This window comes from Panthera tigris, chromosome X, assembly GCF_018350195.1.
Source record: "Panthera tigris isolate Pti1 chromosome X, P.tigris_Pti1_mat1.1, whole genome shotgun sequence".
Taxonomy (NCBI): Eukaryota; Metazoa; Chordata; class Mammalia; order Carnivora; family Felidae; genus Panthera; species Panthera tigris.
In genome coordinates this window covers 87,582,647-87,654,735 of record NC_056677.1, presented here as the reverse complement: position 1 = coordinate 87,654,735, position 72,089 = coordinate 87,582,647, and the positions used below count along the sequence as shown (strand labels likewise).

At 44.6% G+C, this 72,089-nt stretch overlaps 1 protein-coding gene across 1 annotated transcript; it reads right to left on the bottom strand.

Moving 5' to 3' along the window:
• Positions 1 to 49,365: 49,365 nt before the first annotated feature.
• Positions 49,366 to 71,039, bottom strand: PRPS1 (phosphoribosyl pyrophosphate synthetase 1). Its single transcript, XM_007090638.3, has 7 exons — positions 70,765 to 71,039; positions 60,923 to 61,106; positions 59,722 to 59,820; positions 58,059 to 58,183; positions 54,742 to 54,915; positions 51,615 to 51,774; positions 49,366 to 50,474 (listed from the first exon to the last, which is right to left on the bottom strand). The coding sequence occupies exons 1-7, from the start codon at positions 70,884 to 70,886 to the stop codon at positions 50,382 to 50,384; spliced, it is 957 nt and encodes a 318-aa protein (XP_007090700.2). The 5' UTR covers positions 70,887 to 71,039; the 3' UTR covers positions 49,366 to 50,381.
• Between the last annotated feature and the right edge of the window lie 1,050 nt (positions 71,040 to 72,089).

Below are 72,089 nucleotides of genomic sequence, written 5' to 3'. Positions count from 1 at the left end.
CAGACAACATACAGTTGGTATGTGAGCATATGAAAAAAACGTTCAACATCAGGTATGTCATCAGGGAAATGCAAATTAAAACAACAGTGAGATACCTCTACATATCTATTAGAATGGCCAACGTTGAGGGGCGCCTGGGTGGCTCAGTCGGTTAAGTGTCCAACTTCAGCTCAGGTCATGATCTCGTGGTCCGTGAGTTCCAGCCCCGCATCGGGCTCTGTGCTGACTGACAGCTCAGAGCCTGGAGCCTACTTCTGATTCTGTGTCTTCCTCTCTGTCTGCCACCCCCCACTCATGCTCTGTCTCTTTCTTCTCAAAAATAAATAAACGTTAAAAAAAATAAAAAAAAAAAAGAATGGCCAACGTTGAAAACACTGATAACACCAAATGCTGGTGATGATGTGGAGCAAGAGGAACTCCCATTCATTGCTGGTGGGAATACAAGATGGTACAGCCACTTCAGAAAATAGTTTGGCAGTTTCGTACAAAACAAAACATACACTTAGCATACAATCCAGCAATCACGCTTCATGGTATTGCCCCAAATGAGATGAATACTTATGTCCACATAAAAATTTGCACCCAGATGTTTACAGCAGCTTTATTCATAACCGCCAAAAGTTGGAAGCAGCCAAGATGTCCTTCACCAGATGAGTGGAAAAATAAACTGTGGTAGATCCAGGCAATGGGATATTTATTATTCAGCACTAAAAAGAAAGGTGCTATCGAGCCACACAAAGACATAGAGGAATCTTAAATGCATATTAGTAAGTGAAAGAAGCCAATGTGAAAAGGCTACATACTGTATGATTCCAATTATACAATATTATGGAAAAGGCAAAACTATGCAGACAGTAAAATGATCAGTGGTTGCTAGGATCTGAGGGGAGGGAGGGATGAGTCAGTGGAGCAAAGAGGATTTTTAGGCTAGTGAAACTATTCTGTATCATACTGTGATGGTGGACACACATAATTATATACTGTCAAAACCCATAAAATGTACCACCCAGTGGACTTTGGGTGATTATGACGTGTCAGTGTAGTTTCATCAATTATAACAAATGTCCCACTGGTGGAGGATGTCCATAGGGGAGGGGGTTGTGCATGTGGAGGGAAAGGGGATATATGGGAACACTCTGTACTTTCTGCTCAATTTTGCCACGAGCCTAAAAGTTCTCTAAAAAAGAAAGTCTATTAATTAAAAAAAGATAGAATGCTGGGGTGGCAGTTGCCTTCAAGATCATCTGTTCACTCCACTTATTTGGCATATGGAACAGCTGAAGCCCTGAGAGCGGAAGGTACTTGCCTAAAGTCACACAGCAAGCTTGCAGCCAGAACCTGGGCCAAAACCAAATATTTTGTTTCTCTGTCCAATATATATCACGCAAGGGTCAGCACATTGTTTTTTCAGTTAGACAATGACTTGCATGAGCTCTTCCGAAGCAGCTTACAGGCTCTATTGTCTGCAAAGGGACAGAATGTCTTAGCCCTGCATCCTTTGCCCTTGGCACAAACTATGACCAATGAGCCTCTGCTTCGTAAAAGATCAGCACTGCTGCCAAACCCAGGTCTCGCTTCTGCCCCAAGTTCTGCTGAGCCTTCAGGGCCAGGGGCGACCTCAGAGCTGAGAACCAGGAAGGGAGCCTGGGGCCCTTTTCCCTGTCCTGTTCTCAGCCCTCCAGCTTTTGGCGGAAGTCCAGAGCAGGAAAGAACAATCGGCAAACCTATTAATTAGGTCCCATGCATTCATTGTAAAGTCTCATAATTTGTTATAAGGGAGATTTTTACCTCAATGATTTATCATGGCTCCCATGCATACATGAAACTGTGTCTGAGTCTGTACAAACACATCCCAAGTGTGTACTGTCTGCAGTTCACAGCGCGCAACCAGCGCCCCTGTCTGCACCCTCCTCTCCAGATGCCTGTGACCAAACCCCAGGGCCCTATCTGAACCAACATAGGATTATGCCCACACTCTGCAAGTCTGCAAAGAGCCCCAATTCAAGCGTGGATAATTTGATCTTTGCTGCTTCCTTTGTATTAAAAATGATTTCATGAGAAGTCACCCTTCAGACGGAGAGGTCTCCCTTCTCCTAATCAACCCTAACCCCTCTCCTGGGGCTCTCCGGGCCATGTAGGCCCCCACCCGACCCTCCCACCCTACCTGACTCCACTGGTTAATACCTTTCTTTTCTGGGTTTTCAGCCTTGTGTGTCCAGTAACTCTTTGTAGCTCAAATGGTCTCACTTGCCTGTTCTCCTCCAACCCTTCATCAGCTGCCAACCAACCTTACTCTTTCCCTCCACAGTCAAAGGTCTTGAAGAAGAGTTCCCCTCCCTGACTGCACTTCCTCACTTCCCCCACACTCCCTAGTGCCTGAGGTTTGGCTCCTCCAGCCCCAACCATCAGGCTCAAAGATCAGAAGTGAATACCCCAATGGCCACTTTGCAGTCATTGATTGCATTCCTCTTGCAAATGTCTTCCCCTGGGTCTCTGTGGCCCTCTGCTCTTCTGAATTGTTCTCCTATTTCTATTAACACTCATTTTAAAAGTTTCCCTCTACTGGGTCTTCATCTTATGCCACTATTTCATGTTAGTGTTCCCTGGAACTCGGTCCCTGAACTTCTTCTGTTCTCACTATAGTACATACACTCTCCCGCTTTGGCCTCATCCTTTCAATCTCTGTGTATATGGTCCCGCACCTATGGTCCAGGCCAGGACCTTTCCCTTGAGCCCCACACCCATACATCCAACTTCTAGGTGTCCCACCGACACCCCACACTTGATACATCCAAGAAAACTTACCACCTTTTCCCACAAGTTTTGCTCCTTCTCCTGCATTCCTCATCTTGCTAAACGGCTCCATCAGACACCCCATCACTCAAGCCAGAAATCTGGGAATTATTCCAGACTCCTCTTTTTCCTTCATCCTCCCCCACTCCCAATCTACCAATTTGTCCCACCCGCTGTACCTTCAAAATATCTCCAGAGCAGGACCAGTCCTTTCCATAAGTATTACTACTGGCCTCCCTGCTTCCACTCTCTCCCCATCAGCCCACCCCCTACACTGTAGCCAGAGAGATTGCTGCAGCATCAACTGGCTCATATCATTTCCTCTGCTCAAAATATTCCAACAGCTTCTTGTCACTTGGAATAAAATTCTAACTCCCTACCATTGCATAAAAGGAAGTCCATGTTCTGGTTCCTGACTGCCTTTTCCAGCCTTCTCTCCTGGTTGTCACCCTCTCCCTCAATGTCCCAACCACTTTATATACCTGGCTGTCTCCCCTTTCTGGATCTTTGCACCTTTGCTCATAACTGTTCCCTCTCTCTGGGACAATCTCCCAGCCAATCTCAGCAGCCAACCTGGTGACCACGTACTTATCCTTCAAGACAACAGAAACCTTTCTTGGTACTCCAGATTGACTCTACCATTCCTTCCACTGTGTCCTTCATAGCACCTGTAAGTCATTGTCAGAAAAGGCCTATGAAGCTCCTATTATATGCTGTTCCCACCCACTCCCATAGGTAACAAATTCTATTAGCTTCTGATTTATTCTTCTTGTGTTTCTTTCTGTATGTGTGAACAGATGTGTCTGCATTTTCTTACTTCCCCTTTTTCTTATTCAGAAGGAAGCATACTACAGATACATTTTTTTCATTTTGCTTTTTTCCACCTCCATCAACATATCCTAGAAATCACTCCATATCAGTTCATAGAGAGTATCCTCATTTTTAAAAATTTTATTTATTTATTTTTGATGGAGAGAGAGAGAGAGCATGGAAGGGGCAGAGAGAGAGAGAGAGAGAGGGAGAGAGAGAATCTCAAGCAGGCTCCACACCATCATCTGGGAGCCCAATGTGGGGCTGGAACTCATGAACCATGAGATCATGACCTGAGCCAAAGTTGAACACTTAATCGATTGAGCCACCCAGGTGCCTCTGTGGCTGTACCAAAAAGCCTACTCAGCCACTCTCTTAGTTATGGACACTTAGGTAAGTTTCAAATATTTTGCAATTATAAACAGTGCTGTAATGAATAACCTCATGCATATGCATTTCCATATTGTTAGAGGCATATCCTTGGGATAAATTCCCAAAAGGGCAATTGGTGAGTCAAAAGGTAAAGACATATATAATTTTGTGAGATATTATCAAATTCCCTTCCAAAGGGCTTTACCAATTTTCTTTTCCACCATTAATGTGAGAGTCACCGCAGGCATTTTTGGAAGAGAGTTTTCTCAGGACATGCGCTCCATTTCTCAGCTGACCTATCTTTGTGACTGATCCATTCCAATGTGCATGAAGGTACCTCAGCTACTCAGCACACAAGAGAATCCCTTGTGTTCCTGAGACACCCCCCCCCGACCTTCTTAGGTGAAGCAATGGACAAACCCAAGCCCCCGTATTGCTGGAAATGCTCCTTCTTCATCTTCTGCCTTTCACAGTTTTGTTGAGGAGAAACAATACACATATTACATTGGTTCCAAGTGCACAAAGCAACAGGCCTATCAGAAGGTTCTTAATCAAGTATTAATCAGCTTGAGGAACACAAGAGGTAGTACTTTCCCAGGCTCAACAAGTACCAGCTGGGTTGGTCCAAAGGCACTTAATGAGGACAGGCATCCATCTTGCAAAAAAATAAGACATCCTATTGAGAAAAATAATAATAAAAGTATTTTACTGTGCTTTAAGGATCAGAAAGTGCTTTCACACACAGGTGCATGTGTGCGCACACACTCACACACACACGTTATCTCATTTGATCCTTACAATAGAAACTTCCACACTGGAACAATCGTTTCCTTGGCCAATCTTTGATGTACATCAAGTGGTCTGTGGACTTTAACTGTCATTTATCCACCCAGACTTCAAAGGGTTAATGAGAGCTGAACTCTGAACAACCTGAACTTATTAAAGGCATAGGGTTGGAGGAAGTCTGGGAGTAGGAAGTGGTCAGGAAGCCTAGTCAGCCCCAGGCTCGAATTTCCCTGACTGAGAGCCTCAGATGAATTATGGTGGAAAACCCCCAACTGCACTGTATCCTTTCCCTTTAATTTAGGCATTTAATAAACAGATCGCATCGTTCTCCAGAAATGAGGAAGGTTAATAATTTCCTTGGACAGAGAGTTCCAAGCAGCCCTTGCGGCTTTGTGTAGACCTTCAAAGGAACTTCTGCAGACAGAGTCTGTGAAACTTTTTATACTTGTCTATTAAATTTTCACTAGGCTCCCCTGCCCTCATTAATATCATTAGAGTATAGACCTGCAAACCTGTCCAGTATTTGTCAGACATCCCAGAACCCAAGGGAGGGATCCGACTCTATAAAGCAGGTGATGCCCTCATGAGGCATTTCTCCTGCCAACTTTCCCAGCTGGCAGTGCCCTCCTGTTTCTCCCTGAGTGCCCAGGACCCCCCATCATGGCACCGCTGCCAGGAAAAAATTGAAAGAGCCCTTTTCTCTCTCTTTTTTAATGTTTATTTATTTTTGAGAGAGAGAGAGAAACAGAGAGAGAGAGAAACAGAGAGAGAGAGAGAGAGAGAGAGAGAAACAGAGTGCGAGTGGGGAGGAGCCGAGAGAGAGGGAGACACAGAATCTGAAGCAGGCTCCAGGCTCTGTGCTGACAACAGCCAGCCCGATGTGGGGCTCAAACTCACAAACCGTGGGATCATGACCTGAGCCGAAGTCGGTCACTTAAACAAGTGAGCTACCCAGGCACCCCAAAAGAGACCTTCTCTTGATTCCTCAGCTCCCAGCAGCAAAGTGTCCACCTGTTTCTACCGACATGTCAGTTTGGAATTCAAAATGTAAAATGAGGAGGCAAAGTCATTTTCTCTCCTAGGCATTCCTAGCTTGTCAGGACTTCAAGGACAATTTGGACAGTGTACAGCCAGTAAACTTGCTGTTTAAGGAAGCAGGAGTGTAGTGGCTCTGCCCTTTGCTAGCTGTGTGTCCTTGGGTAAGTCACTTAACATCTCCAAGCCTCCTTTTCCTTACCTGTCAAGTGTGGAAGAGACACATGACAGTATCTACCTCACAGGAGTTGTGCGGATTAAATGAGATGAAAGTAAAACGCTTAGCCTGGTATCTGGTGCATAACAACTCTTAGACTCCCAACATGTCACATCTAAAAGTGCTTTTAAGGAGCATTTACTCAGACTCCTTATTTTCTAGGTGAAGGAACGGACCTAGAGGGAGGTTATCCAACTCATTAATGAAAGAACCAAGACTAGAAAAGTTTCCCTGAGCGTTTTCAATTCACCTGTTGCCTCTCTTGCCCTAAGAATGGCACTCCCAAAGCACATGAGTAGGTTGGAGGGAGACCTGGTGTAAGATGGCAAATGCCACTTGGGGCGTTGCCACGGAAGTGGACATCGATGCCGGCTAGCAAGGTAGGACTTGTGAGATTTTTTTTCCAGCCTATGATTATTTTCATGATTATCTACACCCAAGGCCATTTCAACAAAGCCTTGGTTGACCATCCCTTTGGGGTCATTTCTCCCTAATTGGTCTTCAACAACGCTCTCTCCAAAAAGCAAACGTTTCTCTTTGGCAAGCAGCCCATTCATCTTCCTTGGACGGTGAGCCAGGCGCCTCTCCCCAGGGCTTTTTGGGCCGGGTGTGGGACAGGGGAGGGAAAGAACTTCTCTCCCCCAGCTCACTTTGCGGCGGGAAGTTCTGTGGCTTTCACAAGGACAAGTGCAGAGGGTGGGGCGGGGTAAGAGCAAGGGTGCTGTGGCTCTTGTGATTGGCCTTCCGCGGAAGTGGTGTGTCCAAGAGCAGCCAATTCCATGCGAGCTCAGGCGTGCTGGCCCCCCCCCACCCCCAGCGCCCGACCTCACGTGGCCCCGCATGAGGTTGCTACTTGCCTGCTCTGAGAGGCGCGCACTGGGAGTTCTGCCCAGCTCAGCACTTCGTTATACTGTGGAAGCAGGAAGGAACTGGCCAGTAAGTACTTAGCTCCTGGCTGAGCCACGGCCAGACTAAACAGAGCTGAGATATGCAACTGAAGGCTGATGCTGGCTTCGCTACACTCCCAGGCAGTGGAACTACAGAGTGCTGCCTTAATGGGTACCGGGGTCCCTCCATTTTCCATCCCACTCTGAGCATCTGCATGGGCTTCCAGAACCCCAGACGTGCCACGAGGCATCAGTGAATTTAGCCAGCCAGGATCCACTTAGCCTTCCCTGCTTGGTTTTCAATTAACCTACCTTTTGTGGGAAAACAGGACCAGGAAGCCAAGTGACCTTGGGAAAGTCTTTCCCCTTCCTCAGTTTCCTAATCTGTAAAATGTGTGGGCTGAACGAACTCATCCGCTGCAGTCTCCACAGCTGCCACCCTAGACCAGCTCACCATCATAACTCCCTGATGTGTCCCTCTGTTTCCACTCCTGTCCTCCTTCAATCCATTACCAACGCAGCAACCAGGGGACTCCAAAACACAAATCAGATCTTGCACCACTCCTTGGCCTGAAACCCTCCCATCCTACTCGAAATAAAAATCAAAGGGCACCTGGGTGGCTCAGTCAGTTAAACATCTGACTTGTGATTTCAGCTCAGGTCATGATCTCACAGTCACGAGATCAAGCCCAGTGTTCCCCTCTGCACCAAGGAGCCTGCTTAAGATTCTCTCTCTCCCTCTGCCCCTCCCCCGCTTGCATGCACATGCACACTCTTCTCTTAAAAAAATAAAATAAATAAGCAAGTAAATAAATAAATAAATAAATGAAATCCAAGCCTCTTATTGTGATTCAAAAGGCCCCTACCTGTTGCCTAGTCTCAGCTCCTGCCTCCCCACCCCTCACTCCCTCTCCTGCCACACCAGCTTTCTTGCATATTCCACAAACATGCCAAGCTTGTGACTGCCTCAGGTCCCCACACAGCAGTACCTCCTGCCTGAGATGCTTTCCCTCAGGTTTTGCCTGTTTAACTCCTGGTCATGCTTGTGGTCTTGGCTCAAGGTCACTTCCTTGGGTATAAACCGTCCTTAAACAGCATCCCCCACCCATTCCTGCCCTGCTAATTCAAGTTCTGCTGTTATATACACTTTCACTGGACACTGTTCTTTTCTTCCATAGCACTTCTCACAACTATAATTATCTAATGTCTGTCTTCCCCCACTAAACTGTAAGCTCTGTGAGGGCAGAAGCCTTGTCTGTCCTGTTCACCATTTTACTTTTGATACCTGTGCAGTGCCTGGCACATGGGAAGAGCTCATGAAAAACTGGTTGGTGGAGGGGCTCCTGGGTGGCTCAGTCAGTCAAGCATCCAGCTCCTGATCTCACCTCCCGTCTTGGTCTTGGGGTGGTGAGTTTGGGCCCAAGCTGGGTGTCAAGGCTACTTTAAAAAAATTGGTTGGTTGAAGAATGAATGAATGAATGAATGAATAAAGGTCCCTGCCAGCCTTGCAGCTCTTTAGCCTGGTCACTGTGTTCCCACCCTCTCCAGGGTTCTAACACAGTGGTGTTGACCTATTGACCTCACTGTTAGGCAAGCCAGGAGGGCAAGTCTGTCTCTGGTACACTCGGAATGTGGTCACTCTGTATAGCCAGATGCACGACTTTCATTTATGTTATTCATGCCTCTTGCTCCTTTCTTTGGTGACTCAGTACCCTCAAGTATCTACTGGGCACCTACTGTATGCCTGGCTCTGTCCTAGACGTTGCTACTCCAAAGGCATTCGTCTTCCCAAACTTGGTCTGGGCTCTTCAAGAGCTCTCATGTAAACAACCAATTCTCATGCATGTCAGCCTGTCCTAAGTGCTTGGGAGGACAGAGGAAAGAGCAATTGAGCACTGACTGTCTTGTGGAAATTTAGTGGGGGAGAGAGGAGAGGGAGAAGATTGTGCAAGAGGGTAATCCGATTAGCGGTCGTGCTGGAGTGCCTTTCCTGATGGAGGGATGAATGTGAGGGAAGGCTGCCCATGTTGTGGGGAGCTTTTTGGGGAGGGCTCTCTGTCCATTAAGTGGTCACCAGGGGCTGCATGCCGGTGTGGCAGGCTTACAAGCACTCCTTTTTTTAAAAATTTTTGTAAATATTTATTTTTGAGAGAGAGACAGACAGACAGAGCACAAGTGGGGGAGGGGCTGAGAGAGAGAGAGGAAGACACAGAATCCAAAGCAGGATATAGGCTCTGAGCTGTCAGCACAGAGCCCGACATGGGGCTTGAACCCACGAACTGCAAGATCATGACCTGAGCCGAAGACAGACACTTAACGGACTGAGCCACCCAGGTGCCCTGGCTTACAAGCACTCCTAATCCATGTTCATGCTTTCCCCTACAGTGGCTCTCACATTCTTGCGCCTCCCAGCCACCGGAGGAAACTTCTGAAACAGGGCAGAACTTCCTTCCTCCTACGCAGCCCTGTAGATTCTGATTGAGTGGGTCAGGTGCCGGGCTGGCCATTTGCGTCTTACTAAACACCCCCCACGTCATTCTGAGGCAGGCGTTCCAAAGAGAACACTCAGATGGACACTGGTCCATGGACTGACAGGTGACTGATGCAAGTGGGAACTTAAGTGAAAGCCTAGGACGGCAGGGCATCCTGAGGACTCGGGATGCAGCAGTGATTGATAGGGAGGGGGTTGTAGGTGAGTGGCAGAGTCCAGGTAAGGGTGGGGGTTAACCGCATGAGAGAGGAGTCCTGAGGCCATGACAAGAGTCCTCAGGGCTTTGGTGGCCATCCATTCCCAACTGCTCCCCTCCTCACCCCAGACCAGAGGTCTCTTGTGTGCCCTGACGGTTTCTGGGTCACAGAGAAGAAACCAGATGAGTGTTTCTTAGCAGGTGAATCCAGGAACAGCAGAATCCCTGGGCAGCTCCATGCCTCCGAGTGGGCAGTGCTGGAAATAAGCACACTGGGGGCCAGAGGACTAGCCTACGGGTGAGAGGGAGCAACAGAAGGAGAGGAGATGACATGAAGGCACTTCATTCATTCAATCATTTATGCATTCCACCAACATGTGCTAAGGGTCAGGCCCTGTACTAAGCGCTGTGAGGTTTGCTGGTGCCATCTGCCCACCTGTCAAAGCCAGAAACCAGAGTGTCATCCTAGACTCTTCTGTCTTACTTATCCCCTCCAGGCAATCTGTTTACCGAACCTCATTGATTGGACCTCCTAAATGTCTGTTGACTCCAACCCTCCCCCCAGGCCTCTCTGCCATTGCCTTAGCGCCAGAGCTCACTAATTCTTGCCCAGACCTTTGCAGAAGTTTCTTCACTGCTCTGGCCACACCTAGGCTTGCCTCACTCCAATCCATTTCCCACAGTGTGGCCAGACTGATGGTCTCTTATTTTTAAACTGCTTCATCATGGTATAGTTTACGTAACATAAAATTCACCTGTTTTCAGTGTGCAACTCCATGATTTTTGAATATTCACCGAGTTGTGTAACCATTACCACAATCCAATTTTAGAACCTTTCCATCACCCTGAAAAGGTCCCTCGTGCCCATTAGCAGTCACTTCCTGTTCCCACCCCCACAGCCTCAGACAACCACTAATCTACTTTTGGTCTCTATGGATTTGCCTTCTCTGGGCATTTCATATAAATGGAATAATGCAATGTATGGTCTTTTGTGTTGGGCTTTGATCGCCTCTCAACAGAAGGTGTACAGAAGTCTGCTCAGTTAAAGCACTTGAATGAAATGTTAACTAGACAATGGATGTGTTAACTAACCTTACTATTGTCATCATTCCACAGTATATATGTATATCAAATCATCACGTTGTACACCTTGAATGCACACAATGTTATATGTCAAGGTTATACTTCAACCCTTTAAAAATGTTTTTAATGTTTATTTATTTTATTTTATTTTAATTTTTTTAACATTTATTTATTTTTGAGACAGAGAGAGAGCATGAACAGGGGAGGTTCAGAGAAAGAGGGAGACACAGAATCTGAAACAGGCTCCAGGCTCTGAGCTGTCATCACAGCCCGATGCGGAGCTCGAACCCACGGACCGCGAGATCATGACTCGAGCCGAAGTCGGACACTTAACCGACTGAGCCACCCAGGCGCCCCTTTTAATGTTTATTTTTGAGAGAGAGAGAGAGAGAGAGAGAGCATGAGCAGGGGAGGGGCAGAGAGAGGGAGACACAGAACCTGAAGCAGGCTCCACATTCTGATCTCTCAGCACAGAGCCCAACATGGGGCTTGAACCCACGAGATCATGACCTGAACCAAAGTTGGCCGCTTAACTGACTGAGCCACCCAGGAGCCCCTATTCTTCAACCCTTTTGAACAGTTCCCCATCATCCACCATCCAAACATCTCATGTTACTGTTCAAGGTCCTTCATGCCTGACCCTGCTTTTGAACTTCCTATGGTTCCTGAACACACACCATGGGCTTTCCTGCCTCCATGCATGCGTGCCTGTGGTTCCCCTGCCAGGAATGCCCTTACCCTCCCCTAAGGAGACATAACCTCTGCTATAATTTATCCAACATCCCATTTCCCAAATTCTGTTCATCCCTTCCACCTCTGTAAGCACTTTGCACCCTGTATGTGCTTTGTTCACTGCACAACTCATGTTCCTGTGTAAGTACCCATACACACTGGAACTCCCTGGCTAGACTGTGAGTTCTGTGAGGGCGGAAGCATTATGCTATTCATCTCTAGATCCTCACATTGGAAACAGATCCTGGCTCAGCATGGGTGCCAACCAAACAGAACTATGTGACGTTTGGTCCAGAAACTGCCCTTTAGGAGCTCACAGTCTTGTGAGGGAGTAAATCAACCATTGATCAGTCAACCTACATTTACCGAGGCCCCACTACCCAGTGATGGGAGGAAGGAGGGAATGAAAAGGACGAGGCCTTGTGGGGCCAGTCAAGAAACGCTCTCCACAGATCAGCAGGTCGCAATGCAAAACATGACACAGCCAAATGTTAGGTGGGACAGTGGGATGCAACAAGACCCCAGAAGAGAGGGATTAGAACAGGGGTGAGAAATGTAAATAGCATTATTGGATGGCAGTGAGAGAATGACCTAGGCAACATCTTGGGGCAGGGGGTGGATGTTCTAGAAGAGGGAGGGCCCAGGGGCAAAGGAATCAGTTTGGATGCTGGTGACTCCTTCCAGGAGATGAGAAGGACCTCATGTACAGCTATTATCAGGAATGATGGATACACCACTGGAGTAGGGTTTTCCTGAGTTTGCAAATAAAAATATAGGACCCAGTGCAAGAGACATACTTAAACTAAAATATTATTTGCTGGATATCTGAAATTTACATTTACCTGGGCCTCTCCACATTTTCTCCGGTATCCCTACACTGGTAGAGAGCATGTTTGAGCCAAACCACTAAGGCCTTGAATGTCATGCCAAAAGGTTTACCCTCTCTGCCCTAAGAGTAATGAGGAGCCACTGAAGGGTTTTAACTTGAGGACTGACATAATCAGATATTTCTTTTGGAAAGATGGCTCAGGTTGTGGCAAGGAGAGAGGATGGGGGGAGGGAGATGGGGCAGCTAGAGGCTGTGACAGCAATTCAGGGGACAGAGGACCAAGGAAGGCCTGAGTCATGGCAGAGGCGGTGAGCATAGAGGAGGAAAGTGAGGCACACACTGGTGAAGCTTAGCTGGAAGAGCTTGACCAGATGCCATAGAAGAAACCTCTCCCAGTCTCTCCCTTGGTGGGTCAGTTTTGCACATTTCCCTTTCCCCTTGGGTTCCAGCGCCAGTCCAGAGCACACAGTGTTCTCCCAAACAGATGCATGGATTCTGGTCTGGGTGATTCACTGTCCCTGGCTAGAAGGGCCTGCCTGCTGGGGCAAGGATCAGGCAACCCCTAAGAACATTTCAAAGGGCCCCCTGTGCAAACCCTTACTGAAAGGTTCCCACTGGGGAAAACAACAGGTGTCTAAACAGTGCTGCCTTTTCTGGGGGTGATTTTTAGCACAGCTGATGAAAGAGATGGCCTTGTCTTAGCCCTACTGGCTGGGAGGGACATCTAGAACACTTTCCTAGCTGAAGCCTAGCACTCCTTGGGGATGCAAGAGCCAAGAAGGCAGAGCCTGCTTCTCTGCGTGCTGATTTGTTCCACTCTGGCCCAGACACTTGTGCCAACATTAAGTCCCACCCCTATCCCCTGAGCCTCGTGGCTGCACACGGATCCACACATGGCTCAGGCAGGGACCAGAGGCTGACAGCAGAGAAGGGCTCTTCTCCACATGCTGCAAAGTTGGGCACAGAGGATGGGGTGAGAATTTCCCTATGATCCCTGCTGTCTTTCCCAGGATCTATAGGATGCAGTTGTCCCTCAGGGCCTGGGGTGGAGTGGCCAGAACCCTCCTTGGTAACCTCTGAGGCCTTTATGCTATCAGTGGGGAGGCTGTCTAGTTAAGGGCGGCAGCTCTAAACTCAGATGGAGCTGAGTTCTCAGCCTCACTCTCCCCTTAATAGCTGTGGACCTTGGACAAGTTACTCAACATTCTCTACGCCTAGATTTCCACTACCAAGGTGCAAAATGGTGGTAATTAGGGCGCTTCAGAGGACTAAATGAGATTATCCATGTGAAGCACTTAGCCTTGTTCTGACACTTAGAAACCATTTAATACATGTTAGCTAGTAGAATTGTGCTCCTTTAATCTTATGCCCTCTCTGTTCTCCCTCACCCCTCATCAGATTCTCTTCCCCAAGGTCACATCTAGGGACCATCCCTTCAGGCCACCATTGCCTGGTGACAGAACTCCCCCTCCCCCAAGATCCTTCTCTGAGGAACTCAGTCCTTGCTCCACAGATGGTGGTTCTCTGAGGGCCTCTCATCCTAATTCAGAGCCACTTGCCCTGTATACCTCAGCCTTTTGCCTTTTATCTCTTGTGTCATTGTTGGAGAAGGAGCCAGGTACAGAGGGCAAAGGGCAGGGGTAGAGAGCAGGCTGGCTAGGCCTGGTGGGGCAGAGGAGATGCTGAGAATTTGTGTTGTCAGCGCTTTTTCAGTGTGGGGAGGCAGCCCACAACAAGGGACTGAGTTTTCTGAGAATGCCCAACCCTGCTCCAGTCCAAAGCGGGCCTGCCCTGGGGCCACAGCCCCCTCTCTAGCAGTTTCTCTGGTCTCTTGGGTGGAAGGAAGGAGCTGAGAAGCTCAAAGAGCTCAAAAGCTCACCTCCTCCTGGGCCCTTCCTGCAGGGGGCAGGGGGTTGCCTGCTATCATCTTCCATTGCTGTCTTTCAGGCACCCCTGTGCCTCGATTCATACCACACATCAAAAACCCAAGGGGACAAAGCTAGTCTGAAAAGAGAAGGGGACCTGGAGAGCCAAGCAGCAACCACCACCAGAGGCCTGTGTTTGTTCTCCAAATTACAACAGGCCCCCAGAGAGGCTTCCGTGACCCTGTGGCCTCCTAGGAATTATAAAAAGCAAGAGTGAAAATGTCCCCAGTGCTGAATCTATTAGGATAGCCTCAGCAATCAAGCCCTTAACACCAGCTTTTCCCCAGCTTTTTCTGCACCTTCTAGGTAGAATCTCATTAAATTATTTCCAATCTCTAGGAAAAAATAAAGGCAAGCAAGCGCTTGAGAAAAAGAGGACACAAATACCTACATTCAAGCCAACTGCACGGAGAAAATAAGTAGTCAGAGGGCAGGGTCGGGGGAGGGGGCGGATAGAGATGTTCTGCTTCAAATATCTGGGAAGTGGTATCAGTCCCTTAACTACGAGGCTGGCTGGGGGGCCTTTCCATTGGCCTTGCCCAGCTGTCTTCCTCCCACTCAGTTAGAACGAAATGTTCTTTTCGTGGTTATAACCTCTTTTCACTTGGAATGACTTGCCCATGTCTGGACCTTGCTCGGGGCCTCGCCTCCGAGAGAGGCTTGCACGCAATAATGAATTACCCACTGAGCCCCGTGGGCAGGTCTCCGCCCCGCACCCGCCCACTGTCTTCCCCTCCCCCTGGCCTCTGCCCACTGAAAGAGTCGCGGCGGTTGGCTCCCGGGCGGCTTCCAAGCCCGGGCAGATCGGCGGCACTCGCCTCGCCTCACCCTCCCCTGTGAGCACATGTCTTCCCACGCGCCGCCGCCCCGGGAAGCGAGAAGCGGGGAAGCGGGCGGGCGTGTGGGCTGCCCTGAGGCTGCCAGACAAGGGCGTGGCGGGGAGGGTGGCCGGGGCGGCGGCGGCGGGGCTACCCTGCCTGGGCTCCCGGGGAGTCCCGGCCTTACTTACCGGAGGCACCCGGGGAGGATCGGACTTTCCCAAAGCCTCTGACAAATGCCCTGGCCCAAACTCGCCCAAGGAAACAGAACAGTATCCACCAGCAAGGGACTTGGACACGAGTCGGGGAGGCAATGTTTGGCTTCAAAAATTTAACAACTAGGGTGGGATTAAGGCGGTGGGCAGGGCCAGGCGGGCTTGGCAGAGGCCCGGAAGCTGAGCTTCCGGGGTTTGGAGCCCAGCCTGGGGTCAAATGCCTGGGGCACACCAGGGCAGGGGAAAGGGGACCCTGGCCAGAATGTGAGACAGTGGTTCTCCATTTTGGCTGCAAAGTAGAATCACGGTGGGGGGCTTCCAAAAATCCTGATGCCCAGGGCCTCATCCCAAATTAATGTGCTCATCCCAGATTAATGTTATGAGAATCCCTGGGGGGGGGGGTGGGACCCAGGCCTGAGTAGTTTTAAAAACTCCCCAGGTGGTACCAGTGTGCAGTAGCAGCTAAAAACCAGCGGTTACAAGAGTTGCACAGAGCTGGTCCCAAGGACCTGCAGTCTGGAGCATGCCAGGGAGCTCCTTAGAAAGGCAGAGTCTCCACCCCCATCTCAGTCCTACTGAATCAGCATCTGCCTTGTTTTGTTAATGTTTATTTCCTTATTTTTGAGCGAGAGACGGAGCACAAGCGAGGGAGGGGCAGAGAGAGAGGGAGACACAGAATCGGAAGCAGGCTCCAGGCTCCGAGCTGTCAGCACAGAGTCCCACCAACCGCCCTCACCAACCTTGAGATCATGACCTAAGCCTTAGTCCGATGCTTAACCCACTGAGCCACCCAGGCGCTCCCAGAATCTGCATTTTTAAAGTAACAGCTTTACTAAGATATGATTCACATGCCACAAAATACTCTCTTTTAAGGTGCACGATTCAGTGGTTTTTACCATTTTGTGCAACTACCACCTCTGTCTACCTGGTTTCATTTCCATCATCCCCAGAAGAAACCCCATACCTGTTAGCAATATGAGTCTGCACCCCCTCCTCCCTGCAGCCATCGGCAATCACTACGTTCTGTCCCCATGGATTTGCCCTTCTGTCCCCATGGATTTGCCCATTCAGGATATTAGCATCTGCATTTAACAGAATGCCTCTGCCTGTCACAGTCGGAGGAGCACCAGTGTGAGACCTAAAAGAAACAGCCCTCGCTCCCCTCCCACACTTGTCATGCAGACATGTGGGTCCAGAGTTGCTAGATTTTCTGCTTTTTCAAGAAAATCCAGAACTCTGGACTTTTATATGAAATCGTCCACTTTTAAAAAGGTTGGCGATTAACTCAAAACTTTGGAAAACACTGTTGGGGCCAAACCAAACACGCCTGAGGGCTGGATTCAGCCTGTCAGCTGCCACTTTGCGACTTGTAATGGTCACCAGGTTCTTACCCACTCCCACCCATAGTCCTGCTCTGGCCATAGTCCCTTTCTCCTTGTTACAGTTTCCATGGATGTGAGGGAACATCTACTTAGTACCCTCCTCATAAAATCTTCTCACATGTTTTCCTTCCCTTTTCCAAACCCATAGCTATGCATTTATCAAGGACCTACTATATGTTTGGTGCTTTGCATTTTTTTTTATCACTTAAATCTTTACAACAGCCTTTATGGCAGATATTATGATCCCAGTTTTAAAGACCAGGAGACTGGAGCTCAGAGAGGTTAAGTAACTTTCCTGAGGTTGCACAGCCCCCAAGGGTCCAGCTGCTGGACATTTGTACCTGAGTCCTGTCCACCTCCTCACACGGCTTCTACTTTATGAATATTTGCCACATTTTTCATATCTTTTGTTCTCTTCTGAACCTTCTCCGTTTCCCCCAGATTCTGGACACAGCCCTCTGATGACAGACTAGATTGTCAGAGGCATGGTCTCAGTGAGCCTACCACCTAGGCTTGTTGGGGAGAGCCTCAGTTCCAAACACTCAGGCTTGTTTCCCTGTAAGTACACTCATTCTTGTCAAATATGCGCCCTGATCTTTGGTTTGGAAAATGTGGCCAACGTTAAGTGAGCCATGCTCTATTTTGAGGCTGATTCATATTCAACTTGTGGTCAACTCCCTCCTTCTCTTGGTGTTTTTCTTGTTTGTGTTGAGCTAAATTATGTTGTTAGATTTTGTCGCTAACAAACCCCTTGCACTTGTCCCCTTGCTGAATTTCATCCCGGTTTCACAGGGCCTTCTTCCTCCAGCCTACCCACCTGGAAGTCCTTCCCCCATCTGCTGTGGGCTTGGCCCCTTCCCAATCTGTTTTCATTTTCTAGTCACTTCAGGCTTCAGGAAACTGTCTCCACCTTCCCCGAATGTCCCATCTGTCTCTCTCTTCACTGCTCTGGAAATTCTAGTTAGGTGCATTGTAGCAGGATGGTGCAGACAGGTGGAGGGAGGCAGACACCATTCCCCTAAATTGGTTGGGGGTGGGGGGGGCAGTTGGCTGTGGCTGGGAGTGTCCCCTTATGGTGGCCTTAGGCTGGAAGCTCTATCCTATGCCAGCTCCAGACCTACTCTAGCAACAGGAGGGGTCTGTGGACCTCTCTGCAGATCAGAGGGACCCTCAGTCCTGGGAGACCCTTTGGCAAGAAGTTCTTTAATTCAGTCCTGACCTGTTGGGACATCCCACGTTCATCCCACAGTCTGAGGGCTGTGGAACCCCAGGCTGGTTGCTAGGCACAGGGCTCTCAAACAATGTAGTGTGACAGTTCCCCCAGCCGCCCCAGGGGCCTCCCTGGGCTACAAGGGTGTGGTTTGCAGTCTGGGTACATTCTGTACCCTCAATCCGGGGGCGGCTGGGTCTGTGGTTCCTGGTGCTGTGCAGCAGAGCCCCGCCCAGGCCTTTCCTCTCCAGCTACAAAAACAAAGCTGAGACACCAAGAGGGGAGGAATTGAAACAGAGGCTGGTACTGTATAGCTGGTCCCTGGAGACTCGGAGGCAGGCCTGCCTCCTTCCCCCTTCCCTGAAGGTGTTCCACTCGTGGAAGGCCAGCAGTGTCCCTGCTTCTCTACTGCCCGTTCTTCCCTTCCCTCCCCATGCCTTATTGAATGGCTGCTTGAGGGCAGTGCTCTCTGGGGACTGGCTGTCACTGGCTTCCCCAGAGACCCCCACACCGTGGCTTTCCTTCCCCCAGCATTGTTCTGCGTCTCCACATTCCTCTGGCCATTTCTCTGACTGCCGACGACCCCGGGTCTCTGGTATTATTATTATTATTACCACCACCACTACTACTGTTCCTGCTACTATTATTAGCTAGCACCACTCACAGGCCCATGTGGTATTGGGTGCTTTCACCCTTTGCAGGCTTTCATCACAGCCACTTTGTGAGGGAATAATAGTAGCTGACAACCTATTTCGCACTCACCACATGCAGGCAGTGTTGCAAGCACTTGACACATCTTATTTAATCCTGGCAACAACTGTAAAGTATGTCCCTGTGCTGTTCTTGATTACATTTAACAGATAAGGGAACTGAGGCACAAAGAGGTCAAATACTGGGACAAAGGGTCCAATCGGGATTCGAACCCACGTCTGTGGCACTTGAGTGTCCGTGACTGTTCCACTGGACTGGCCTGCCTCCTTACCGCCCCGCCCCCCAGGACAATTCCGAGGCCTGGACAGGTAGCACCTCTTAAAAATGTTTTCACTGGAGGATACACTAGCTCGCGCCGCCACAAACGGGAGGGAGTGTTCCCAGGAGAAGCTGGGAGAGGCAGACCTTTGCTCAGTTGGAGGGATTCCCCAGGACTCCCTGGGAGTCAGGCCACACCCAGCTGCTGCTTGTGTTGGCGGTGTCAGCTCTGGAGTGGGGTAGGTGTGTGTGTGTGTGTGCGCGTGTGTGTGCAGGCGCTCACACGCACTTGGGAGTCAGCGTCGGGGGGAGGGGTGGGAGGGAGGAGGTGACTGGAAGAAACCATTCCGGAGCTCTCTGGCACCCTCTTCAGGCCACACACGCTCACTGCTGCTCCTCCCAGAGTGACCAAATTCTGCCATCTGACCCTCTGTTTGGGGACCTCAAAACCCACCACCATTCCCTATGGGCTGCAAGCTCTGTGGGCCAGGTTGCTGCTAAGTCTGTTTTTATTTCATTCTATTGTATCTTGTTTCCATTTTAACCGTTCTTACACGTACAACAGTGGCGTGAAGTACCTAACATTCACATTGTTCCACAGCCACTGCTTGCTGCTGTCCATCTCTAGAACTTTCCCATCCTGCCAAACTGAGACTCTGTACCCAGTAAACAGTCACTCCCCATTCTTGACCCCCCTCAGCCCCTGGTAAGCACTACACTACTTTCTGTCTCTAGAATTTCACTATTCTAGGGACCTTATATAAATGGACAGTATTTGTCCTTCTGTGTCTGGCTGCGTTCACTGAGCATAATGTCATCAGAGTTCATCCATGTTGTAGCATGGATTGGAATTTCATTTAAAAAAAGTTTTTTAAAAAGTTTATTTATTTATTTTGAGAGAGAGAGTGAGCCTCGGAGGGGCAGAGAGAGAGGGGGAGACAGAGAGAGAATCCCAAGCAGGCCCTGTGCTGCTCCGCTGGCAGTACAGAGCCTGATGCAGGGCTTGAACCCATGAACCATGAGATCATGACCTGAGCTGAAATCAAGAGTCAGATGCTCAACCGAGCCAAACAGGCGCCCAGGAATTTCATTCTTTTTTTTTTTAAGGCTGAGTGAAATTCAATGTATGTGTAAACCACATTTTGTTTATCCACTTGTCCTTTGAGAGACATTTGGATTTCCACCTTTTGGTATTGTGAACAGTGCTGAATGCTGTGAATATGGGTGTACAAGAATCTGTTTCAGCACCTTTGGGAAAAGTTCTTCACTTGCCCCCACTCTGTTGCCCACAATCCTCAGCAGCAACTCTGGCAAACCTCTCTGGGCTTCATTTTTTATTTCTGCCCCGTGTAGTTATGGCCATATTCTCTCTCCTTGAGGACGTGTCAGTCTTTGGTTACCATCTTCGTCAGCTTTCCAAGGAGTGGGACCACAGCTTCAGTGGCCTTGGTACAACCAATGGGGGACAGTGAAGTGCAGTTGGTTAAAGGCTTGGGCTCTGAAACAAGACTGCAGGAGTTTGAATCCTGGCTTGCTCCTGTGAACCTCAGGCAAGCTACTTGGCCTCACCATACCTCAGTTTCTCCATCTGTAAAGTGGGAACAGTAATAGTAGTATCCATCTCAAGAGATTATGATGAATCATATACACAGAATCATCAGTACAATCTCTGGTACCCAGTAAATGCTAAATAAATAGGAGCTGTTACTATTAAGTCCCCTTTATCCCCCTCACTACCTCTTTGAAAAACTAATCAAAACAAAACAAACTCTCAAGGAGCTAGTGGGACTCACCTCAGTGTGTTTTCCAGGGTGAGTTGGTGTTGAATTTATAGACTTCCCTCTCCACCATCCCCCACCCCTTTCCCTGTGTTGATAGTCAGCTAAGACTGGCACCCCTCCACTGTTGTGAAATGCTTTTGTGAAGTTCATGTAAACAATATAGGGGCTATAGAAATTGTTCTCTTTGCTCCTGCAGCCCAGCACATTGTAGCCATTGTGTGGTTGATAACCTGGAGGTCCTGTGGGGCTCCCGCTCAGGCCAGATATGGCTCAGGAAAGCTGCCAACCTCAGCTGGCTCTAAGAAACCTCTCTTCCCCCTCCGGAACCTGTGACAGAGGGAACACATTGTTTATGACTTCCAGGCTGGGAGAGAAGAAACTAAGCCACCAGGCGCAGTTGATTTCGTGCTTATCAGTAAAGATAGCCCTCTCTAGTTAGTCCTGTTGGTTAAAGCGACATATCAATAGGGCCTATTAATAGAGTCAAAACCATCACTGTAGTCTCCTGGGCCGTTTTCCAAACATTGAGCGTCTGTGACAAACCAGGTGCTACGGCATCCAGAGATAAGCAGAGTAAGATCCCTGCCCTTTGAGGCACCCAGACCAAGAAAACGTAACTCTCAGACTTCTCCAAGGGACTGTGAAGAAGGACTCCCTAAATCCTCCTGGAGGAGCCAGGCAAGAATTTACAGATTTTGTCTTGGCTCTTGAAAACTAAGTTTGTCAGACTGAGAGTCATGGCAGGGAGGATAGCGCATTCTCCAAGGGTATGTAACATGTGTGTACTGAGGGCCAAAACTGCTGCTGAGGGCTGAGACTCACTGAGGGACCTGCCACTGGTTGGCTGTGGCCAAAGTGTGAAGAGCAGATAGGGTGGGAAGCCAGGACATGGGCAAGGGAGCAGGGCCCAGAGCATGGAGAACAACTTTCTTATTGTTGACATTTTCTTTGTTTTGTAAGAGTTTGGGCTTTATATTACAGGGTTTCCAACTGTGTTTCCTGGAGTATGAAGGTTCCACAGAGAGGCCTCCAAGGGGCTATTCCAGTAGCTGCCAGCAGTGAGAAAGGAGGCAGGTATGAGGAGGATGTTGGGTGGATGGTGCTATAGGATCTCCATGGCTCTCCAGCTAGAGTAGCTCCACATTTACTTGTGTTAAAAAGCTTCGTTTGTTTCAAAAAGCATTTTTTTAGTGTTTATTTATTTTTGAGAGAGAGCAAGAGACAGAGAGTGAGCAGGGGAGGGCCAGAGAGAGAGGGAGATGCAGAATCTGAAGCAACCTCCAAGCTCTGAGCTGCCAGCACAGAGCCCAACCTGGGGCTCAAACCTACCAACTGCGAGATTATGACCTGTGCCAAAGTCGGACACCCAACCGAAAGCCACCCAGGCGCCCCTCACAAAGTGTCTTTTTTTAAAATGCCACTGTTTCGTTTGTTTGTTTGTTTGTTTTAATATCACCCACAGGGGCGTGTGGGTAGCTCAGTCGGTTAAGCATCTGACTTCAGTTCAGGTCATGATGTCATGGTTCCTTAGTTCAAACCCTACATCAGGCTCTCTGCTGTCAGCACAGAGCCTGCTTTGGATCCTCTGTTCCCCGCCACCTCTCTGGCCCTCCCCTGCTCATGTGCTCACTCTCTGTCTCTCAAAAATAAACAAACATTAAAAAAAAAAAGACCACCTACAAACAAGTTTGAAAACTGCTGTGGGCAATGGGCAGATATCAACAGATTTGGAATAAGGGAGTTGATATATTCATCCTATATATTTTTCATGTTTCCTATATATATTTGATTTATCACATATCTAAGCCTTGAGCACTCCACTGTTTAAAGATCACAAAGATGAGAAGGACCTTGCAAAGCTGAGAAGGAGCAACTGGTGCGGTAGGAAGAACCAAGCAAGTGTAGAGGGGTCCCAAAAAAGAAGTGAAGAGTTTCAAGGAGTGAGTGATCAATGCAACAACTGGTGCTGACAGGCCTAGTGCATTAAGAACAGACAACTGGCCATTGGACTTGGTAACTTGGAGGAAACTGGGGACCTTGACAAGAACAAGTTTGGTGAGTTGCAGCCTGGCCCCTGGGGGCCACCCTCGCTCAAAAGCACACTTGCAGCAGTTTTGGCTGGGCTTTGCAGCCAGCCAGGCCAAAGGCCAGTGCCTCCCCCCAGTGTACTTACAGCAAGCACAGCCCTGCCCAAGAAGGAAACTGGATGCAGCCCACAGAGGGGATGACCCTGGAGCCTCTGGCTGTGATGTCCAGGGGAGTATTGTGCTTCTGAGCCCCCAAACAACATCTCCTACCTAAGGCCCCTCCTTCAAGAGTAGGAGATCTAGGAGCACGTGGGTGGCTCAGTCAGTTGAACGTCCAACTTCGGCTCAGGTCATGATATCACAGTCTGTGAGCTTGAGCTCTGCGTCGGTCTCTGTGCTGACAGCTCAGAGCCTGGAGCCTGGTTCAGATTATGTGTCTCCCTCTTTCTCAGCCCCTCCCTCACTTGCACTCTGTCTCTCTCTCAAAAATAAATAAACATTATTTAAACATTTTTAAAAAGGAGTAGGAGATCTAGCTGAACTACTTAATATGTAAAAACAACACAGAGGGTCAAGCAAGTTGAAGAGACAGATGAATATGTTCCAAAAGAAAGAATAAAACTTCAGAAAAAGAACTAAATGAAACCGAAATGAGCAATCTACCTGATTAAGGGTTCAAAGTAATGGGACACCTGGGTGGCTCAGTCGGTTAAGTGTCTGACTCTAGATTTAGGCTCAGGTCATGATGTCACAGTTAGTGGGTTCGAGCCCCTCCCCCCATACCAGTCTCCACGCTAGGCCTGCTTGAGATTCTTTCTCTTGAGCCTCCCCTGCTCGTGCTCTCTCTCTCTAGAAATAAATAAATAAAGTTAAAAAAAAAGTTCAAAGTAATGGTCATAAAGTTGATGAGAGCTCAGGAGAATGGGTACACACAGTGAAAACTTTAACCAAGAAAGCACTGATGAGAGCTAAAGAATACAACAGAAATAAAAAAAAATACACTAGAGTGAATAAATAGCAGATTAGATGATACAGAAGAATGGATCTGCAATGTGGAAGACAGGGGAGTAGAGATCAATCAAACTGAAAAGCAAACAAAAAAAATGTTTAAAATGAGGATAGTTTAAGGGACTCCTGGGACATCAAGCATATTAACATTTACATTAAAAGGGTCCCAAAGGAGAAGAGACAGAGAAAGGGGGCAGAAGAATTATTTGAAGAAATAACTCTGGAAAACTTCCCTAACATGGAGAAAAAAACAGACATCCAGGTCCAGGAAGCACAGAAAGTCCTGAACAAGAAGAACCCAAAGAGATCCACACAAAAACATATTATAATTAAAATGTCAAAAATTAAAGATAAAGAGAGAATCTTAAAAGCTGCAAGAAAAAGCAATTAGTTACACATAAGGGAACCCCATAAGACTTTCGCAGATTTCTCAGCAGAAATTTTCTAAGCCAGAAGGGAGTGGCATGATATGTTCAAAGTGCTGAAAGGAAAAAAACTTACAATCAAGAATACTCTACCTGGCATGGGCGCCTGGGTGGCTCAGTCAGTTAAGCATCCGACTTGGGCTCAGGTCATGATCTCACAGTTCATGGATTGGAGCCCCGCATTGGGCTCTGTGCTGACAATTCAGAGCCTGGAACCTGTTTCAGATTCTGTCTGTCTGTCTCTCTCTTTCTCTCTCTCTGTCACTCCCCCATTCATGCTCTCTCTTTCTCTCTCTCTCAAAAGTAAATAAACATTAAAAAATTTTTTTTAAAAAGAATACTCTACCTGGCAAGGTTATCAGTCACAGTTGAAGGGGAGATAAAGAGTTTCCCAGACAGACAAATCTAAAGGAGGTCATCACCACTAAACCAGATTTATAAGAAATATTAAAGGGACTTCTTTAACGACAAAAGAAAAGGCCATAACCAGAAATAAGAACATATATCAAAGAAAAAAACCTCATTGGTAGAGGCAGACATATAGTAAAGGTAGTATATCAACCACTTATAAAGCTAATACGAAGGTTAAAAGACAAAAGTCATGAAATCAACCATATCTACAATAATCTGTTAAGAGATGCACACATACAAAACGATGTAAAATATGACATCAAAAACATACAACATGGGGAAGGGAAGTAAAAGCGTAGTGCTTTTAGAATGTGTTCAAACTTAAATGACCACCAACTTTAAGCAGACTGTTATATACATAGGTTGTTATACACGGACTTCATAAGAACCACAAACCAAAAATATATAATAGATACACAAAAAATAAAGAGAAAGGAATCCAAAGATAACATTAAAGAAAGTCATCAAATTGCAAGGGAAGAGAGCAAGAGAAGAACTATAAAAACAACCAGAAAACAATGAATAAAACGCCAATAATTACATACCTCAATAATTATTTTATTTAATTTTAATTTTTTTAATGTTTATTTTTGAGAGAGACTGATTGTGAATGGGGGAAGGGCACAGAGAGGGAGACACAGAATATGAAACAGCTTCAAGCTCTGGGCTGTCAGCACAGAGCCTGACTCAGGGCTCAAACCCACAACCTGTGAGATCACAAAACTGAGCCAAAGTCAGATGTGCAACTGACTGAGCCACCCAGGTGCCTGCATACCTCAATAATTATTTTAATTGTAAATGGATTGAATGCTCCAATCAAAAGACATAGGGTGGCTGAATGGATTAAAAAAAAAGATCCATCTATATGCTGCTTACAAGAGGCTCATTTCAAATCTAAGACACATAGACTGAAAGTGAAGAGATGGAAAAAGCAATCCATGCAGATGGACACAAAAAGAAAGCTGAAGTAGCAATAGTTACATCAGACAAAATGATTATATGTATTTTTATTTTTTAAATATGTATTTATTTTGATAGAGAAAGTACGAGCAGGGGTGGGGCAAAGAGAGAGGGAGAGAGACAATCCCAAGCAGGCTCTCCACTGTCAGCACAGGGCCCAACTCTGGAGTGGACTCGATCTCACTGTGAGATCATGACCTGAGCCGAAATCAAGTTGGACACTTAACCAACTGAAATAACCAGGTGCCCCTAGACAAAAAGAAGGGCATTACATAATAATAAAGGGATCAATCCAACAAGAAGATATAACACTTGTAAATATTAATGCACCCAACATAAGAGCACCTAAACATAGAAAACAAATATTAACAGACACAAAGGGAGAAATGGACAGTAATATAATAACAGTAGGAGAATTTAATACCCCACTTACATCAATAGATAGATCATCCAGACAGAAAATTAATAAGGAAACATTGGCTTTAAACAATAAACTAGACCAGATGGACTTAATAGATATATACAGAACATTTCATTTAAAAACAGCAGAGTATTGGGGCACCTGAGTGGCTCAGTCGGTTAAGCAACTGACTTAAGCTCAGGTCATGATCTCGCTATTAGTGAGTTCAAGCTCTGTGTCGGGCTCTGTGCTGACAGCTCAGAGCCTGGAGCCAGCTTCAGATTCTGTGTTTCCCTCTCCTCTGCCCCAACCTTTGCTTGCGCTCTTTCTCTGTCAGAAATGAATAAATGTTAAAAAAAATTTAAAAACAGCAAAGTATGTATTATTTCACTTATATGTGGAATTTAAGAAACAAAACAAACCAACAAAGAAAAAAAGAGACAAACCAAGAAACAGACTCTTAACTATAGAGAACAAATCGATGGTTGACAGAGGAGAGGTAGGTGGGGGGGATGGGCAAAACAGGTGAAGGGGATTAAGAGTACACTTATCCTGATGAGCACTGAGTATTGTATAGAATTGTTGAATCACTATATTGTATACCTGAAACTAATATAACACTGTGTTAACTATAAGATTTTTTAAATAGTTAATTTTAAAAAACGGCAGAATACACATTCTTCTCAAGTGCACATGGAACATTCTCCAGGATAAATCACAAGTTAGGCAACAAAACAAGTCTCAATAAATTTAAGAAGACTGAAATCATATCAAGCATCTTTTCTGACCACAACATTATGAAACTAGAAATTAATTACAAGAATAAAAACTGGAAAAAACACAAAATGTGGAGACTCAACAACATGCTTTTAAATGACCAAAGGGTCAATGAAGAAATTAAAGAGGAAATAAAATACCTTGAAACTAATGAAAATAAACACAACACTCTAAAATCTTTTTTTTAAATTTATTTATTTATTTTGAGAGAGAGAGTGAACAGGGAAGGAACAGAGAGAGGGAGAGACAGATTCCATGCAGGCTTCATGCTATCAGCACAGAGCCCCATGCAGTGCTTGAACTCACAAACCATGAGATAATGACCTGAGCTGAGTCAGACACTTAACTGACTAAGCCACCCAGGCACCCCCTAAAATCTTTAAGACACAACAAAAGCAGTTCTCAGAAGGAAGTTTATAGCAATACAGGCTCACCCCAAGAAACAAGAAGAATCTCAAGTAAACAACCTAACCTTATACCTAAAGGAACTGAAAAACTAAAAATGAAATCCAAAGTTAATAGAAGAAAGGAAATAATAAAGACCAGATTGGAAACAAGTGAAATGGAGAAAAAATAGAAAAGTCCAATAAAACTAAGAGCTGGTTTTTTGAAAAGATAAATGAAATTGATAAGCCTTTAGCCAGACTCATCATGAGAAAAAGAGAGAGAGCCCAAATAAATTAATCAGAAATGAAAGAGGAAAAATTATAACCAATACCCCAGAAATTCAAAGGATCATAAGAGATAAAAAATTATAGGCCAACAAATTGGACAACCTAGAAGAAATGGATAAATTCCTAGAAACATACAATCTTACAAAACTGAATCAGGAAGAAGTGGAAAATCTGAACAGATAGATTACTAGCAATGAAATGGAATCAGTAATAAAAAAAACTCCCAACAAACAAAAGTCCAGGACCAGACAGCTTCACAAGTATATTCTACCAAACATTTAAAGAAGAGTTAATACCTGTCCTTGTCAAAGTATGGCAAAAAATTTAAGAGGAAGGCATGCTTCCAAACTCATTCTATGAGGCCAGGATTACTCTGATACTGAAACCAGAGAAAGACACTGTAAGAGACGAAAGGAAAGAAGGAAGGAAGGAATGAAGGAAGGAAGGAAGGAAGGAAGGAAGGAAGAAGAGAAATTAAGAAAGAAGGAGAGAGAGAGAGGAAGGAAGGAAGGAGGGAAGGAAGGAAGGAAATTATAGGCCAATATATGTGATTAACATAGATGTAAAAATCTTAACAAAATATTAGCAAGCTGTATTCTAACAATACGTTAAAAAGATTGTTCACAACAATCAAGGGGGATTTATTCCAGGGATGCAAAGATGACTTGATATCCACAAATCAATCAACATGATACACCACATTGATGCAACAAAGAATAAACATCATGATCATCTCACTAGATGCAGAAAAAGCATTTGACAAAATCCAACATTGATGCATGATAACAACCCTCAACAAAATGGTTATACGGGGAACATACCTCAACATAATAAAAACCTTATATGACAAACCCACAACAAACATCATACTCAATGATGAAAAGCTCAAAGCTTTTCCTCTATAATTGGGAACAAGACAAGGATACCCAGCCTTGCCATTTCTATTCAACATAGTATTGGAAGTCCTGGCCACGGCAAGTAAACCAAGGAAAAGAAATAAAAGGCGTCCAATTTGGAAAGTAATAAGTAAAATTGCCACTATTTGCAGATGACATGATACTATATATAGAAAACCCTAAGGCCTCAAAAAAAGCTATTAGAATTAATAAATAAATACAATAAATTTTCAAGATACAAAACCAATACACAGAAACCTGATGCATTTTTATATACTAATAATGAAGTAGCAGAAAGAGAAATTACAATTGCCATTTACAATTGCATCAAAAAGAATAAAATTCCTAGGAATAAATTTAACCAAGGAGGTGAAAGACCTACACTCTGAAAACTATGACATTGATGAAATAAATTGAAGACAACAGAATAAATGGGAAGATATCCCATGCTCATAGATTGGAAGAATTAATATTGTTAAAATGCCCATACTCAAAGCAATCTACAGATTCAAAGCAATCCCTATCAAAATACCAATGACATTCTTTCCAGAACTAGAACAAATAATCCTAAACTCTGTATGAAACCACAAAAGACCTTGAATAGCCAAAGCAATCTTGAGAAAGAAAAACGAAGCTGGACATATCGTGCTGTCAGATTTCAAACTATACTACAAAGCTATAGTAATCAAAACATTATGGTACTGGCACAAAAACAGACATATAGATCAATGGAACAGAATAGAAAGCCCAGAAATAAATCCACACTTACATGGCCAATCAGTCTATGACAAAAGGGGCAAGAATATATAATGGAGAAAATACAGTCTCCTTAATAAATAGTGTTGGGAAAACTGAACAGCAACACCCAAAAGAATGAAATTGGACTGTTTTCTTACACCATACCTAAAAATAAACTCAAAATAGACTAAAGACCTAAATGTGAGACCTGAAACCATAAAAACCCTAGAAGAAAACATAGGCAGTAAGCTCTTTGATGTTGGTGTCAGTGATATATTTTTTTGGATTTGTCTCCTCAGGCAAGGACAACACAAGCAAAAATAAAAAAATGAGACTAAATCAAATCAAAAAGCTTTTGCATAGTGAAGGAAACCATTAATAAAATGAAAAGGCAATGTACTGAATGAGAGAATATATTTGCAAATGATATATTTGATAAGGGGTTAACATCCAAACTATACATAGAACTCATCCAACTCAATATCAAAAAAAACAAACAGCCAATTAAAAAAATGGACAGAGGATTTTAATAGTTTTCCAAAGAAGACATCCAGATGGCCAACAGACACATGAAAAAAAGCTCAACATCACTCATCATCAAGGAAATGCAAATCAAAATCACGAGATAACACCTTACACATTGAAATGGCTATTATCTTTATTTTTAAAAATTTTTTTAAATTTTATTTTTCATTTTTAAAAATTTACATCCAAATTAGTTAGCATATAGTGCAACAATGATTTCAGTAGATTCCTTAGTGCCCCTTACCCATTTATCCCATCCCCCCTCCCACAACCCCTCCAGTACCCTCAGTTTTTTCTCCATATTTATGAGTCTCTTCTGTTTTGTCCCCCTCCCTGTTTTTATATTATTTTTGTTTCCCTTCCCTTATGTTCATCTGTTTTGTCTCTTAAAGCCCTCGTATGAGTGAAGTCATATGATTTTTTACAACTTTTTAATGTTTATTTATTTTTGAAAAGGAGAGAGACAGAGCGTGAGCGGGGGAGGGGGAGGGGCAGAGAGAGAGGGAGACACAGAATCTGAGGCAGGCTCCAGGCTCTGAGTTGTCAGCACAGAGCCCGATGCAGGGCTTGAACTTACAGACTATGAGATCATGACCCGAGCCGAAGTTGGACACTTAACCGACTGAGGCACCCAGGTGCCCCTGAAATGGCTATTGATCAAAAAGACAAGAAACAAGTGCTGGTGAGGATGTGAAGAAAAAGGCACCCTTATGCAGTGTTGATGGGAATGTAAATTGGTGCAGCTATTCTGGAAAATACTATGAAGGTTCTTCCAATAAGATTCAGCAATTCCATTTTTAATTATTTATCTCAAGAAAACAAAGATACCAGGGTGCCTGGGTGGCTCAGTCGGTTAAGCGTCCGACTTCAGCTCAGGTCATGAACTTGCAGTTTGTGAGTTTGAGCCCCGCGTCGGGCTCTGTGGTGACAGCTCAGAGCCTGGAACCTGCTTCTGATTCTGTGTCTCCCTCTCTCTCTGCCCCTCCCCCACTCACTCTCTGTCAAAAAATAATTAAACGTTAAAAAAAATTAAAAAAAGAAAAGAAAGACACCAATTTGAAAAAATTATGTGCATTCCTATGTTCAGCACAGCATTCTTTACAATAGCCAAGATACAGAAGCAACCTAAATGTCCACTGACAGATAGAAGGATAAAGAGGATGTGGTAAATATACAGAAGGGAATATTAGCCATAAAAGGCAAAATCTTGCTGTCTGTGACAACACAGAAGACCTAGTGGGTATTATGCTAAGTGAAATAAATCAGAGAAAGACAAATACCATATGGTTTCCCTTCTATGTGGAATATAAAAAACAAAGCAAATGAACAAAACAGAAACACAATCACAGATACAGAGAACAAACTGGTGATTGCCGGAGAAGAAGGGGGTGGAAGGAGAGACAAAATTGGTGAAGAGGATTAAGAGGTACAGTCTTCCAGTTATAAAATAAATAAGACGTGGGGATGTAATGTACAGCATGGGGAATGTAGTCAATGATATCTTAACAACTTTGTATAGTGACAGATGGAACCAGACTTATTGTGGTGACCATTGCATAATGTATATAAATATTGAATCACTAGAGGCGCCTGGGTGGCTCAGTCGGTTAAGTGTCTGGCTTCGGCTCAGGTCATGATCTCGCGGTTCACGAGCTCAAACCCCCCGCCCCGCAATCAGGCTCTGCGCTATCAGTGTAGAACCTGCTTTGGATTCCCTGTCCCTGTCTCTCTCTGCCCCTTCCCAGCTCACACACTCTCTCTTTCTCTTAAAAATAAATAAACATTAAAAATAAATAAATAAAGGGCACCTGGGTGACTCAGTTGGTTGAGCTCTGACTTCAGCTCAGGTCATGATCTCCAGTTCATGAGTTCAAGTCCCACATCCACTCGATACTGTCAGCGTAGAGCCCGCTTTGGATCCTCTGTCCTCCTCTCTCTCTGCTGCTCCTCTGCTTGCACTCTCTAAAAAACAAATAAACGTTAAAAATAAATAAACAAATACATATATACATACACACAAACTTAAATAAATAAATAAATAAATAAATAAATAAATATTGAATCACCATGTTGTATACCTGGAACTAATGTTGCATGTCAATTATTCTTCAATTTTGAAAAAAAGTGTTACAAAATAGTTTTGGTGAAGAGGTGAGAATGGAACGTAGATGGGAATGAGTTGAGGAATGAACATACATTCAAAAAACAGGAGTGCATGGGAAGTGAGACATTGAAATGGTGTGTATAGACAATTCTTTAAGTTGTGTTTTGTTTTGGAGAGGAAGGTGGCAATGAGTTCAGTCTGAGGCAAGTTGAATCCAAAGTACCTTTAAGGCATCCAGATAAAGGGTGTCCAGTTAGGGCAAAGATGTACAGGTCTGGAGATAAGGAGGAAATTCTGGCTGTAGCTACAGATTTGTTTGTCAACGCATTCAACAGGTAATTTTTGAAGCTAGAGGGACTGATGAAACTGGAAGGAAGAGGGTTAAGGTGGTGCATAAAGCTACAAATAATTTGGTCAGGAGCAGGTCGGAAATTGAGGAAATTCCTGGCTGGTGGCCTAATAGGTAGTTAGCTTGGTTCTGTTTTAAGAGACAAAAAGCTGGTACATGGAAGACGGATAGGAAGACATCTTGAAGACCTCACAGACCAAGGAATCCTATGGTCAAAGTAAGTCTAAATGGGCACTAATTGTTGACATTTTATCATCTGAAAACGGTATGAACAAAGGCCATCCACTCTAGCAAGGTACTGAATTAACCACTCCAATTTCGAAAGCAAATGTACATTCTGACACCATTTATTCAAAAGCAAATTTACATTCTGACACCGTTTATGTAAAATTAAAAACAGACATCTATGTTACATAATGTTTATGGATATACACTATGTAGTGAAAGTACAAAAACATAAATACGACACACCCTCACCAACTGCCAACTTTAGAACAATGGTTCCCAATGGGGAAGACAGAAGAGGCATGGGACGGGAAGTGTTGGCTGTTTCTGCAATGTTTTAATTTTTTTTTAAGGATTGAAGGTAAAAATGGCAAAAAATGAATATTAACTCTGACTCATGGCTGCATAAGGTGTTCATTGTAATGGTTCACTGGGTTTTTATGAAGAATGAGTTAATTCATGGAAGGTATTTTGAATAGGACTGATTCCTTACTGCACTCAAATAGAAAGTATTAGAATCAGCTATTGTTGGGGCACCTGGGTGGCTCGGTCTGTTAAGCGTCTGCCTTTGGCTCAGGTCATGATCTCACAGTTCATGAGTTCAAGCTCCGTGTCTGGCTCTGCACTGATTATGTAGCCTGCTTGGGATTCCCTCTCTCCCTGTCTCTGCCCCTCCCCTGCTTTTGCTGTCTCTCAAAATAAGTAAATAAACTTAAAAAAAAAAAGGGAAAATCAACTAGCTAAGCAGTGGACCTATCAGACCTTCTAGCTGGGTTTCCCTTGAACTTCTTTTTTTAAATTTTTTTAATGTAAATTATTTTTGAGAGAGAGAGACAGAGTGTGAGCAGGGGAAGGGCAGAGAGAGAGAACGCAAAGCAGGCTCCAGGCTCCAAGCTGTCAGCACGGAACCCCACACGGGGCTTGAACTCACGAACCGAGAGATCATGACCTGAGCTGAAGTTGGATGCTTAACCAATTGAGCCACCCAGGCACCCCTCTCTTGAACTTCTTAGTATATTAAATTTAAATTCAGACTACCACAGCCTGTAGGGGCATCTCTGCCAGTTTAGAAGATTGGTAATCGCAGGAACCTCACTTCTATGGCCGAGGACTAGAAGTGTCTTATTAATGAGCCCAGCACAGACAGACTTGCAGCCGGAAGGGATGAGTGCATCCTCCAGCAGGTTATCTGCCAACATCTGTTGACTGGCTCACAGAGCCGCCCAAGTTGGCAGGTCCCTGAAAGATTCTCTAATCTTTCTATCTTTAGGGATTCAAAAACTAGGGTCCCGGGAGGGGACAGGACTTGTCTAACATTGACCACTCAGTGGCAGGGAACAGAACAAGGGGTTCCCAACTTTTCTGTACAGTCTACATGCTTTTTTCCAGAGATCACTCTGCCTTCCTGGCCCTTCCAACCTGGGAAACAAGGTTAGCTGGGATGCAGCTCCCTTCAAAAACAATTCATCTCTTCCATGGAATCCCCCCTTGGTCCAGAGAGGTAATGCGAGCCTGTGATGGTCCTGTTCTTACAGCACACACCACTGACATTACCGAATGGCAGGCCCGGCTGCCAGGGACGCCAGCTGGAAACTTGGATGGATGGAGAATGATTCTAATGTGTGGCCGGGTGCCAGAGTCTTCAGTTCTAGAATGATCAAATCAAGCATTGAAAGGCTACTCACAGGGGCGCCTGGGTGGCTCAGTCGGTTAAGCCGCCAACTTCGGCTCAGGTCATGATCTCGCAGTCCGTGAGTTCAGGCCCGGGGCCGGGCTCTGTGCTGACAGCTCAGAGCCTGGAGCCTGTTTCGGATTCTGTGTCTCCCTCTCTCTGACCCTCCCCCGTTCATGCTCTGTCTCTCTCTGTCTCAAAAATAAATAAACGTTAAAAAAAAAAAAAAAAAGAAAGGCTACCCACAATGCATACAGAGGTGAAGACCCTCACAAGAGGTGGGGGTGGGGGCAATGACAAGCCAGAGAGCCCCCATCAAGGCCTAAGAGCAATGAAGGCTGGCTGGGACATAAGGCTGGAGGGGAGAGGAATTGCTAAGGAGACAGGAGAGGAGCGCTAGGAAGCTGCTGAAAGAATATGATGGAGGATAAGGGAGGGAGTAGGTGGCGACTAGAGAGAGTGAGCTACGCCAGGAGGTTATTAATTATTCCAAATTCACCTTTCTTCAGAAAGGATTTCAGTCGGTTTGAAAGGACACACAAGGTAGGCCAGGGCAGCATAAATTAAAGATAGAAAAACAAGGGTGGGCAGAAAGCGGAGCCAAGAATAAGGGTAGAAATATATACCATAAAAGCCTCTGCTCCCACGAGGGGTGGGCCCAAAAGCTGGCTATAAGCTTTCTAGCAGCCAACAGGAAAGGGGAAACCTTGTTGTTGCACAATTCACAATGTCCAGGAGATAAAAACAAACTCATTGCTCAGAAGGGCGGCTGTTCTTAGTACCCAGATCAGACAGGAATTCCTCTTGGGGGTCCTCAGACAGGATGCTGTGGGATACAATGAACGACATCCTTGACAACATCCTTACAATAGCGGTAGCAACGAGTTTCAAAGGGCTGTTTTTCATAAGGACCCTCAGGATCTACTGCCTGTATCCCACTGCAGCCAGGCAATTAGAAGCTAAAAATAGCATGCAAAGGTGCAGAACAGTACATCTAGTATGTTCACACTGGTGGGAAAAAAGAGGGTTATATATAGGCATACATATGCATAGAACTCTTCTGGAAGGGATAAATTGGTAACAGCGGTTGCCTCTAGGGAGAGGAAGTGGAGGACTGTGGACTGTGATGGGGAGAGATTTCCTTTTCGTCCTATACCATTTTGTACTGTCCGGATTTTTGTTAACCATGTCTTATCCTTTCAATAAAATTTAGTTACTATTTTAGTTCCTAAAATAAAAATGACATTCAGCAGGCAGAGGGTCATCTGCATTTTATCTCAGAGCCACAGCCAGGCTGAGGATGCCCGAAAGTTCTTGATGTTTCAGGAGAGAAGGAAAGTAATGTTTATTGAGCAACTCCTGGGTGCCCAGGGCTTTCATTTCCATTAGCTCATTTAATCCACACAATAATCCTGGGTGAGAAATCTACCTCATGGACAATCAACTCTGTTTCCTTGGAGAGGACACAGGAGTTAAACTGCTTATTTTTCTTCCTGCTATTGATTTGTAGGAGAGATGAAAAACAAAACAAAACTGGGGAGAAAACAGCGCTATGGGGAATTTAAGATAGCTGTTGCACAGGACACACTTACACTGTAAGATTATTCATTGTTTATCTGAAATTCAAACTGAGCTGGGCATCCAGAATTTTTTTTTAACTTTTACAAAATTGACATAAAATTGACCTCTAACATTCTGCTAGTTTCAGTTGCACAACATAATGGTTCAATACATGTTGTGTACTGCAAAAATGGTCACCAGAGTAAGTCTAGTTAATATCAATGTAGTATATTCTTCCATGTTTAAAAGAATTTTTAGATTTTTTAAAGTAAATATATTTTAAAGTAAAAGTATTTTCATGTTTTTTAAATCCACTATGCCAATCTAAGGCTTTTCATTGGTGTATTTCAACACTATACACCAAATGTAATTATTTGCTAGATATGCTGGAGAGCAAGACCACCATTTTATTGTTCTTTTCCTGTTTGTTCTGTTTTTGTTGTTGTTGTTTCTTTTCCCTAACTTCCCATGTGCTGCCTTTACCATTTTTAGGATTCTATTTTCATTACAGGCATATGTCAGAGATATTGTGTGTTCAGTTCCAGACCACTGCAAATTAAGCGAATATCACAATAAAGCGAGTCAAATGAATTTTTTGGTTTCCCAGTGCATATAAAAGTTATGTTTACAATATATTGTAGTCTATTAAGTGTGAAATAGCATTATGTCTAAAAAAAGCACATACCTTAATTTAAAAATATTTTATTGCTAAAAGATACTAACCATCACCTGAGCTTTCAGTGAGTCATAATCACTGATTATAAACCATCGTAGCATATAATAACAATGAAAAAGTTTGAAATATTGCAAGAATTACCAAAATATGCCACACAGACACGAAATGGCCAAATTGCTGTTGGAAAAATGGCTCCAATACACTTGCTCCATGTAGAGTTTCCACAAACCTTCGATATCTGCAAAGCACAATGAAATGAAGTATGCCTGTGTCTTTAGTGCTTTGGGGTGCGTGTCTTTGTATAACTTTTTTGTGATTGCTCTAGGCATTATATAAAATATACATCAGGTACCTGTGTGACTCAGTCAGTTGAGCGTCTGACTTTGGCTCAGGTCATCATTTTGCAGTCCATGGGTTCAAGCTCCTCATCAGGCTCTGTGCTGACAGCTCAGAGCCTGGAGCCTGCTTCGGATTCTGTGTCTCCCTCTCTCTCTGCCCCTCCCCCACTCACACTCTGTCTCTCTCTGCCTCTCAAAAATAAACATTAAAATTTTTCTCAAAAAATAAAAATAAAAAATAAAATAAAATATACGTAATTTATCACAGCCTACTGGTGTTGACATTTTATCATTTTGAGTGAAGCCTGGAAACCTTATCTCCCTTTTATGTCCCTTTACCCTCTCCCATTCATAATTGTCTTTTACCCTATTCCTTAATTTTTTTCTAGCTCTATTGAAGTATAATTGACAAGCATATAATTGTCTTAAATATTCTACATACATTGAGAACCACATCAGGCAGGATTGTAAATTTTGCTTCAACCATCAAACATAATTTAGAAAACTCAAGAGAAGTATTTCTATGGTATTTACCCATATTTTGGCTTACTGAGTTCTTTCCTCTTTCATGATGTTCCAAGATTCGATTCCTTCTTTTGTCAATTCAGAGTAGGTCTGCTGATGACACACTGTCCTTCGTTTTCCTTTATCTAAGAATGCCTTGATTCTTTCCCTTTGTTCCTGAAGGGTATTTTCATTAGATTCTGGGTTGACAGTTTTCTGTCAGCACTTCCTTCTGATGAGAAGGAAGTTTCTGATGAGAAATCTGCTATCATTTGAATTTCCATTTCCCTATAGGTAAGGTATCATTTCTCTTTCCCTACTTTTGGGATTTTCTTCTTTGTCTTTGGTTTTTAAATTTTTTTAATATTTATTTATTTTTGAGAGAGAGAGAGAGAGCATGTGCAAGACAGAGGAGGGGCAGAGAGAGGGAGACAGAGGATCCAGAGTGGGATCCAGAGGATCCAGAGGGCTGACAGCAGAGAGCCTGATGTGGGGCTCAAACCCACAAATCGCGAGATCATGACCTGAGCTGAAGTTGGACACTTAACCAACTGAGCCAACCAGGCGCCCCTTTTGTCTTTGGTTTTTAGAAGTGTGACCATGATGTGTTTCAGTGTGGATTATATTTGATTTTATCCTGTTTGGGGCTCACTCAGCTTGTTCAATCTGTTGGTTTATGTCTTTTGCCAAATTTAGGAAGTTTTCAACCATTATTTCTTCTTGTACCTTTGTAGCCCCATCCTCTTTCTCCTCTCCTTCTCGAACTCTGATGTCATGAATGTTAGGTTTTTTTAATGTTTACTTATTTTTGAGAAAGAGAGAGAGAGAGAGCGCACGCAGGGGAGGGACAGAGAGACAGAGGGAGACACAGAATCCGAAGTAGGTTCCAGGCTCTGAGCTGTCAGCACAGAGCCTGATGTGGGGCTCGAACTCACGAGCTGTGAGATCATGACCCGACTCAAAGTCAGACGTTTAACCAACTGAGCCACCCAGGCCCCCCTGTTAGATTTTTTTTATAGTCATACAAAGTCCCCAAGTTTCTGTTGTTTCTTTTTCCTTCAAATCTATTTTCTCTCTGGTGTTCAGAATGAGTCATGCCTGTTGTATCTTCGAGTTCACTCCCTGACACTTTCCTCTGGCCCCTCTGTTGTGCTGTTGAGTCTAGCCATTGTTTTTTTTTTTTTTCTTCAACTCTAAAATCTCCAGTTGTCCCTTTATATCTCTATTTCTTTGCTGAGCCTATTAATTTTTAGTAGTTTCAAGCATGTTCATATTTGTTCATTGAAGCATTTTTATGATGGCTGCTTTAAGATCTTTGTCAGATAATTCTAACATCTCTGTCATCATGGTGTTGGCACCTATTGATTGCCTTTCTTCAGTGAGGCTGAGATCCTCCTGGTTCTTGGAAATCCGAGTCATTTGTTACTGCAACTTGGACATTTGGGGTATAATGAGACTCTGGGTCTTATTTAAAGCTTCTATTTCAGCAAGCTTCCTCGGACACCACGCTGGTGAGGGAAGAAAGACATGGTCTCATGATAAGCCAGGAGAGTTAGAAGTCCAGGGCTCCCATTGGGGTTCCAGTGACACCCAGAGGCTGAACAGGAATGAGAGTTCAGGATCCCTGGTAGGCCCCCACTTTGAGGGGCGGGAGTGCCCCCACTGGCACTATGGGGTGAGGGGTCTTGTTATGGTCAGGTGGCAAAAGCGAAAGCCCCAGGCCCATGCTAGGCATTTTCTGAAACCACCCTTGTGAGATCTTGGGGACACCTCCTTACAGCCTAGTGAGTGTGGAAATCTTGGCTTCCCACTGGACCTTTGCTGGCCTGGGGCAGATAGAGCTGTGGTCTCTGGTTGCCCTGGCACAGTGAATGTCTGTAAGTTTTCTGTCTTGTTAGGCTGTCTCATTCCTGTTCCTTTGCCTAGAAAGAGCTGGATTTTGTTAAGGCTTCTTTTGTCCGTGCCCATTGACATTTCTGGATTGCCCGTTGCTCCAGTGCCCAGTCTAGGATATACAGGGCAAGAAAATCCAGGAAACTTACCACTATGCTGTTTCTCAGGTTGTTGGGACCCTAGCTCCTGTGCCGTCCTCTCTCCATCTTTCAGAGGCTTATTTTTTAAAGTACATAATGTCCTGTATTTGACATCCTGTATTTTTATTTTGTAAATCTGGAGACCCTACCCAGGATCCCTATTACTGGTTGAGGCAAGACGATGTGAGAATTTTGAATGAATTTTCAACCACAAGGGGAGGAACAATAAGGTTTTCTCAACCCTTACTTATAAAAGTCTTTTTTTTTTGAGAGAGAGAGAGAGAGGAGAGAATTCAGCTGAGCAGCCAATTTTCTTGCACATTTCTGTTAACCAAAGTTTTACTGTGCTTCTAGAACCTTGGCAAACTTCTTTCCCATATATTTGCCAGTGACATTGAGTTTGTGCTAATGAGGCCCTCTGCTGTCTGCAGAGAGAAGGGCAATGCCATAAATCTAGAGATTTCTCTGCAGTGGAACAAGGTGGGTAGGGAGTTCATAAATTACATTCAATTATTAGCGTAGCCGATCCCCACACTTTGGGGAGCTAGAATGCTTTAGCTCTGTTTAACTTCCACATACTCTCTCTTTCTCTCCTCACAGAAATGTGTAGTGACACAGTTTAAAAATGGAGGTTATGTCAAAATGCATTTTGGACATTTAGTGACAAACTCTCCCCTTCATGTACAAAGTGAGGTACTGGAAGCCATCTTGGGGCTTCACCAAGGCAGGCCTGGGCATGGCAGCCCACACCGTTTGCCACAGAGAGGAAGAGACTCACAGAGGCTAGGCTGGGATATGGAGTTGTGGTAGCCTGGAAACTTCCAGGGCCTTTGCCAGACTAAGAGGGAAGTCAAATAGTGTTAGAGCTAAGGAGGCAGGCAGACCTCAATCTACAGAAACAGGCTGGCTTTCCCTTCAGCATTGCTTTCTACTCCATCCAGACCTTTGCTGATGGAGCCCTGAGTAGGGGCATGAAGGGAGGCAGTGGGAGTTGACTTTGTTGTTGAGCAGGGAAGGAAGTCTGTCAAAAGGGAGCATGTTGCATATTCTCAGGAGGCCCCGAGAAGGATGCCACATCATGGCTACTCTCCCCATTGAAGCTTTTCCCTCCCTCCAGCCCATGGGAACAAAGTTACAGATGGTACTTGACTCTTTATCATCCCCTGCAGGGAGGAAGGAGAATTCCTGCTTGCTGAATGCCAGCAACTGTATCAGGTACTTGACATAACTTAGATCACTCAATATTCACCGCAGCCCTAATACTAATAATGGTAATACTTGCCAGTGATTGAGGATGGGCTTATGGGTCAAGCACTGTTCTAAGCATAAGTTGTTGCATTTAATCCTCACACCACCACCAAAAGGTCTGCACTGTTATTGCCCTTTTCTTCACCACACAGCTGAGGAGTGGTAGAGAGAGGATTTGAACTCAGGTGCTAAGCCCATGCTCTTAGTACACTGAACTTCTGGTTAATAATGGAACTCAAATTTGAACCCCTGTCTGTGAAGAACTTTCAAACCTACGGGTCTGGCAAGGAAGTCACATTGATAAAAGCTGGGTGCCAAAACCCACGGGCTTATACACAAGAGGGCATGTGCACATGCACACATGAACACGCATGCACGCATGAACATGCATGCACGCACTGGAGAGCCTTTAAGCCAGTCAGAGTGAGTCTCCAGCTGTTGATGCCCTTCTGCCAGGCCAGCCAGGTAAGAACCACAGAGGTAGTAGCTACTGTAGTGTGGACAGTAGTGACTGAAAGGGGTGCTGGTCATGTTCTGGTTTTTGATCCAGTTGCTAGGTATGTTCAGTTTGTGAAAATTTAGTGAGCTGTGCCCTTCCCTATGTGTTTATATGACAACAAGTTTTGGTTTCTTCAAAGACATACGAATTTCTAGAAAGATCAAGTGGACTTACTTTTGCCTATTCCTTCTGAATACCTGAGCTGAAAACTCTGGACATTATATATAAAACAACCATGGAAGACTCTGAAAGAGGGAGAGAAGGCAGAGCAGCTAGGGGGTTCTGACTCAAGGAACAACATGATCGGGAGTTTCCTGGGTTTTCTTTTTTGCCTCATATGTTCCAGACTTGGAGCTGAAGAAGCTGATAACTGGGAAACACCAATAGGTGCAGGCAGAAGAACCCCGGCAAAAGTCATCTCTGTTTATGAAAAAGGCAGCCTAAGAAAACAGAAAATTTTAGATCTTGATCTCTCTACTGTAGCCAAACAGCACAGGAAAAACTGTGGCCCCACCCTTGCCAACAAGGGACACATGGAGAGCAGAGACTTCGACTTCAGGCTATAATGAGCACCCCAAGCCCTTGCCTGCACCCCCTGTCAAGAGGGTTCAGAGGAGGCTGAGTAGAGAGGTGGGACTTTCATCTGGCTGAATGAGATTCCCTCTTCCTGCGGTATCAGTGGAGACCATGTGGGGACCCCGGACTTCCATTCCCACTAGGCTGTAATGACTATCCTTCCTGGCTGGGTAGTGTCAGATCAAGTGGAGAGTTTAAGATTTTCACCATCACCCAGCAGTAAGGAGACCACACTCCTCCAACCGTGTGGTGTCATGAGAGGTCATGGGGAGTGGGGGGAGGAGTTCACAAGAGGTCATAGGGAGTGGGGGAAGCAGTTACAAGGAACTCCTACCCTTCCTGGCCAGGAGGTATCAGCAGAGACCTAGTGGAAGCCGGAAGTCCCAATCCAGCAGTAACTTGGAGGGTCCCTACTTGGTCTTATCAACAGAGGCTGAGTGGGACCTGTACTTCAAACCCCAACGGTGATGCCGATTCCCCCTTCCAGCGCTGGAGCAGTGTCAGAGGGAACCAGCTAAAACAGAGAGCTTTGAAAGGTTGGATCAGACACTTCAGCAAAGAGGATATAAGGATAGCAAATAAGCACACGAAAAGATGTTCAACATCATGAGCCACTAGGGAAATGAAAACGAAAACCACAGTGAGACATCACTATATACCTATCAGAATAGCTAAAATTTAAAAAAAGAATAGTGACAACACTGAATGCTGGTGAGGATGCAGAGAAACTTTTGTTTTCTTGCAGAAAACTGACCTTTGTGCTCTGGAGACATAATATAACACAAAGATGGAGTTTGGGGATAAAGAGGAACAATAGTTTTATTACTTTGCCAGGCAATGAGTCTGCAGAAGGCCGATGCCTTCAAAACTGTAGACCCACCTGGGGTGGGGGAAGAGGCTGAGGGGTTTTATAGGAAAATACAGGATCTGGGCAGTTTTCATAGGAATCTGATACGTGCTGTTGTGCTGCCAGCTACGTTCATCATGTCTTCGAGGTAGTCTCACGACTAGACTAGCGCAGGTGCCGGCCATCCCAGTCTCATTACTAAGTATACATTGAGGTCAGGGAGATGTCAATATCCATATCAAGCTCCTGAAACAAAGCATTCTACAGAAAAACAAGTGAAGAGGAGAGGAGAGGCTTCAAGAATGAGGAGAAAAACTTGTTCAGTTCAATGTCAAGCCTTGCTGAAGCGCTCGTGTATCCATCTTAATTTCCATTCATCTTTACGTTTCTATAGAGGTTTCGAAGCCAGACCACTCACACATTGATGGCAGGAATGTGAAATGGTCCAACCACTCTGGAAACCAGTTTGGCAGTGTCTTAAAAAAACAACTTAACGTGCCACTACCATATGACTCAGCCACTGCATTTCTGGGCATTTATCCTAGAGAATTAAAAACTTAGGCTCACACAAAACCAGTACATGAGTGTCAATGATGGTTTTATTCTCCATAGCCAAAACTCGGAAACACAAATACCCTTCAATGGATAAATGGTTGAACAAACTGGTACATGTATACCATGGAATTCTACTTGGCACTAAAAAGGAACAAACTATTGAAATGCAACTTGGGTGAATCTCCAGAGAATCAGGTTGAGTTTAAAGAAAAAGCCAAAAGATTACATGTTGTATGATTCTATTTATACAACATTCTTGAAATGATAAGATGTTGGAAATGGAGCATAGATGAGTTAATTGCCAGGGATTAATGAGGGTGCTGGTGTTCAAGGGAAGTGGCTGTGGCTCTTCAAGGCAATGAAGGGCTCCTTGTGGTGATGAATCGTGCTGTTTATATCTTGTTTGTATCAGTGAATCACTTCCAGTTTGTATGTTATACTACAGTTCTGCAAGATGTTACCTACATTAGGACAAATTGGGTGAAGGGCGTGTGGTATCTCTATTATTTTTCATAACTACATGTGGATCTACAATTATCTCAAAATATTTTGATATTTAATAAAGCATAGGGAGTCTGTTCACATGGATGCAGGGCTCTGAAGCCTTTGTCCCCCTTTAGATGAGCCTCTGATTGCTATTCCCTATCTGGGTTGCTGATGTAGGCTGCCAAGACTGGCCTTGGACCTGTTAAAACGGTTACTGTAGATCTTAATATTTAGTTAATCTGCTACTTCTGCTCTTGCTTCACTTTTGCATGCCTCCTGAATATACTGAAATAATTGCCATTGTGATGAAGTGACATATTATGAGTGAAGGCTTTTCACAGGCATGTTTCCCAAATTGTCTGTAATGCTGCCCTAGGCTGTCTATAATTTTCAACAGACCTCCACTAGTTTCTTTTAGAACCTTCTGTTGGCTTCTATTTATTTTCCTCCTTTAAGTAACCTATAGCCCAGATTTTTATCTTGTACATTTAAAACCCTTTTTACCTTTCTCCATTGTTCTCCCACCTTTCTTTTGGTTCCATAACCTCCCCTACTTCTCCTTGTCCTTTGGATTCACACACCCAGAGTACTCAAGGCTGGTCTCCAGCCCCACCGCTTCATGACTGTCTGGAGATGGCATCTGGGCAAAAATGTATTGATGGCCACTTCTCTGCTGGCTGCCATGGCTGCCCGTTGAGTCCTCCTGGTGAGGTGCCCCAGGTACCTTAAACTGAGCAATTCCACAACCAGACTTCAGCATCATCCCCATAGTCCACAGTACCAGTGACCACCGTGCACTCAGCCAGAAGAATGGAAGTTGTACTGGACTCCTTCTCTCTCAATCACGACATTAAAACAAAATGTCACCCAGTTCTGTGGCACTTTCCTCCCGGACCTACTGTAAATTGGTCTTCTCTCCACCAGCACTTCTGTCACCTCGGCTGCCCTCATCCTCCCCTCGGACAACTGCAGGGCTTCCTACCTGCGCTTCCTCTTTCATGCTTGCCACCCACCCCCTATCCACTCTTCACCTCACTGTCATTCTGTTTTAACTGAGTGACTCTGATCCAGTCAGCACCCTGCTGAAACCCCTGGGTGGCTCCTCTTTGCTCCCAGGATAAAGTTCAAACACTTTAGCATGTCTTACAAGTAGGGTTACCATATTATAGGCTTGCATTGTTATCCAAACCAGGGCACTTTTGAGAGTGAAAGGGGGTGCTATCAATAAATACACCGGGACCATAGGTGTGTGGTTGCGCTACTTATAAGATCCTTCCTGGGAGCACCTGGGTGGCTCAGTGGTTTAATCATCTGACTCTTGATCTTGACTCATGGTTCATGAGGTGGCACCCCATGTCGGGCTCTGTGCTGACTGCATGGAGCCTGCCTGGGATTCTCTCTCTCTTTCTCTGCCCCTCCACTGCTCACATGGTCTCTTTCTCTCTCAAAATAAATAAATAAACTTAAAAAAAAGATCCTTTGTGGTCTGGTCTCACCAGCCCCATCCCTGGTCACAGTTCCCCATCCTACTCTCAAACACACACGTGTGCACGCACATACACACCTGCCACATTCTTTTGGGTGCCCAGGTAAGCACATGCTATTCTGTCTGCCTGAAACATCCTCCTCCCCATTCCCCCTTTGGCCAATTTCTAATCAACTGCTTCAAAAGTCAAAATAATTTTCTCCAGGATGTCTTCCTGACTCCCAACACTGAGTTGCTCACCTCTTGCGCTCCCATTGAACCTTGCTCTTGCCTCATCGTTGCCCTTATCACACCAATGCCCTGTTTCCCTCCCTAGACCATAGTGCCTCCAGGTGGGGGACCTTGTCAGATTCTGTGTTCCTAGCATCTGGCACAGCGCTTGGTTCATGAAAAGACACGGAGCTATGTACTTATACTTTGTGCAACTTGTGTGCTGAATGAATTTGGCACCGTGTTGTCCCCTGGCTGCTGGGGACATTAAGGGGAAGAGGGGACCTGGAGGACCAGTAGGGGCTTAGGAGTCTCAAGCCCTGAGCCATTTTTCCCAGGTGTCCGTTCTCTCCAGCCTCTGCTTGGCTCCCCCTAGTGGCAGTTTGTCACTGTGACAGGGCCCGAGGGCCAGGTGATAGCTGCAGGAAAGGGACCAGAGAAGGCAGTGTCTTCGAGCCAGGCTTCAACCTCTACTGGGTGGCCCTCTCCTCATGGTGCTCCTCCCCTGCCTGGCTGTAGCCCCTGCAGCACCACAGAGTCTCATCCACCTTGTCACCGGAGGCCCTACCCCAAGAACTTGGAAGGTGAGGAGTAAATTTGGGTAGTGTGACTCCAGGCTGATTTCCATGACAGAGGCAGAAAAACTCTGCTCCGTGTGTTGCCCAGGCAAAATGGATTGGTCAAGCCTGGCTGTCCTCTTTTGTCTTATATTCAAAGCCTGGATCAGAACCACAAGATGTGAGTGGGTTCATGGCAACTATATGGATGAAACAACTAGAGCCAGCTGTAGCAATGAACGGACACGCGGAGTATGGCAGTGGAGACTTGGAAAATAAAAGACGGGAGCCAGTTGAAAACACAAAGCTAGGTGGAGGGAAATGAGATTAAGTCCTATTGCCACACTGCACAGTTTGATTTTGCTTTCAAATCAGCTTTCCCTTCCCCCTCTTTGTAATTTTATAGTTGGTAGCTGAGCTACTGGAGGCCTATCTTGGGGGAAAAGAGCTCAGGAAAGGGAAAGATGGAGAAGAGTCTCACTCTGGTGGCTTAGGGCATGGGCAGGGACAGTAGGCTGTCACCAAGGGGCATACAATAGGCCAGAAACAAAGAGGATCACACCCACATGGACTGAAGCTGCAGCAAGGAGCCAGCCAGGTTTCAGGGTCTCTGGGGCTGGGGAGGTGAGCAAGGGCTGGGCTGGAGAGAGCTACCCTGCCCCTTTGTCTCTTCTTCCCCTTCATTCTGTGAATGAAAAACCAAGGGAACATCCTCCAAAAGAACAGCAGGCCTAAGAAGCTTCATGGCAAGACTACTTAGCAACATCAAAGGCTGAGGTGCCTGGCTGCTTCAGTCAGTAGAGCGTATGACTCTTGGTCTCGGGGTCATGAGTTTGAGCCCCACATCGGGTGTATAGCTCACTTGAAAAAAAAAAAGTAACATCGGTGGCTAAGGGCATCCAGGCCTTCCCAGGAAGGAGAGAGAGGCAGCGAGGGGATGGTGGTTGGGAAGGAGTGTCTTCTTTCTCGTAGCCCCTTGTGCTTAGAAGAGTGGTCTCAAGAAGGGCAGGGTGGGGGGAATCTGTCCAGCCCCACAAGCCCTTTCCCTTGGCGATCTTCAGGGCCATGGAGAGAACTAGACAATCATTACCACAGGCTGTCCGGGTCTGAATATGCCTGTCACTCTCTTAGCTCCCCTACAGTTGTAAATAACTATGCTGTGAAACATGGGACTTAGAGGAAACGGTTTTATCGAAGAGTTTATGGAGCACCGAATTTTATCCATCAGGATTCAGGACAGAATTTGCTTTCTTCTTCAACAAGGAGTCTCAGACTAGTAGAAAAAAGATCTTCAAGAGAGAAGCAGACCTTGAAACATGGCAGGAGTAAAGCACAAGGGGTGGGGGAGTCTAGCTGTAGCATTCTTACCTTTAAACCATGACCTGACAGGAGCCACTTGTTCGGAGCAGCTGTGTCAAGGGGCCAATGACTGGTGTGTGTGTGCGGGAGGGTAGAGATATCATGGTGTATTCTTTGGGATAATCACTTGTAAAAGGATGAGCTGGTAAGAACAGCCTTCTGGGGGAGCCAGCAGTTGGCAAAAGGCAGCAAATGACTAACAGGCACAAGGTCAATCCTTGGCCTGAAAATGAGGTGTGAATTGACTTCCAGTATGTTCCTGCCCCCATGGTTGTGTTAACTCTAATCCTCTTCTCCCACTGGCAGCCATTGAGCGGGCAGTAATGTATGACTGGCGACCCCAGTTATGTGATGGGGGAGCGGTGCTCTGGCATCCCTAGAGGGCTCCCAAGATGCATGGTGCTCCTCCAGCCAAACCTCTTTTGGTCATATTGTGTATGCACTGGTGGCAAGAGGCATCATCAAGGGCAACAAAGACAAAATGCCCAGCAAAGGCAGGGCGAGAGGAGACCAGAGGCAGAGGAAGCTGGGGCTCAGGGCTCCAGGAGCCCTTCAACTGAAGAGGCATCTGGCTGGAGACTAGGGGTGCAGACTGAAAGGTAGGAGGCTGACTCCATCTCCTCACCAAACGTAATGGCTATTTTCACAAACAGGACCTTTACTCCTTCAGTGGTCCCTAGTCTTGAGTGGTGGGCCCACCAACAGTGCAGAACTTTCTTCCTTCTCCCTCACTTCTAGAGTTCTTTGTGGGGGAGGTGCCACCAATAACCAGATTCCTTTCCAGAAGCCTTTTCCCCTCCCCACTCCTCCACCAAGAGCTAGTAAGAGGGAGATGGCAGGAGGCAAGATCACTAAGAGGGGCAGTTTTTCTTAATTTCAGGCTTTTTGTATGATCTTAATAACCTTCAGGTCAAGGGCTACATGTTATTAATAGTCAAATTAAATAAACTCTAGCAGGGGCGCCTGGGTGGCTCAGTCAGTTAAGCATCCAACTTTGGCTCAGGTCATGATCTCGCGTTCCCATGTTCGAGTCCCACATCGGGCTCTGTGCTGACAGCTCAGAGCCTGGAGCCTGTTTCAGATTGTGTCTCCCTCTTTCTCTGCCCCTCCCCCACTCACATTCTGTGTCTCTCTCAAAAAATAAACATTAAAAAAAATTAAATGAACTCTAGCAGGGGGGGACCTGGGTGGCTGTCAGTTAAGCATCTGACTTTGGCTCAGGTCATGATCTCGTGCTGCATGAGTTCAAGCCCCGCATTGGGCTCTGTGCTGACAGCTCACTGGAGCTGTCTTCAGATTCTGAGCCCACTTCAGATTCTGTGTCTCCCTCTTTCTCTGCCCCTCCCCCTGCTTGCGCTTGCGCTCTCTCTCCCAAAAGTAAACATTTTCAAAAACCTAAAAAAAGATGAACTCTAGCAGAAAATGCTTCTATTTCCAAATCTGGCAAGGAGACCAGCAGTCCCCAGTTTGAGATGAACTGAATCTTTAGCTTGGGGACTCAATGAGATTAGCCTTGTTCCAAGTAACCTCCCTTCCTCTGGTTCTGAGGGTGGGAGGTGAGGGATGTAGAGAACCTGGTGATGCCTTTTGCTCTGAAGCGGTCCTACACCTATTACAGGTACAGCTCCAACTGTGATCGGGCTGCAACTCTGTTCAGCTCCGGTATCTCCTCCTTAACACCCCACCAGGTCTGTTCCTGCTGCTATTCCCCAGTTGGGAGTCACTTACCATTCAGGACCCTTGGGTTTCTCCCAAAAAGAATGGCGGTGGAGGTGTTTATGGAACTCTGCTGAGTGTCACGGGGAACTGAATACTGACCCTCCCCCAGGCACAGGGGCCACAGTTGGGGACTGAAGGCCTTTCCTGAATGACCTTAAAACCTCATTCTAGGAACTGGATTACCCGAAGGGGCCCGCAATAGAGTCCAAAAGTTATAGCGCAGCAAGCCCTGATCAATGGGTCCAATGCTTCAGGAAGTTGTGTGACCGGCAGGATAGGGCACTTGGTTCTCCACATCAGCTTCTCCCAGAGCACTTGCAGTGAAAGAAGGCTATCGGGCCGGAGGTACACACTCCATAGCTCATCTCAGTCCCCTTTTGAATCACTTTTTTTTTCAGAACACTCATGGTAAAGTCAACATCCCAGTATTCAACATAAAGCACAACCAAAGCAAACAAAAGCAAGAAGCATGTGGCTTCTCCCGAAGTTAAAGAGCATCCTGATTTGATGATGCACCAAAAAAAATCCCTTCACCTTCTGGAATGCGTTAGCATTCATTCAATTGTACACATTTACCTTCCCCAGTGTTTAATTACAAGGCCTGAAATTAAATGCCACACGTGTATCAACTACTGATGGAGGGAAATGTTACATTTAGCAAAATTGGTTCCAAAATGAATAAATTATAGAGACTACGCTCTTCCTCTGAGAAAGTACTTGGATTCCTATTCCCCAGGAATAAGAACAAGAGATCCAGCAGGCCTCACAGGCGCTGTAATTCAGATACAATGCACAGAATCACATTGTATCTAGTTCTTAGCACACCCCAGACATCTTAAGGTCTGAAGGTTGGATAAAACTGCGGCCAAGGTCTTCTTTTGGCTTAACAATGCAACTAACAGTCTGGAAGCACAGAAGAATGATCACTGGGCGGTAAGACACCTAGACCAAACCCTTGGCAGAAAGACCGGTACAGATATGATACAAATCCACAATCACACAAAGACACTTTATTAGTTTCCTCTACAAGAGACAGTAAACAGTAACATCAACCTTTTTAACAGAAATCTCAGGTCACTGGAGAGGCCAAATCAATGGGAGGAAGATGAGAATGAGATATTTAAATTAATCAAAAGGCACTACGACCCCACCTAAAACCTACTACCAGGGTGGTAGCGGGCTCAGGAAGATTAAGCTACGGCAGAAACAATCCCATGTAAATGTTAGAGATCACGTAGCAGGGGGTAAGTTTGCTTTCCAGAAGACTGTAGTACAAGGAACATTTGGGCCTGAGAGGGTTATCTGGCCAGGGAAAGGGCAAGATGGCTGAAGGTCAAGTCAAATGGAAAGGAACAGGTACAAAGGAGAATCCAAGGGACACAATCCCCAAGCAGGGGGTGAAGGATCAGGCTATTTCCTCCCAAGAAGCATTCACTGCCCTGTGTGCTGCCACCCCTCAGGCCCCCCCCCACCACCACCAGAGAGCTGCCTGCTGGCTCCTGCTTTACAGGACTCACCAACCAGAGCTGGGTTGGGGCTGCCTAGGGTTCCTGCTGTAATTTAGCATAGACTTTTGAGAGCTTTTCACAGGTTGGGGGTTGGGGGATGGGAACTGGGTTGGCTTTGTCACCAGTGGTTTGGAACCAAGGAAACCCTGAAGTATTCACATGCAAAGTAGTCTGAGCTTCCCTCTACAACTTCAAACACCCCTACAACACAACACCCTCTCAAGCCTGCAATCTTGCAGCAGTTCAGCTGTGGTTAAAGCTGCAAAGCTGCCAGGCTCACAGAATCCAAGCTGGAATGAGACAACAGAGGCAGGAAATCCCAGCAGTGAGTCTCAATCGTCTTTCTCTAATTTAGGAGAAATGCTAATATACCTGATGTGGGGTGTGGAAAGCTACACTGGAGCAAGCTGGGTTTTCTGCTGGATTTTTCATCAAATACCAAGGGAGAACAAGGGGCGGGGTTCACTTTATTTGTAAAAAGCCTCAGCAGTAATTCTATTATAAAGGGACATGGCTGAACAGGTAGGAAACGGACTCCCCGTTGTGAGTTCTCCTGATGGCTTCTGCGAGGATCATTGAGATGTCAATCACCTAGGAAAGTGAGAAAATCGGCAGGTTAGGAACACCCAGACAGAGGACCCACCCTTTTGTAGATACTGAGGAGCAGACCTGTGAGGGTCCTTCCCCTTAAAACAGCTGCACTGTGCTATTTCCCTTCGGGAGCCACACCCAGCCATTCTGCAGCCTTTTTTTTTTTTTGACGTTTATTTTTTGAGAGAGAGAGGGAGAGCAAGCATGAGTCAGGGAGGGGCAGAGAGAGAAGGAGACAGAGGACGTGAAGCAGGCTCTGCTGACAGCAGAGAGCCCGACTCGGGGCTCAAACTCACAAACCCATGAGATCATGACCTGAGCTGAAATCAAGAGTCAGACGCTTAACTGACAGCCGCCCAGGTGCTCCTCTGCGTTGTATTTTTAGTATCACCACTTAGGAAAGAGTCAAAGTGCTAATGGAGGAAAACCCCTCACTCAGACTCACCAAGGTGGCGGTAGGTTGACATTTACAAATTCTTATGAATGAAAAAAAAAACCCATTTAAGCTGAAAAAAAAAATCCTTAAGGACATGGATGCTCCAATTCTACATATTAATTTCAGAAAGCGAATGGACTACTGTACACTTTAATTAAGCAAGGCCTTGTTCTTTTGATACAACAGCACTCGAACTTTAGTGTCTAATTCCTTGGGGAATTAAAACAGTGGTCCCAGGACCTCTTGGTTGTGCACATCTCAGATGGAGCAAAGGAATCCACATTTTAACAAGGACCGTAGGTAATGAACTTTGTTTCCAGAGCATGCTTTGAGAAACGCTGCCGTCCTAAGGGGTGTACCACTGGTTCAAAGGTTTCACGTTATGTCTGCAGGGGCCAATGGTTAATAGCGACACACACATACTGGAGAGCAAGGACTTGTAAATGTGAGCGGATATCACGATCACTGAGACAGTCTGTTGAAATGTAGCATCCCTGGCGCTCCATCCTCCAGAAGTGCATCTAGCAACTTGAATCTTTTAAACCTGATTTTGTTTTCTTACTTTTGGACCACAGATCCTGATGACAGACTGAGCCCTTAAGAGCAAAGCGGGGAGGCTTCAGAACGTAGACACCCAATTCAATGTATGAACCACCTCCTAAATAAATACTTAGCAGAGTATTTTGTAAGAATTGCATCCTTACCTGTATTTTGGAGCAATGCTTCATCTTATCCTCCTGAGGTATGGTATTGGTGACAACTACTGCTTCAAAGCATGCATTGTTAATGCGGGAAATGGCAGGGCCAGAAAAGATTCCATGAGTCAAGATCGCATAAACTCTGGTGGCTCCAGCTGAGAGAAGTCTAGAGGAAGAAGCAGAGATGCTTTGGATTAATCTCACCTGTCACCATAGGACCTGAGTTCATGGAGAGGAGTGCATTAGTCAGCTTGGGCTGCCATAGCAAAATACCACAGACTGTGTGCCTTCAAAAACAGAACTTTATTTCACAGTCCTGGAGGCCGGGAACCCTAAGATTAATATGGTGACAGGGTGACCTTCATCCTGAGGCCTCTCCTCGTGGCTTGTTGGCAGCCGTTGTCTCACTGTGCACTCATGTGACCTCTGTGTGCACATATGCATGGGGTAATCAGCTCTCTGGTGTCTCTGCTCACAAGGGCACTATTCCCATCATGATGGTCCCACCCTCGTGACCTCATCTAAACCTAGTGACCTCCCGAAGGCCCCATCTCCAAATATCATCGCACTGCGGGGGGCCTAGAACCTCAACATATGAATTTTAGGAGGGACACAATTCGGTTCACAGCAAAGACAAATATATGGACTAAGAACTGATCTGAATAGGTTTGGATTAACATAGTGAGACTGGCACAGACTGCTATGCTCAAGGAAATCCATCTCCTTTTTTTCCTGGGCACACGGCTGGACTACCTTTCCCAGCATCTCTTGCATAGTTAGGAGTGACCATATGTCTTAATTCTAGCTATCAGTATGTGGGCAGATACAACATACACGACTGGTTGGGCTTATAAAAATCTTCCATGGGTGGGGTGCCTGGGTGGCTCAGTCGGTTAAGCATCCAACTTCAGCTCAGGTCATGATCTCATGGTTCGAGCCCCACATCGGGCCCTGTGCTGACAGCTCAGAGCCTGGAGCCTGCTTCAGATTCTGTGTCTCCCTCTCTCTGGCCCTCCCCCACTCATGCTCTCTTTCTCTCTCTCAAAAATAAATAAGAATTAAAAAAAGATTTTAAAAAAAATCTTCCACAGGTGATTCTCCATGCTCTTTTCTTCCTTTCTGGCTGGCCAAAATGGAAATGTCTTCCAAGGTAATCTTGGAAGCCTTATGTTAAAGATGCAGCACTACAAAACCAAAAGAGGAATACTTGCACTGGAGTTAAACCACAAACAAGAACTATCACATTAACCAACTGACATTTCAGGGAGTTGATCTGTTACAGCATTTAGCATTACCTTAATAATACAAGGACAAAATGAGTTTTATAAATGTATAGTCCAGGATCCAAATCAGCAATCATTCAGCACACAAATATTTTCTTAGCCCCTATTATATGCCAGGGCCTGTGCCTGGCACAGACACCCAGAGGTTAAGGAAAAATCATGAAAAACTATGCTGTCCACAGTAATGTGGATTATAAACAATGGGGAGCCACTTAAGGTTTTAAAGGAGAGGAGTGATGGTATCTAGCCTTAGTTTTAGACAGATTTGCAAGAGGGGAGGCAGTGTGAGAGAAGACAGACTGGGGAGGTAAGAGATTGATTACCAGCAGCAGAGAGAACAGAGTGAAGGCAGTTTAGAACAGTGCAGGCAAGAGAGGAGAAATAATATGAATGAAGGTGGTAGCAACTAAAATGGACAGTCAAGAGGTAGGACCAGGGTTTCTGGCTTAGGTAAAATATAAATAGGAAAATACAGTATACCCTGGAACAACATGGGGGTTAGGGGTGTCAACCACCCACCCCCACAGTTGAAAATCTGAGCACAACTTTTGACTCACCCAAATCGTAACTAATACCCTACTGCTGACCAGAAGCCTCATCGATAACATAAAGTCCATTCAGACATATTCTGCATGTTATAGTATATACTCTATTTTTATTTTATTTAGTTTTATTTATTTATTTATTTAGAGAGAGAGCAAGTGCACAAGTGGGGGAGGGGCAGAGAGAGAGGGAGAGAGAATCCCAAGCAAGCTCCACACAGTCAGCACAGAGCCTGACGCAAGGCTTAGACTCATGAACCATGAGATCATGACCTGAGCCAAAGTCAGACACTTACCCAACAGGCGCCCCATATGCTGTATTTTTACAATAAAATAGGCTAGAGAAAAGAAAATGTTATTAAGAAAATCATAAGGAAGAGAAAATACATTTATAGTCCTCTACTGTATTTATCAAAAAAAAAAAAAAAGCACAATAAGTGGACTCACACAGTTCAAATCTGTGTTCAAGGGCCAACTGTATAGTCCTGTCTGTTCAGGCCTATACATTTCTACCTTAATTTGTTTCTTAAAAAAAAAAACTATCGGGGCACCTGGGTGGCTCAGTCGGTTAAGCATCTGACTTCGGCTCAGGTCATGATCTTGCGGTCTGTGAGTTTGAGCCCTGAGTCAGGCTCTGTGCTAACAGCTCAGAGCCTGGAGCCTGTTTCAGATTCTGTGTCTCCCTCTCTCTCTGACCCTCCCCCATTCATGCTCTGTCTCTGTCTCAAAAATAAATAAACGTTAAAAAAAATTAAAAAAAAAAACTATCAAGGGGGTGCCTGGGTGGCTCAGTTAGTTAAGCATCCGACTTGGGCTCACATCATGATCTCGCGGTTCGTGAGTTTGAGCCCCGCGTCGGGCTCTGTGCTGATAGCTCAGAGCCTGGAGCTTGCTTCAGAGTCTGTCTCTCTCTCTCTCTCTCTCTCTCTCTCTCTCTCTCAAATATAAATAAAACATTAAAAAATTTTTAAAAAACAACTATCAAAAGTAGAGTATTCAGAGTGATAAGAACATTTTGGAAATACAGCGGTGATAGTTGCACATACTGCGAATGTATCTAACGCCACTGAATTGTACACTTAATGGTCAAAGTGGCAAATTTATCTTTTATATAGTTGAGCACAGTAAGAAAAAAATAAGTGAATCTTGGGGAAAAATAAAATATTCATCAATGATGCATATTGCAATTCAAGCCTAGGGTAATAAAAACTCCCAAAGATAGTTCTCATCCCCCTCAATTCACCTGCAGATAGCAAGCAGTTAGCTTTTCACTTCTAACCACTGGCCCCACCACCTCTCGGCACTCACTTGTCAGCCGCATGGCAGATCGTGCCACAGGTGTCGGCCATGTCATCTACCAGGATGGCCACCCGATCCTTCACATCTCCCACCAGCACCATGCGGTCTACTTCATTGGCCTTCTTCCGTTCTTTGTGAATCAGAGCGAAGTCCACATTCAACCGGTCTGCGATGGAGGTCACTCTGCAAGACAGCGGCGCATTCACAAACAGAGTGTATGTGTGTGTGTGTGTGTGTGTGTGTGTGTGTGTGTGTGTGTGTGTTTGTGTCTCCTAAAGATGCCAACACAGGGACTAAACAGTGGGTTTGTTTTTCAGGGAGACCGCTCTTCGAAACCAAACTGTTCCTGGGGCTGGAAGAAAACAACTCTACTTGACTGGCTTCTCAAAGGCAAACGTCACAAAGCAGGTTTTAGAGACTAATGCATCTGTATCCTGGGATTAGTCAGACTTCAATTATAATTAATTCCGGTTTATAGCAGGGGAGAGCCAGATGCCTCACCAGTCCTGGGAAGCAGCAGGATGCTAAGGCACATTCATTTAATAGACTGGCAGCAGAAGGGGAGAGAGAGAAGACTTCCTTTAGCTAATGCCGGGGGTGCACAGACTGTCCCAACTGGATGCACAGATGTGATGAGAAGTGAACCTGAGCCTCTGACAGGAGAGGAGTAAGTCCCCAGCCCATTCCAGTGCCTGTGCGCTCAGCTCACCGCGCTTACCCCCAGTGATCCACCAACTGTCAGTGTCAACTGTACATGTGCACTGAGCTTGGAAGTTCCTTTTAGGAGCGCTAGAAAGAACATTGTACCAATTAATCAGGAAAATGGGACATCTTGCTTGGACAGCCTGAAGGATCGCCAACAAATCAAAGTGTCTTATTTTTATATTACAAAATAACATAAACCAAACTAGAAAGTGACACAGAAGACAAATCTTTGGTGACAAAGTACCACAGAATTCACTCAGACAGAAATCCATCCCATGTAAATGACAGCACTCTGTTCCAGTAACATGTAGGTCCATGCTCCTCTGTGCCATCATCGTGCGTGAAGAAGCCTGTGCTTTGGGTCTTGTTTTTATTTTTTCATTTCAGAGAGAGAGAGAATCTTAAGCAGGCTCCAGGCTCAGTACAGAGCCCCACGCAGGGCTTGATCCTACAACCCTGGGATCATGATCTGAGCCAAAATCAACAGTCGGACACTCAAGTGATTGAGCCACCCAGGCGCCCTGGGTCTTGTTTTTTAATGCAGCACAGATACAACCAGAGCATTATGTCTGATTTCCATTGTGCCTATGGTCACATAACGGAGTTTGTGCTGGACAGGGGAGAGCCTGTGACCATACAATAGAGAACGTGCAAGATCCAAACCACAACCTGAACAGCTTATGTATCCTGATCTAAATAAACCATACCTTGTGTTCCCCACTACTAGAACTGTGTGGGCATAGAACATAAAGAATAACCAATCTCCTTGGAATGTTTACTCATCCAAGACAAATGCATGCTCAATTAGCTCAAGCATCCCAGACTGCCCATACTCCATGGCCAACAAAATCAAAGACTGACAGGGGACACCTGAGTGGCTCAGTCAGTTAAGCTTCTGACTTCGGCTCAGGTCATGGTCCCACAGTTCGTGGGTTCTAGCCCTGCATCAGGCTCTGTGCTGACAGGGCAGAGCCTAGAGCCTGCTTTGGATTTTGTGTCTCCCTCTTTCTCTGCCCCTCCCCTGCTCGCGTTATCACATTCTCTCAAAAATAAACATTAAAAAAAAATCAGTGACTGACAAAGCAGGAAGGGCTGGAAAAAGTCACTCCCTACACCATGGAGGGGAAAACTCTGTGCAAACCACAATCACACAAGGACCTCTACCTACTCCCAAAACCCTGCCAAGACCAAACTGATAGCTACTCACTCAGCAAATCCTCCACTATGGAAAGAGAATTATAAACACACACACACAGAGTGGTCATGTGGCAATAAGTCACCTACTAAAGGCAGTTTTCCTATACCCAACTTTGGAAAGAAGATCTTGGCTTATTTGTTTCAAACACAACTATTTTCTAAGTCACATGGCAAGATGTGAAAATAATGCCCAACAAGTTAAGACAAGTTTGACAACTGCCATTAGGGGGATGTTTTTTCGGCTCTGTCGCTTTTACAGATGATAACGAGCGATTACATGAGACTCACAGAGCCACACATCTGGCTGGATAACGGAACTCAAGTGCTCAGCTTATCAGTTCTGTTGGAGTTACTGAAATAAAGAGGTTGTGGAGAAACAGTCATTGAAGATTTGAATGGCCTTTAGAAAGATTGGAATTAGCTTTCCCCAATCATCTGTGTTTTGTAGCCTCTTCATTCTATTTCCACAACAAGAAGAACATGTGTCAGACTTTTGAATGCATTACTAATGAGTGATCCACTAAGGAAATCAAGAGCTCTTAGTTGGCACCATGTGAGCTGTGAAGCACTGAAACTGGCAATGCCTGGCAATCAGTTTGTTTAAAATGTTAAGGTCTTGGTTTTAAATATAAAGTTACCACATTTTATTTTCCCTCCTGCTTAATGTCTCAATGCCAGGATTAACACGGGTCAAACGAACAGCATCATGAGGGGTGTAAAAGCCTATTTGTCCAATAATAGCACGTGGTTCGATAGCTGGTGCCATTCACTGGAAACCCCAATTTCCCAGCCTTCTGGATGGGTTCACAGTGGTGTTCCTTGCTAGCTCTGTGGTGCCAAGTTACTAATGGGTTTCAGTCAAGCCTACAATACTGCAACTACTTAAGGACCCCCTCTAGGCTGCCTTGTCTTTCTGTCACTTTCTGGCAGTGACTCAGGCCAGTAAAACTATGTCCAGCTCGTGTCCCAGCTACTGATACACCCATTCTGAAGTATACATGACCCTTGAAAAACATGGGTTTCAACTGTGCAGGTCCACTTATAAATAGATTTTTCTTGATGCAGTACCATGCTGTAAATGTATTCTCTCAACAACAGTGTCTTTTCTTTAGCTTGCTTTGTTGTAATACTATCTATAACACACGTAAAATACAAATTGTGTTAATTGACTGTTTATGTTTTTGGTGACACTTCTGGTCAACAGCTGGCTATTAGTAGTTAAGTTCTGAGGTGGTCAAAAGTTATATGCGGATTTTGGAGTTCATGGGGCAGGGGGTGGGGAGGTCGATGCCCCTAATCCCCATGCTGTTCAAGGGTTAACTGAACTTAAAAACTGTCACTTGCTAGAAAAATGTCAACTTTCTGACATCGCTGTCTGAAAGATATCCCCAGTACTGTGAGAACAATGCACATTTTGGTCGTACCTCTTAGCTCCACCAGCATCGGGGGAGACAATAGTGCAGTTCCTCCACTCGGAGATGTTTTCCCTGATCCATTTCAGGACAGCTGGCTCCGCGTACAAATTGTCCACTGGGATATCAAAAAAGCCCTGTAGAAAGAAGCTGAGTCACTTTTGCTCTCTTTTTGTGCTCTTCGATTTATAAATGACTAATACAAAGAGGATAATAACTGGCCCAAAGAATACCTTCCTGTGACATTCAAACTGATTAGAAGGCATGCTCAGTGTAGCAGATTAAAAATGGCTTCTCAAACCTGGGCTGGCCAAGAGAATCCCGGCCAAGAGGGGCAAGGCCTGACTTCAGTTAACCCACAATTGACTGCAGGACCATGAAAGAGCCCTTGGGAAGAACGGCCAAGTTCAGCCAATACTGCAACTGCCCAGTCAATGTGGAGACCCATGAGGTAATACTTATTGCCTTATTCCATCAAATGTTGGGCTGGTCTGTTAGGGAACAAAAGCTAACTGCTAAACCAGTTAGAAGACGCTTTGATACGTAAACTTAGTGGAATGTATTTATAATAAATGGTCACAGAGAGTAACTGGTAAAAGATCTCTGTTCTAATACTAGTTGCTACAGATTAGTTCCATTTCTCAACAAATCTGTTCCTCTTCGATAAAATGGGTATAATCAGGGGCACCTGGGTGGCGCAGTCAGTTAAGTGTATGACTTTGGCTCAGGTCATGATCTCACGGTTCGTGGGTTTGAGCCCCTACATTGGACTCTCTGCAGTCAGTGCAGACCCCGCTTTGGATCCTCTGTCCCTCTACTCACGTGCACGCACATTCTCTCTCTCTCAAAAATAAATAATAAAAACACGTTTAAAAAATGGGCATAACCACCTACCCTGTGTACCTCACTGGATTGCCATAAGCCTCCAATGATGATTTGAAAGTCCCTTTAAATAGTCCAAAATACAAAGGAATGCTGTGTTCCCCTTACTCTGTGTTTATGCTAGAAAGTAGATTCTGATATCTGTGGCTCTAAATTTAATGATGACAACAACAGTTCCCAATTACTGAACACCTATCCTGGGCCAGGCATTTATACCATAAATTTAATACTCACAATAACAATGCAGTGTGTGTTCAGAGTAGTTAAATAACCTGTGCAAGGTTACAAAGCCGGTAAGTGTCAGCCAATATTCAAACTAGGTCTGAACCCAAAGTCCATGTTCTTCTCAGAATACCAGACCACCTCCCTTATCCAACCACTCCAAATGACTGAGATCGTAAACAATGCTTAAGGTGAGGATGTTTATTTATTTATTTTTTTTAACATTTATTTATTTTTGAGACAGAGAGAGACAGAGCATGAAAGGGGGAGGGGCAGAGAGAGAGGGAGACACAGAATCGGAAGCAGGCTCCAGGCTCTGAGCCATCAGCCCAGAGCCTGACGCGGGGCTCGAACTCATGGACCGCGAGATCGTGACCTGAGCCGAAGTCGGACGCTCAACCGACTGAGCCACCCAGGCGCCCCAAGGTGAGGATGTTTAAAATGGTGTCGATGTCTAGTTTATTTGAGCTGTCTTTGGGCAGGTTTTTGCTTCTGTGCGCTCTTAGCATTATAAGCTCTCTCCTCCCCACACCCCCTGCTTTCTAATGCTGAATATTTAGCTTCCAGATACCTGAATCTGAGAGGCATGCAGGTCCATGGTGATAATATGATCTGCGCCTGCTACAGAGAGCATGTTTGCAACAAGCTTGGCTGAGATTGGAGCCCGGCTCTAAATGGAGGGGACGAAAGAAGAAGGACAAAAAACCAAAAAGCCATTTTGAGAAACAATTCATTTGCTCAAGAAACATTTGCTTACTGTGCACCTACTATGTTTACGGCACCATGCTACCAGGAAATTCATAGCACGTGCCATGGCCATTGACTATATGAGTAAATTGCAATCTAGCACAAATATTAAGTGGAATATCACTTTTCCAAATCAGGATACATATTTCAGAGAAGAAAAATACCTTCCTACCTTTTGTTTTCTTAATGTACAAATTTTCAGCCTATTTAAGGGTTTTAATGCTCAATTATTCAAACTAGGCTGACTTAAAAAATCTTCCTCACAAGAATTATTAAAATCTCTTTTGACACATACATATGCAAACCTGTATTGCATCTGACATGTCAAAACTTAAAAGACAGATCACAGAATGGAAATTCTAGTTTATTGTGCAAATTACACCACTTGCTTACTCATCTTGAGGTCAATATTCCAGCAACTTCAACCTCCTTAAATGACAGATAAACACACCTGCTGCACGATAAACTAGCAAAGCCCATGCCCTTTATACTCTGTAGGAGCACTATAGTTTCAGAATAAAAATGTCTGGCCTTCTCCCAGACACTGTACGTAAAATTTGGGCACTGACTGTTAGAACAGACCTGCAAAGTTTTATACATGTACCTTAACCTCTACTATACCAGATAAATAAGGGGAGATATGCATGTGTATAATGAGACCAGGTATTCATGTAACTGACTTCAAGTTTTATGACGAGGGTCCCAGAGGATCTACCAGTTTAAAAAATATTCTACTCCACGGTAGCTGGTGCTTAGTCCTCTTGATACAATTAAAAAGTCACAGTGAGCTGAGAGTCACAGATGTATGATGAAGAAATACAGACTACAAAGATGTTGATTTATATAAACCAATCACATGTCAATTGTTTTGAACATTGGGTAATACCTAAGAGAATGTGATTAAAAAAAACAATATCCTCTAAATATGTATCTAAGAATTAAGGAAGTTTTTTTGTGACTCTGGGCATGTGCTTCTTCTGATTAAAACAAACAAAAAATTTTTATAAAGTAGATTCTGCTCCCACCTTATCCTTCTTGTCCTGCCGGGCATACGGAAAGCATGGGATGACTGCAGTAACCCGGCTGGCTGAAGCGATCTTGCAGGCGTTAATCATGATCAAAAGCTCCATTAGATTGTCATTTATTTCACCACAACCACTCTGAACAATGTAGACATCCTCTCCACGTACACTTTCGCCAATTTCCACACTACAACGAGAAAGGAACGAAAACAAAAAACAGATTTTAAAGCACCATACTACACTTCTACAGACAGTACGGCCTAAAAAGTATAACTTCCCTGCTAGTATGCTGTTAATGAGTTCTAGCTGCACATGGTCACTGATCCCCTCAGACTTTGGGAGATCCCCAGGAGGAGCCCCTGTTCCAGAAGCAGTTTACTGCCTCAGTTTACGCCAGTGTACTATACAAATATTACCTACTGTTACATGAGACATGGCATGAAAAAGACTGGCTAAAGAACTTACAAGTAACCGGACCATAATTTCAGCGAGCTGCCTGTGTCTCATTACGTACAGGAATAGGACATGTGCATGCAAATTGGATACAGAGCCTGTGACTGTCACAATCCACGTATAACAGAAGTAGAAAGATCATGTGAGGAATGAATCACGCTACTGTTCTATAACGATGCCTTCTATGGAAGCCAGTACCACATCTACCATATTGGCACTTCACTCAACAAACAGTAAATGTTCATATGCCAGTCACTGTGCTAAGTGCCAGGGACACATGGAGAATAAAACAGATGTGGTCCTTGCCTCCATTTTATGCGAACTGTATTCTTTCCAATTAGTATGTCTTGTTTAAAAAATATTCCACAGGAAGTTAATTATGGAGTAGGGCTACACTTTACCATAAAATGAAAGTTTTAATATCCATGCTTGGATTGTTACCAAGAATAACTTATAATTAAAAAATCATAACCTTCGTGACACCTCAGAGCATCACCATTTCCCCCAATTAATCCCGTAGGTGAGGTGGGGGTATTTGTGCGTGCGTGCGTGTGTGTGTGTGTGTGTGTGTGTGTGTGTGTTACGTAGCGTGTATCAACCAGGAGTAGGTTAGAATTGTGGATAACTCCTACTGATCAAGAGAAAAACTTCAACAGGAGAGAATTCCATTGCCAGAAGCAGCTAATATAGGGAGACAGTTATATTTATTCTTTTCCAATTCAAGTAACAACTAATTTTAAAAAGAATGAGGTTGGGTGCATGGGTGGCTCAGTTGGTTAAGTATCCGACTTTGGCTCAAGTCATGATCTCCCCATCGGTGAGTTTGAGCCCTGCATCAGGCTCTGTGCTGACAGCTGGAAGCCTGGAGCCTGCTTCAGAAAATAGGTCTCTGTCTCTCTCTGCCCCACCCCCACTTGCACTCTGTCTCTCTCTCTTAAAAATAAACATTAAAAAAATAAAAATAAAAAATAAAAAGAATGGGGTTAGTTTACATTGTAAAGCAAGACAAATAAAAGCAAATGGTAAAAATCAAACCAGAAACCAATTAGAACAGGGAAGCTGAGATTCCTGGTAGCCAGAACAAAGAAGAAAACCCATTAGTTTGGGATATCTGGAGATAAACCTTCTTCAGGCACTGAATTAAAGACGTATTTTATACTGGGGATCCTTATGTTAAAAGTGCATGATTTGCTCAATAATTAATATCAATAAAGTAGAAAATGGGCAAAATAAACCTGAAGTAAGCAGAAGAAAATTAACCATAACAGCAGAAATCAATGAAACCAAAAACAATAGAGAAAAACCATGAAACACAAAGCTGGTTCTTGGGGGAAGGGGAATTTAAAAAACTGGTTAAGCCTTGGGGCACCTGGCTAGCCCAGTCAGATGAGCATGCGGCTCTTAATCTCAGGGTCCTGAGTTCGAGCCCCACATTGGGTGCAGAGATTGCTTAAATAAATAAACTTTTTAAAAAAAATTAAAAAAATGGATGTCTCTAAGACTGACCAAAAACAGCTTCACTGGAGAGTTCTACCAAACATCTGAAGAATTCACACGAATTGTGCACCATCTTTTCTAGAACGCAGATGAGGAGGGAATACTTTCCAATGCATTTTACAAGGCCAGTAGTAGTGAGCCACCAAAACCAGACAAAGGCAACATAAGGAAAATACAGAGAGGGAGAAGAGAGGTGGATGTGGTTATGACAGGATGGAGCCTTGTGGTGACAGGATGGTTTTGTATTTTGACTGCATCAATGTCCATATCCTGCTTCTTGTGTCACACTACAGTTTTGCAAGAAAACTCTAGTTTGGAATGACTATGGCTGGGAGCTTTGGGAAAACTGGGTAAGGGGTACACAGAGTGTCTTGGCATCATATCTCACAATTACCTGTGGATCTACAACTATCTCAAAATTTGATTTGAACACAGAAGCGCATTATCATGCTTTGTGCATACTTGAGTAAATAAAGCATTAACTGTGGCCCTCAGTGAAAGCTGAAGTCACAGAAATGTAGCTAAAAACAAGCATTTCTGCATTAAGTCAAAGAACCTAGTCCAGTTGTATAATGTTCTGAGAAACTGTGTAATACTGTGAGGGAATCTGGAAAACTCTGGGCTTTTTGATTTGTGAGATAGCTCATCTCAAAAGATTTTCTCCATAGCTTACTATGTATCAGTCACATGGCCTTCCTTAACATTCCCTGCTCACATCATTGCCTTGCACTTCTTCCCACTTATCTGGGATGCTCTTCCTACAACTAGCTGGTTTATTTCTCAGGACTTCAATCAAAGTATCTCCTCTGACCCTCTTACCAAAAAAAATGACTTCCCTGAGAAGCAAAAGATCAAAAGTGACTTAAAAATAATCAACCAATATATATATGGACCTTGTCTGCAAACCAATTCGAGCAAACAGAGAAGAAAAGCACCCACAATTATGAGGCAGGGAAATGTGAACACTGTGTATTTGATATTAAGAGATTGCTGTTAACATTTTGAGGCAAGAAAATGGGACTGTGGTTACTAAAATGCACAAGGGCAATATACTATCTAGGCTTGTTTCAAAGTAATTGTGGGTGTGCATGGAAGGGGGAATAACAGATGAAAACAAGATTAAACCAGGAATTGAGAACTGCTGAACTGGGTGATGGGTACCTTGGGGGAAACCACTATACTCTTCTACTTCTGCGTGTTTGAAATGTTTCATAATAAAGTGACCCTCCCCAGTCATTCCCTCACCACCTCAGTTATTATCTTCAAAAACACCTATCATAACTTGTTATCACTTTATTTTGTAAACACTTGTTTTACTGCCTGTCTCTTTCACTAGAACATAAGCTCCGCAAAGGCAGGGACCAGATCTGTTGCACTCTTCTGTATCCCCAGCCAGCCAGTGCCTCTAGGGCACAAACGATGAATGAATGAATATCCGGCAGGACTAGGATGCCTCTCGGTATCCACTCAAGATACTGTGAACCTTCTGCAGGTGTTACTATTGAGAAAATTTAGGAGACGGACTTCTTTGGTTCCTCACAAAGTAACTCACTTCACACTGGAGGCAATGGGTCCAACATGTTTCTTTAAAAGATTTTGATAAATCTGTTCATACCCTCTTCACAGATACACAGCTGGCAGAGATTTCATTTTGGGTGGAACTACATACAACCTGTTGGGAGCACCAAAATACAACAGCTATGAAGAATTTTGCAGCAGGATCCTGAAATACTGATACCGAGGCAACAGAATAAATGATATAGCAATTTTGTGGACCCCGGCTTAGCCAAGTTGACATCTGTTAATCACCAAGGTCAGCCTTAAAAAACAATGGACTCTGGGGGAGCCTGGGTGGCTTAGTCAGTTAAGCGTCCAAACTTTGGCTCAGGTCACAACCTCAGGGTTCATGAGTTTGAGCCCCGTGTTGGGCTCCATGCCGACGGCTCAGAGTCTGGAGCCTGCTTGGGATTCTGTGTCTCCTTCTCTCTCTGCCCCTCCCCTGCTTGTGTTCTCCTTCTCTCAAAAATAAATAAACATTAAAAAAAAAAACAATGGAGTCTGTCGGCAACCTTAACTACGCCAATGCCAAAATTACATTCTGAAGATATTCTTCAAAATTCAAATGGACAAGCAGGAGGGAGCCAGGGAGCACTTTCTGTGAGAGTAAATTCCATGTTTTCCAAAGGGCAGGTCCTAGAATGGCACTGACCAATCTGGGAGTCACTGGATTTGTGTGGTTATGGAGTGCCTAAAATGTCACTAGTGACAGAGGAACCGAATGGAGATGTGCTACAAGCATACAATACACACTCTATTCATTGTGAAGGTGGGAGAAATAAAAGGAAGACGTATCTCAATTTCAAAGTTGCTTATGTGCTGAAATTATCATATTTTTGGATATACTGGGATAAGTAAAATATACTAAAAATGTAAAAAACACAATGGACAAGGCTAAGTCACACCTCCTGGAGGAGAACGCGCTCTGCAGGTTACTCATTGTGGTAGGCCCAAACAAGAGACAGCGGTGTTTAAGGGACTTCTCAGATCTCCTTCACTAACACTGCCCACCCTTTAAGAAGTTCCAGTCCACAAGAGTCCCTTCTATGTTTTATGGTGCACAATTCCGGGGTCTGGACCAAGTATTTCAAATACCTGAGCAACTTAAAAACTCAAGAAAAATTTAATCCCGCCCACAGGTGTGGGGTGAGCCCCATACCTCACCTCCTTGAGGAAGATCTCCATTTCCCTGGGGGAGAACAAAGGTCAGGCACACTGATTTCCAGGAAAGTCACCTCTATCCTCTACATGTGATATGGAAGGCCTATGGCTCTTATTCCAGTCAAGAACACAGAATATCATCTGTGGTCCAGACATACACTCAACCCAGAACCAGGTGGTGTTGATTAGGAATTTAAACAAAAGATCCAAGAGGCTAAGAGAAGGGCTAATTATCTATTCCAAAGCTTTGTTTTCAAGTAAGACCAGAAAACAACACATGATGGCTTACCTCTCTTTACAAATGCCTAAACTATCATAAGTAATATTAAAAATACCCATAATAATTGCTTACATTGTTCCTTATGTTACTCAATATCATTATTTAAGGATCCCACCCATGAAATTCCCAGAATTTTGTGCCTGGAGGTATCTAAAGAGTTTCATGATACTCAGTTGGTTAAGCATCTGACTCTTGATTTTGGCTCAGGTCACAATCTCACCATGTGAGATCCAACCAGTGAGATCCAGCCCCTTGCTGGGTGTGGAGCCTGCTTAAGATTCCCGGTCTCCCACTCCCTCTGCCCCTCCCCTGCTCATGCTGTTCTGTCTCTCTCTCAAAAAAAAAAAAAAAGAAAAGAAAAACTACATAATCCACTGCAAGTGGCTTTATCCCTTTGGCTACCAGGAAGCCAAGGGATGCAGTTAAAGTAACACTAGACTGCAGTAACTACCTTGTGCCAAATTCTTGGCACAATTATGATAGGCCTTTGTTCTGGAAAGCTTCTGAAGCATCTATTTAACAAATCGTGTGACTATCATGAAACACACTTCAAATCCTTTCTTGAAAGCAGCTAAAGTATTAATTATAAAATTAAGTTATCACTGCCAAGTTAAACATGAGAGACCATTTGTTACATACATAGATTTAGCAGAGGTATGCCTTTAAAAATCATACTCTAACATCATATAAGGTTTGAATAATAATTTTTATAAAAGGACCAGCTCACCACCCAACACAATTGCTAGTAACACTTTTGTGTTATCATATTACCCAATTATAGTCAACCAACAGTTCAGCCATTTCCCAAAACCAAATTTAGGACTAAATCCTGAAGCATAGAAAGGTGTTATGACCAGACATGTATCTAGCAACTTGAAAATTTTATTTATTTAACTATATGCAAAATAAAGCAGTGTAAGTAAAACTAGGACACTGCCTTATTTTACTGTGTATTCTAATCTCACTAATCAAGATCAATCTTGCCCCTCCAGTAGTATTATAAGGTACAGACTTTCAGAAAGCCTTCAAATACCTGCAAACTACACTCCTATTATACAGCTTGGTCAATCAATAGTTCAGTGAGTCCTCAAAAAATCTTAGTATTATTTCTATGGTTTCCTCTAAGTCTAAGAAATGATAAATTAGGCAGTGATTGATGGTAGAACAGCTGTGACTAAAACCTGTTTGCTTTTAATGTAATTTATCTTGTATCTTTTAAATTAAATTAAAAAAATCTTGCTTTTAAATATAATTTATCTTTGCTTGTAATGTAATTTATCCTAAACTAGGAAAGACCTAGTTTAGCAATTTAAAGGGTAACACTCGGTGTTCTCTCCCTCTAGCTACTAACGGTGTGTTCTCCAAATGGATTTGGGCCAATCATTCCCCCAATCTTCTGGCAAGGCCAGGCTGGCTATGTCCATCCAATGAGAAAAACAGCTTCTCCTTTATCTTTACTTTAGCATCAGTGCATCCAACCAGCATGGAACGCTAAGAAACACAATAGGAAATAGAGCGAAATCTAAAAGGCAGATAGTCTTCTTAAGAAAATCTCAAGAATTTAGATGGAGACGTTGGCATGTGCAAAATGCAAGGGATTAACTAACCAAAGGATGTGGTTCTTAAGAAAATCCTAGACAATCAAAGTAAAGTCCTCCCCCCTCTGAGCCTATCCACAGTAACCAAATAAACCAAAGCTATTTCTTGATATTGAAGAGAATCAAAAAAACATCAAAAACTTTAATTTATTCATAAGTTTTAAAAGCCAGATGAGATATTCCGTCAACAAAAATAGTAAGCAATAGTACCCAGTATTGGGCAAGTTACTTAACCTCTGAATCTTAGTTCCTTCATCCATAAAATGGGGATAGTAACTTCTCAGCAGGGTAGAGGGGATTAGAAATGTATAAAGTACTTAGCATAGGAACTAGCACCTCTTAAGCACTCATTATACATTAATTACTATTAATTTGATTATTGCCGATGAGAGCAGAAATTGGGTCAACTTTTCTAGAGGGCAATTTGGTAACACTGTTATCAGTTGCCTGAAAAATGGCATCTACCCCTTAACTTGGTAACTCCCCTTCTAGGGATTTGTCCTAAGGAAATGGACAAAGATTTGTGTTCAAAGGTTTTCATGTAAAAGCATTAGTCAACAACGGGAAATATCTACTAGAAGGGACTCAGTTATCTAAAATTATGGTAAAACTGTAAGAAGACTAGAACAGCTATTTAAAACCATGTAGACTAAATATTAAGGGGATAAATTATTCAAAATATATTGCTAAGTGATGAAAGCCATAGATACCTTACATTTTTGGAAAAGTACATAAACACACAAAATATCTGGAAGGTCATAATCAAAATGTGAAGAGCTGATCTTGGGTGGTGGCGGCACTAGCTGGGAGGTCTTTTTTCCCCTTTGTCCTCTTCTGTAGTTTCTGCAATACCATCACCACAACTGCTTACCAACATCCACTGTGCATTTATTGGGTTGGACAATGTTCTAATTTATCTCATTTAATCTGCACAATAATTCTATGGGTAGCTATTACTTTACAGGTGAGGCAAAGAAAAGCTAAGATTTCAAATGCAGGTTCTCTGATTCCAGAGCCTGAGCTTCTAATCTCTCTTATCTATTTGTGTGCAATACACCCACCTATATGTATGTTTCCTGTGTAACTGGACAGCAAGGGAGGCTCCTGAGTCGACAAGTAATGCCACTCTGCTTGAGAGAGCAGCAACCCCTGTGATTCTGCCAAATAGCAAAACTGTCTCATTTGAGGATGGGCTCTGCAGTTCTCCATCTGATGACCCAGAGTACCCACTGAGCTGCTCTGTCTGTGCCTTCAGAGCCCAAGAGTCACACAGGGCAGTAGTTACCATTTCTACAGTGCAGAAGAGCCAAAGGTGGGGGTGGGAGATGGAAGGGGGAAGCTCCACAGGCAACATACTCAATTATGTTCAATGAAGATTTCAGAACACCTAGGAAACCAAAAAGCTATTAAGCCTGAAATGAGGAAACCAAACCAGTCAGCCATTTTCCACATTGGGCTTAATCTTAACCAATGTTTCCAAGCATGCCTCTGTCCAGCTGTTTAAAAATGAAACCAGCCTGATTTCAGAAGTAGATGGGGATTGCTGATGAATCCAGATCGGTCAGAACACTGAATTGTTCTCGTCCTCCCCCTCTCCCAATATAGTTTCAGGTTCTAGAGTATTGCATTATGACAGAGGGTGAAGCGTTAACACAAAGAAAAATAAGGTCTTTGGATTTTACCTAGAAGTCTAGGAAGAGGATTTAATAACCATAGTTCTCTAAGGGGGGCAAAAAACCCCTCTAAATGAAAATCATTCTTGTCCCCACCTGTATTGCCACATGCAAAGTCTGGTCCTGTATGGTTTCATTACTAGGGTGTCATAATGGTGTGGTCAAAGCTAAAGACAGCAGCTTGGCCAGCCTCTTCTAAGGTATTGCCTAGTTACAGATGGTGTCAGTGTTTACACTATCATCTGCATCACAACCAGCGGTACAACAATCAAGTATCCAGAAGGAAGCTGTCCACTACAGATGAATGCTTTTATAAGCAGATCTAGATAGGATAGGGGAGTTACACTTCCATAGTAAGTTTAAAGAAAGAAACAAAAGGGAAAAAAAGCATTTAGGAAAAAATGTTGAAAGTAACCTTAACTAATTAAACTGACCATTAGACTTGGTGTAAACTTTCCCCTTACTAGTTGACTGCATCCGTAAGACTGTGGGCACAGCTCTGATTTGATCAACAGGATCACAAAACACAAAGTATACCTATCAGAACCAGAAGATTCTACGTTTAGGTGGAAGGCGCATTGAAAGGATGAAATAACTAAGTTATCTTTTAAGATGGCCCCAAGGTGCAGGAGGAGGTTGGGAGTGGGGGGAGGGAGCACGTTTAATTAGCAAGGCAATGAAAAAAATTCCAGCTGCAATGTACTATGAAATTCCGGTTTTCCACTGTATTATCTTTCCTCCATTATCTTAACACTCTGCGATGAAAACTGTTTCCTAAAATCCCCACAACAGCGCTAAGAGGAGTGGACGAGTTCAGGAGAGACTTTGCTACTGAAAAATGCGTTTCTGTATCATCTGTACCAGTATCCGCACTGGGAAAGGTCAAGGATTCCAGAACTAAGGTTCCCCAAAATTTTTGGATGGCTCAAGCTGAGATGCTGGCAATCAGGATGCAGAGTTAATGCATCACTTTATTTGATCAACTAGATTTAACTTAAGTGTGGCTCCGATTCTAAAGATGTGAAAAGCCAACGCTTGCCAATCCAAGGGAAGTCCTTAGTAATCATTTTGGCGCCCTCAGTACATATGTCAATTTCCTTCAAAACGAAACCCGACCGACACCATTTCGAATTGAAAAGCTGCTTCTTAGACTCTAAAGGAAACACCAGGAGGGCTTATTACGCAGTTAAGGTTCTCCCAAGCAAGCCGGTCCAAGAGTTAAAGTGAACCCAGTCCAGTCTGGATAGCTCAACAGCGAAGCGACAAAGCCACGTGTCCCCTTGGCCGAGGCTAAGCGTCTTTCCCTTCCCGTCGCTCTAGGCAGCTCTTTCAGCAGCCACTACCCCGCCTTGGGTCCTCCAGCCCTTGACTTCAAACCCGACAGCTTCGCCTCATGCTCCATCTTGACTCCACCCCACCTCACGGTGAGAATGAACGTGACCCTCCCGCGAGAGGTAAAATAACGGAAACAGCCCGTGGGGCACGCTTGCCACAGAGCTGCCCCTTCCCCTTCCCCCCCCTCCCCGCGGTCCCTCAGAACTCACGCGGCGGCCCCATTCCCCCTACCCTCTGCCACCCAAGCGGGGTCCCTGCCGCCCCGGGTTGGGGTCCCAACTTCGCCCTTACCAGGTCTCTTGGTTGCTGAATTTCTTAGTCACCACCTTGCCTAGCTCCAGGCCCAGGCGGTCAGCAATTTTCTGGGATAAGTCTTGGTGGGAACTGCCGCTGAAGATTTTAATATTCGGCATCTTGGCCAACCACCCTAGGCACTCTCTGCTCAGCGATCACTGTTGCTGCCGAGACCGGAACCGAAGTCGGCCCACAGACTCAAGTCCTAACCGCTTCGCGTTGCTACTCCGCCATCTTACATTCCCGCCGGGCGTGCGGCTCTAAATTGCCCAGCGCCAGGAAGGCGGGGTCAGCAAAGAAATCCACACCCCGCCCGCCCTGATTAGCTGAACGGGAGCGAGGGGCGGGTCCTCACTGTGGCTCTTGCCTGCCTCCAGTTGTCTCAGGTATTGGCTGGAGGCCACGAAAGGGGTGAGGCTAAGGTATAGCCCCGCCCCCTGTAGCCAGGCAGTGGGTGAGAGCTGGCTCAGGAGCGCCAAAGCAAACCACGTTTGATTGGGGAGTGCAGGGATGCTGGTGACGCATAGTGCCAGATCTTTCTCGCAAGCGGGAAATCAGACACGCTTTTTTTTTTTTTTTCCTTCAGTGCCAGAAATTAAGTCTGGCTCTGGTTTACAGTTCCTTTTAAGAAAATCTGTTTATCAGGATGGCAGCCAGTTTGTCAGAATGAAGGGGAGGTTTCTGAACAAGAGTTTGCATATTTCTGAACGTGATTTTTATCTCCTTATAAGGATAGGGCTGAATTAAAGCACGTTTACATCACAGAAAAACACCCGTACCACAGGTGCATTACAAGGGCATGCTTACCTTTTGCAACTGTACTGTGTTGCCTTTGCCTGGAAGACAAGTCCCAAGGGGAAAGTGACTGAGGGCATGTCACCTCAATCATACAGAGACATGGCAAGAGAAAGTTGTGTTTTGTCTCGGATGCTGAGACCAAGTGTGTTCAAACAAGTAAAGGAGTGTGGATCTTCCAAAATATCTTGCTGATAAAGATCCGATTTATCTAACCCTTGGAAAGGAGAGGAAATTAAATATATGTATGGGACTTGAGATAAAGAACCCTGAAGGAATCAGAAAACCTAGTTTTTGGTCTTATCTGCCTCATGGGAGCCTCACTGTCATGTCTGCATGTTGCTAATATGGCCTTTTACACCACGTTTTATTATTTTTATGATGATGCTTGCTAATTGGACCAAAGAGAGCCTTTATTCTGACACCACATTTTCAGTAAGCATATTCCAATCACAGGTTGGAAGAGAAAAATCATACAATTTTAGAATCATACAATTTTAGTTATGAGCACCATAACTACAAGCTGT

Bases quoted from the DNA above. Each gene is read 5' to 3' on its own strand.
- PRPS1 (XM_007090638.3), bottom strand. From the start codon at position 70,886: ATGCCGAATATTAAAATCTTCAGCGGCAGTTCCCACCAAGACTTATCC. The intron at 61,107-70,764 runs GTAAGGGCGAAG...TTCTCGTTGTAG, and splicing joins TTCAGCAACCAAGAGACCTG to TGTGGAAATTGGCGAAAGTG. The intron at 54,916-58,058 runs GTACGACCAAAA...GCTGTCTTGCAG, and splicing joins GATGCTGGTGGAGCTAAGAG to AGTGACCTCCATCGCAGACC.